Source organism: Pituophis catenifer, unplaced genomic scaffold (assembly GCF_029215685.1).
Source record: "Pituophis catenifer annectens isolate HBS135680 unplaced genomic scaffold, rPitCat1.0.hap2 SCAF_3, whole genome shotgun sequence".
Taxonomy (NCBI): domain Eukaryota; kingdom Metazoa; phylum Chordata; class Lepidosauria; order Squamata; family Colubridae; genus Pituophis; species Pituophis catenifer.
In genome coordinates, this window is record NW_027256883.1 from 181,580,029 (window position 1) to 181,637,597 (window position 57,569).

Genomic DNA, 57,569 nt, shown 5'->3' on the forward strand with positions numbered 1-57,569 from the left:
GGTTAATTTGCAGCCCAGGATTTCCTCCAGTAGTAGACTATAACGTCTCAGGGCGAAGTCAATCCGAACCTGGTTACCGAAGATTCTTTTAAGCAACTAAAAGATACCAAAGAACTAAATCTGCACTCCGAATGCGTGATTTCATATTACACCGCGATATCCTTTTTTTCCGGTTTCTTTCTTTTCAGGCTTAAATAGCGTGTAATTTTGTGGAAGAAAACTGTTTCTCCTCCGTCCCATTGCGTATTACTTTGTACACTAGACTTAACAACAGCGCGATGCTGTTGTGGATGCTCGTGATAAAGACCGCTAGACAGCCGAGCGTTTCACTTTCTGAATATCTGCAACACGACTCGAGATCCAGCGACAGCAACCGCGCGGGATCGGCGATCTCATTCGTCCACCGGAAAGGTTCCGAATGGGAGAGATTGTGAGTAAGCGGTGCCTCTCCGGACTCCAAAAGCCACGCCCCCGCCCGCTCCTCCCACCGAAGACCCTCCCTCCTTCCCCCCCCCACTCCTCCTCACGGCGATCGGACTAGCGGCATTGCAGCCGTGGCGGCCATTTTGTGGCACTGCTGCGTCGTCGTCGGCGGCGGCGGTTGTTTGGTTTCGGTAACAGGAGCTCGCGGGAAGAATCAGCTTCCACGCTCACGCCTTTTTTTTTTTCCGTGCGAAGAACCCGGTAAGATACACGACGCTTCTTAAGGAACTCCCGGCGGAAAGCAGCCGGAGGGAAACCCGGCAGGGAAACACCAAGGGCTCCCGCCACGGCCTCACAAAGGCGGAGAGGGGCGGGGACCGGCCGGGAGTCTGTGGGAGACTCCCGGGATTTGGGTGCCTGATTTTTGCTCAGCGTGGAGCCCAGCGACGCACCGTGTAGGCGAATGGCTCCTGAGCTGCCGGGTTCTCTGAAGCCTTTTTTAAGGGGGCTGGCCCTGGGGCCTGGCGTACCGGCCCCTCCGACTCGTAGCGCCCGCGTGGGCTTGGCGAGCGGAGGCCTCGCGAGTTCTTGCTGGGGGGCGGGAGGTGTTGCCGGCCTCGCCATGCTTTCCGCTTTGCCTCTCCCGAGTCGGAGGCCGGGGATGATGCCCAGCCCCTGTCCGAGGCAGAACGCCAAGGCGTAAACGCGCTTTCTTCCTGCCTAAAGAAGTGCTGGCTTTTTTCTTCTTCTTTTTTTCTGGGATGCCACGCTACTTTTGTGACCTTGATCGCCGGGAAGGTGCTGCATTCGCCTTTTAAATCGGAACGTCTGGCTTCAAATCGGGCCGCAAAGCCGCGTCGATGCCTAAACGGCATGAAAAGTTGTACTTCTCTGTATGACAAGCCTTGGCGCGCGTGGTTGCTTTTTTCATCCCGTCTCCTGTTTTCAGGGACCGCCTCCGGATTAACGTTTTTCAAAAATAGCCTTTTTAGTTAGTGGTCGCAGCAATTGACATCGCTGTGCTGTGATTATCTTTCAAAACTGCATTCCCCAAATCAACTGTTAGGATAATGAATAAGTGCTGACGAATCGCTGGGACTTGGGAGCGCGTATTATTAACTTGACAGGCGTGTGATGGGTGTTGCAGTTATATAACATTACTTTCTGCTAATTGCTTGGCCTCGGGGTTCTTATTGTTTGAAGAGGTCAGTCCTCGGAAGGGTTGTACCGACCATAGACATTGCAAGGTTGTTTTTTTTAATTTACCGAATTGTCTGCATGCTACTCTGTATTGGTTTTTTTTTTTAAATTACCTTTATGGGCGAACAACCTGGAATAAATTATTTTTCCTGCTTTTACCTAGAAATCTTGATAGCTTGATTTATTTTTCACAGAATTGGCCTTAATTGGTCTGACCAAGAAATCAACTAAACATATTCATTCTTAGTGGGGTCAAAATAATTCATTTTTCAAGTTTCTGAAGTTGCCTAGAGATGTTGGTAGAACAAAATAGTTGAACTGTGTTTAGTTTTCTGTCTTTATTAAGGGTGATTCTTTATAACTAGATCTTTCATATTTCAAACATGGAGTAATGGTATGGCAACAGTGGAGTCTGAAATACTTTAAATTAAAGGAATTTATTTTGCGGGCTAATGAAAATACAGTATTTTTTCAGAAAGTTTTTTTTTTGAAAATTTTATTTCAATAATAAATTCTTATAATGATGTTTCTTCATCACTTTGTCTAATTTAGCAGTAATGAAACTTTTGAAAATGTACTGCTAGTTCATTCCAAAATATAACATTTTTACTGCAGCATATGCCACTTAGAAAAACAGTTCTCCTCAAAAGTGGCTTTATTGAACCTGCTTGCCCAAGATGATAATTGTGGCAGTTTGCCCATACAACCTTGTGCTGCCTTCCTGATGTGCTGTGTATCTTACATGTGTCATAATTGTTTGCAGACTGACCTCTGTTGGTCCAAGACGGAACTGCACAGGCGACATATGGTTTTGAAAACTAGTCCTGCCCACTTCCCAGTTCTTAATATAAGAGGAAGGCAAAATTATGAAACACCATTGACTTTTGTTGTTCTTTTGCTTACTCTATTTTTATCTTGACTGTGGTTTATGTTGGTGTGTTGTTTTTATTGTTGCATGATTTATGGTATTTTTAACTGTTAACTTTTCAGTTATATGAGATGGGAAGCCATATGAATTAAAAATTAAAAATGTTATTTAAGTGTAGTTTTTTAGCTTTTTTCTTAGCCCCATCAACTTTTGGATTTAGTTTGGCATAAACTTAACTGAACGAAAATCCTTAAGTATAGAATGTAAGAGAAACTATTAATTTTTTAAAATACATATTTCTGGTTTGATTATGTTGAATCTTAGAAATCAACCAGAAACCCCACATTCAAAATAATGCCTTTCTAGGTATATATTTTTTATCTTTTTAAAAATTAAACAAAAGCAAGGCAAACATTATTTAAAATATTGAATTAAAAAACTAAGATAAAAGAAAAAATCCAAATAAACATATGTATGTTTAACATATGTTTAAAATCTTCGCATTTCATCCTGTCCTACTTTCTCAATATTTTTATCAAGTATATTTTTACAACCTGAAAAAAATCTTTAGAACAACATTGTTACTACAGATAAAGAATAATAATCAAATTTAAATAAACCAATCTGTAATTGAAGGGTTTTTCAAAGCCTTCCTTTAATGTTTCAACTAAAAGTGATTGCCGAAATTTTTGAATACACTGCACCAAAAAAAGAGTACTTCAGTATTCAAGTTAAGATAAGAATTTGAATATATTTCTTATGTTGTAACAATTTAAGTGCCTTAAGAAACATTGTCAATGGCAGGAGTCCTATTAACATTTGTTGGGTGATTTCACCAATATCTTCAAAACATTTGACCAAAAAGAATGGATAATGAGCATTTCTATCAGAACCGATTCTAAATACGTTATAATCCCATCAACCCAATCTTTAGTTTAGTTTATTTGATTTATATTTATCTTATGAGTTAAAATTTATGTAATGTAATTTTAGTGGTAGGAAATGCAGCTTTGGATGATTTTCCAGATCAATATTTGATGATTTTATACATAAATTTCTTCTAAAATTCATTACATTTTGATCTCAAACAATCCTCCCAGAATTGATTATTTTATGCACAATGGGATTCTTTAAAGAGTTGTGGCTCACTTATTTTGGTCATGTAATGCGAGGAAATTCAGTGGAGAAAGCAATTTATGCTAGGAAGAGTTAGCAATAAAAGGAAACCAGGCCTTCAAAGAACAAGATAGCTGAACAGCATCAAAGCTAACACCAGCCAGAGCATAGTAAATTCAAAGAAACAGTGTAAGATCAAAAGATGTAGAGCAGTGGTGTTAAATTGGTGGCCCGCAGCCCAGATGCATGACACACACAGGCCATGCCCACCCCAGCTCTGCGAAGACAAAAAAGTCACAGTCACGTGACATCAACATGACGCAGCAAGTTTGACACCCGTGATGTAGAGAGACCTGGCCTTATGAAATCACCAAGACTCTGACACAACTGAACAGATTACATCATCCTCATCATGAAAGAGTTTTATATAATATTGAATAATTATTGATTTTTAGTAAGAAAAAAATTATACCATTCCTTAAGTATCTGTCAAGCCAATTTAAAGATTTAGGAACAGTTCCAACAAAGGATAGTTATGAGCTAAATAAATGTATTGATTATGATCTTCTGCACATGAATAAACCAATTACTGTTGCCACTACAAGTCTAAAACTTCTGTTACTAGTTCCATTGCCTGTTACTTGGTTTCATAATACAGTAATCCTCATTTAACATGGTATTGGGACCCAAATTTCTTCTGTTAAGCAACATTGTCAAAATGGTGATGTCATGGGACTGTGCCATTTAGCCATGGCAGTTCCAACACTTTTGGTTGCCATTGTTAACTGAATCCACTTGCCCTGAAGATGGCAGTGTAGGTCGCAAATTATGATTACATGACCACAAAACACTACAACATCATAGTAGCGAGCCAATTGCTGTGTGTCTGGATTGTGATACTGTGACTGCAGGAACAACCAGTTGTAAATATCACTCATTCAACTCTGTCGTAAATTCGGTCACTGAACAAATGATTATTAAGTAAAACTAACTATATGAAAATAATTTTCCTTTAAATTTTCACATGACAATAAAGAGGACTTAGCAAACTGCACACTGCAAGCAAAAATATGATGGAGATTTATATGTACCGTATTTTTCGGAGTATAAGACAACTTTTTCCACTTATGCAGCAAATGTTGCTGAAGCAAGGCCCACCCACCGGTCGGCCATTTTTGGCCTGCATGGGTCGCATTTTTGGCATCCGCATACTCCTGTTTTAGACCCATTCCAGACTAGAGATCACCACAGCATATTGCTGCCGATCACCACCTCCGCGCATCGTGTTTTCGGCTGGTTCCAGGCAGCGGGGATTGGCGGTGGCAATCCCTGCCGCCTGGAACGGGCCAAAAACGCAATGTGCAGAGGCCAAAAACGGGGCGTGCGGAGGCCAAAAACGCGATCCGCATGGACGGCGATGTGCTGTGGCGATCCTGGCAGCCTGGAACAGGTCTAAAATGGAGCGCACAGAGGCCAAAAACGGAGGCGGTGGTAGGCTGTGGCGATTCCCGCAGCCTGGAACAGCTGATTGGCAGTATTCCACAACCACCAATCAGCTGCTCGTGCTGAATCAGGGTGCGATAACGTGCTGAAGCTGACCAGGCTGTTTGCTGCAAGGATGCTAGCCAGATGAATACCGATGGATGCTGGTAGGCAGAGGCAAAAAAATTTTTTCTTGTTTTCCTCCCCAAAAACTAATGTGTGTCTTATACTCCGGAGCGTCTTATACTCCGAAAAAAATGGTACTTTATTTGAAACATTGATAATTTACAATTAAGGGAATGAATTCATTTTTAAAATTCAAATAAATTTGGGCATATTAATTCATATAGCATTGGATTCCCTATCTAACCTGTATCATTAATATCTGCTATCTCTAATCCATGTTTCAAAATTTTGGAAGCTTGAAAAAATGGAAAGAACTTTCAGAAAAGTTTTGCCAGGATAAACGAGAAGTTGGGGGAAAAGAATGAAAATAGATTTTTAACCTAAGGAATAGTACCTCTTTTGGCTGTACATGATATTAACAAAGATATTTTGAAGAGAGAAAATTATAAGCTAAAGCCGAATTTAAAATAACACATGAGTTGTTAGCTAACTTAATATTTAACTGATGCAATGTGTTGCCAGAAGTAAACCATATTTATTCCTGTAGTGGAATCAGTCATTCACTCATCAACACAAAAGCATATGAAACCTAGTATTATATAAACATTTGGCCAGTGGAAAACATGCAGAATAGTACATTATTTTAGCCTGAAAATAATCTCTTGAAAAAATTTAGTTTATAGTCTTGCTTCCATATTAATGAAATTAATTTTGAAATAACAATTGAGTAAGTTTTTTTCTGAGGGTTAGCAATGTAGCAATGAAAAAATGCAATATATATTTAAAATAATATATAAAGATACTGTATTTAAATTTAACTGCAGTATATGTGTTTCAGAACCATAAACAAAGCTTTCTTTACATTTTAATTGTGCCTATAATTGATTGATTATGTGCCATCAAATTATTTTCAATTTTTAGTGAAAAATATAGATAGATTTTCTCCAGGAGGATATGTCCCCAACTTCAGATGGACTCATTGGTGCTATAACTGAGTCCAACCACCTTGTTGTTGGACATTTTCTCTTCTTTCTACCCTTCTCAACATTACAGACTTTTTGACAATTCACAAATTGTTCACTTTATGATAATTTGAGCTTGTCACTTGTACAAGTGAGATCCGTGAATTGTTTTGTTATATGATCTATTTGTACATTTTCTTACCTGTTCATGCTATTATCAGGAATCGTAATATTTCAAAAGCGTTAGTATTCTTGTCCTCTTTGAAAGTCAACTCACTTCCATAGAAAATCACAAGAAAATCCATTGCCTGCACTATTTGATGTTTTAAGGTCTAGACCATTGATGGCTAACTTTTTTGGTGCCTAGTGCCCAAAGGGCGCGCAAATGCACGCACGTGTGTCAGAACCTCCAAAATGCAATGCGGGCCCCCACACATGCACGCATGTCCCCTGCATATGCACCCCCCGCGCTCCATTTTGGCTTCCAGGTTGGTGCAGGAGGCTTTACAGGCCCAAAACAGGGCACGGGGAGCCTGGAAAGCCTCCTGTATCAACCTGGAAGCCAAACAGGTTGTGGGGGTGCCGCACACGCCCCCCCTGCATACCATTTTGGGCCTGGAAAGCCACCACCCCTGTGCATGCATCCTGCCCCCCTGCACATGCTTGTGTGCTTCCCCCGCATGTGCCCCCCCATGCACAGCAGAGACCTGAAGACCAGCTAGCTGGTGGGAGGCGTGCACATATATGCAGTGGAGCTGGGCTGGGGCAATGGCTGGCATGCCCACAGAGAGGGCTCTGCGTGTCACCTATGGCATGTATGCCATAGGTTCGCAATCACAGGTCTAGACAAATCACAGCATATGAACATGTTTTCTAAAGTCTTCATAGTTACTGTATACAAGGGGGGTGTCAAACTCAATTTCATTGAGGGCCCCATCAGGAACAGGTTTGACCTTGGTGGGCTGGGGGGCGTGGCCATGGTGGGCGTGGCACAGGACCACACCTCCGCAGACATGGTTTTATAAACTTGTAAAAATAGGGAGGTGTACACTTCTCTGATTTTGTTTTTTTAATACTTGATCACCTTATGAGAGAGAGATCAAATCAAGAAACTGACTCCATAGGAAGACTAGAACTATAAATTATTGACATTGGCAATAGTAGCAGGATCCTGAAGCCTGAAAATTAAAATATTTTACTTTTCCTCTCTTTTATAACCTTCTGACTCAAGGACAGCCTCCTGGAGCAGCCTTTCCTCCGGGAAGCCCCGTTTTAGGCCTGGAAGGCCCCCTGCACCACTCCGGAGGCCCCATTTTGGGCCTGGAAGGCCTCCTGGACCAATCCGGAGGCTCTGTTTTGGGCTTGGAAGGCCGCCTGGACTACTCCGGAGGCCAAAAGCGGTTGCAGGGGGGGCACCCTGCTCGCTCCCCATTTTTGCTTGCAGAGGCCAGTCCTTTGCTATTTCCAGACCGGCTCCATGGGCCAGAGCTAAACAACCCGCAGGCCGCATACAGCCCACTGGTCTTAAATTTGACACCCCTGCTCTATACACTGCTAGCATGCATCCAAAAAATTGTGGAATTCTAAACATAGGGTTCTTACCATAAATCAATTATCTCCACATTCATTTAATATTCTTATTCAAGCTATTTTAGAATAATAAGTACTTATTAAAAGACTGTATATATCCTTTTATAGTTAATTATTGCTATATTTAGCAGTAAGTATAGTAAAGTGATAAATGTTGCTCACAAAGAATATACTAAGACATTACATTACAAATGTACTAAAAGGTTGGAAAAAAGTTGGAAAAGGTTGGAAAAAAGTTAAATTTTCATATTTTGTATTATTACAGCATAATTGAGCATTTCTTAAGCTTGTCTGATTTGAACCTTTTCTAGAATTAAACAATTTTTAGAATTCCAAGACTCACCAAATTGAGACAAGTATAAGAAGAATTAAAAGGCAGAATTTCTTTGATCATATTTAGTATATAAAAATATTTTTCCTAAATCAGAACTGCAAGTAAATTTGTATGTACATTCTACTCACCCAAATATTTCGTTTCAATGATGTTTCTAATTAATTTCTACATTCAGATTGAACAATTATAGGTTGGAATTGATCTACATTAAACAAATCTATTTCACAAACATTTCTTTAGTACAGTATAAAAGTCATCCAGTTGCAAAGATCAAGTATCAGACACTCACTGCTGCAATTTTGGATTAACCAATCAAATCAAATGACCACTGCCATTCAGAATTGCAGGGGATGAACTGGATGAGTTTATAATTGTTCTTGATGGTATGGCATGTTTTTTTTTTTTTTTGTTTAAATTTGATTTATATGCCGCCCTTCTCCAAAGACTCAGGGCAGCTTACAATGTGCTCAGCAATAGCCTTCATCCTTTTGTATATTTATACAAAGTCAGCTTATTGCCCCCACAACTGGGTCCTCATTTCACCTACCTTAGAAAGGATGGAAGGCTGAGTCAACCTTGAGCCTTGGCGAGATTCGAACCCTGCAGTAATTGCAGGCAGCTGGTCTTAATAAGCTTAATAACAGGGTGCCTTAAACCCCTGTACTACCAAGGCTCTTGTAGTAGTACTATTCCTACTATGCTAGTAGTAGGTATTGAAGAGCTACTGTTATATGTGTGTGTGTTAACCTTTTTCCTGAAGATAGAAAGCTGATTTGGAAACATTCATTGCCTGGTGGGATGAAATTCAAGAGAATATTAGAGCATGTGCTGACCAATAAGTGCTGCTCTAAATTTTAAAAATTCCCATAATGACTACAAGTAGTCCTTAACTTACATTTTCATTAATAATGGCCTCAGAAAGGGTTGTTTATGGCTTGTAAATGCTTTATAGCATTTCTAACCATCACAAAATGTCTCCTACCCCAGCTTGTGATCACAATCTGGGTGCTTGGTAACCTGTTTATACTTACAGCTGGTTGCCAGGCACCCCACGATCATGTGTTAACCATTTGCTGTCTTCTCTGTCAGCTTCCCCAGAAAGTCTAAAGGGAAGGTTACAAGATATGGGGGCTGGTTGAAAGAGCATCCTATTGAAGGATTTCAGCTCCATGCTTGAAATCCTTTGGCAGGAGCTTTTTCAACCAGCCCCTAGAGATAAGAAGGAACCAAAACCCAAGCAGGATTTTGCAGAGAGACAGCACACTAAGGTATGGAGCACGGGGTGCCTCAGAGGGGAGGGGAGGCCCTGGAAAGCCCAGCACAGATTTTGTGAGAATGTCTCCCCACTCGGGCTGAAAATATTGCTTGGGTTTTGAGCCAAGCCTCCCAGGATCTTCCCCCAAAACCCTGAGGCACCCTGCACTCTTTACCTGGGACTTCACTTAATGACTCATGTAATCGCTTAACATCTGCAACCAAGAGTGCCAACATTCTGGTCATTGAACAAAGCAGTCACATGTCTCAATAACTTCACTTAATGACCAAGATTCTGGTCTCAATTGTGGTAATAGGTTGAGGACTACCAATACTTGGCTTCAGTGATTGAAATTCACACTTCTTCCCTTTGATACAATAAATAAAATAAGATGTTCTTAACTACTATAATATTTTCAATATTATGAAAAATGTATTGGTAGAGATTTTTAGAGCAAAAATTGAATACTCACAGCAGCTTTTCAGCTATATAACTGCAGCATATATTCAGTGGTGGTTAATAGTTTTTAGCAATAATAATAGCACTTAGACTTATATACCGCTTCATAGTACTTTACAGCCCTCTCTAAGCGGTTTACAGAGTCAGCATATTGCCCCCAACAATCTGGGTCCTCATTTTACCGACCTCAGAAGATGGAAGGCTGAGTCAACCTTGAACCTAGTGAGATTCGATCTGTCAAACTGCTGGCAGCTGGTGATCAGCAGAAGTAGCCTGCAGTACTGCACTCTAACCACTGTGCCACTGCGGCTTTTGAGATGTTTGGTAGAGAAGAGTTTGTGCTAAATGATGATCTAATATGTAGCAGTAAATTGTTCATAGCATGCATATTATTAGAACTGTATGACCTGAATATTTATGTAGTTTTCTCTTTTTAATGTACTTGTTAACTTATTTTCTCACTCATTTGAGAAAAATTACTTTTGTGGCAATATCAGGGAGGATAATTTTATTTATCAAATTTGTATAGCTGCCCATCCCCCCAAAAGCAATTCTTTGCAGTACAGACTTAAAAAGTTAAGATTTTTAGCATAGCATATTCTGTACATGCTATCTACAGTAAACACTGTCCCATGTATTTGCTTGTCCTTTATTTATAACAGTTTGTACATATCCTCTTTCATGTTTTTTCATCCATTCAGTTTGAATGCTTATATGGGCCTATGGTCTGTTACACTCCTCTGGTGAGGTGACACTGTCTCCCTGGCAGCTATTTCTGCAGTGGCACTCAGAGCCATGGCTGAGGTAAGTGAGCTTACTGCAAGCCATGGTACCAGTTTATGATTAAGATAAGAGCAATTTAACACTAATTTCAGCCTGGATTGGGTTGAACAGCATGTTAAACTTAAGCTTGGTGTAGCTTTGCATTCAATGGAAACTAAACCATTTGGAAAAAGAAAAGGTTATAAAAGCCAACTTCTATTTGTACAATTGTTTCGAAATAGAAGGTAATTTTCTTAAGGAGATAGTAAAGATTACTTCAAGATGAATTTTAGCTTTTAATCCCCTAGGTAAATCTGTTTTCTAGATCTATAAAGAAGAGTAAGAAGAGTAATATGTACAGTGTACTCAGAAAAGGAGATAATTACATTGCTCTGCTTTCATTAGACTGTTTGTACTAGAAGGGATAGTTTTGGTCTATATGGTAAAAGGCTTACCTAATAAACATAATAACACGACCTCCGGCTTTTTCATGGAATCTCAGAAGGGCATAAAACATTGTTTTAGAGAAAATCTCTGTCCTACAACTTCAAGTTGCAGAATACAGAATAGAATGTAGAATAACTGAGTTGGGAGGGACCTTGGAGATCTTCTAGTCCAACCCCCTGTTTATACAGGAGACCCTGTAGGCTTTCACTTTAGCTGCTGATCTGTTGTGCTCTTTACAAAACTGCAAGTTTTAATCAAGTCATACAATTTATTTGTAGTTATTAAAACCAGTAGTACTGTACAATATACCCAAAATTATGCCAGTTAAAGCTATTGTATAATATTCTCATGAAAGAATTTGTACTGATGTGGTTTCAGTTTGTAGTTTTATTAGTTCAAATTAGAAATGATCAAATTCTGATCAGGAGCTTAGTTTATGGTATTTAAAACAGCATTTTAAAGCTATTTTATAATTTGAGTTGTACATAAAACTAAACTGTAAAGCTGAAAGCTGATGAAACTGTAGGGATAATTGTATATTCCTTGACAGAAACTTGCAAACTTTTAAACAAGTGAGTTCCATTATATTAAATATAACACAGTGGGGTTACAGTGTTTGCAGTCTTACATTTAGTAAACCATTTCATGCCCCAAATTAACAATATGAATATCCTAAATATTTAGAAGAAGTGTGACCAAAATTGAAAGTTGAAATCTGTTGCTCAGATAGTTTGTTGACCGTTAAATGATTTAAATACAGTAGAATTATGAAACTAGTGGCAAAAGCACATTGATTATTGACTTGTGCCATCAAGTCAGTGTTGATCATAAAGATATTCTTAAGGACAATCTGTTCTCTATATCAGGTATACATTATTGCAAATTATAGCAATATTATATGCAGCTACTGAATGGAAGCCACTTGAAACAGTTATTACCTATAATAGCTATTCCATGTGGCACATATTCTTTGTCTGTGCTATTTAATTATGCTTAGTCTGTGCAGCTATACAGAGGTAAAACATTCAGAAAGATAATAGATCACGGATGTCAAACTTGCGTCGTCATGGTGGCATCACATGATGTATCACAACTTTTTTTCCCTTTGCTAAGCCGGGCATGGCTGTGACCAGTGTGTGATGCATCTGGCCTGCAGGTCCCAAGTTTGACAGCCCTTAGACGGAGCAAGTAAAGATATATAGAACAAATCATTTTGTACCAACACTATACTAAATTGTCTTCCCAGGCATAAAATGCTTATAATAAGTAATGGCCTAAAAATTACTTGCACAAGATACTTTAATTCCAAGCAGTCTGTATTTTAATTTAATTCATACACATAGAAGACACAATTCTTGAGATGGAACTTCTTGTATAATAAGTTTGACATGGCAGTCACAATTAAAACAATTCAGTTTTAATAAGGTTTGAGATAAAGACTATACAAATACGGTCTTCACCTTGAGAAGACAATAACGTGTTTTCAACATAATGCTACAGATTTTTTTACTTGAAATATGGATTGTGAATTATTTTAATTAGACAGTTTATCAAAAAGAGCATAACTCTAGTTCTGGTGATTGATGTTTAATTGCATTTTTCAGGGAAATAAAAGCAACGTCTTATAACAAAATGAAAAAACATCCACCAAACAGAAGAGGTATCAACTTTGAAGTGGGAGCCCAGTTGGAAGCCCGAGACAGATTAAAAAACTGGTATTTCTTATTTCATGATCAAACTTGGATACATCTTTTGTAATGCTGTCTTATTGTGTTGCAAATCTTCCAATGCAGATCCATTTGCTATTTATTTATTTACTTATTTATTTAGCTTGTTTGGCTTTATTCCAATAACATTTAAGGAAGTAATTTACCTGAACTTGCTGGCTGTATTCATGTGGAAATACCTTTAAATTATTAAGCTGATTTAATAACTAATAAAATACCATAGTGACATTTGTCTAAGCTTTAATATAATGTACTGAACAAAAATAGCTAAATTTATATTGGTATTTGCAACAAATTATATAAAGAAAGTTTTTTTTTAATTGTTTGCCTTAAATGTAACTATGTCTTGGAGTGAAAATGAGCAGTGGACTTCAATATTTACTACTTCTCTTCCATGGCAAACCTGGTTTAAGAGGATTTTGGGATTTAATAAAACGTTGATTTCAGGATATCTAAGGAGAAGTTAATTTAAGCACCACATATATCAGAACTACTAATTAGAATCCTGGATTTGGACATTACACTAATCATGAATGGTTGGCTCTCAGAATCCCCCCAAGATGCTCCTATAGGATTAAATTTATGAAATCATTTTTTGGTTTTCATTGGAAGATAAGAAATAGGTATAGTAAACTATAATATTTAATAGATTACTCTTCAATTATACTATCATCTTTCCAACTTTGGTTTGCAACCAGATAAGTATAAGCATAGTTTCCAACTGCTGAAAGCTTGCACATCTTTGCTCTAAACTATTTTAGTGCAAGGTAGTGCAATTTTTTTCTCAGATGACATTTGCCTTTTGAATAACATGTTGGAAACCATACTCTAAAATGGACCGAACCAAAGTTAAAAAATAAGCATATTTTGAATTAAATATAAATTAATTAAATGCAATTAATATTATTTCTTTCCATATATTTAATAATTACCTTTTTGTTATATTAAAATTATATTAATATTTGAAACCATTTAATATGGTTTAGTCAAGGATTGAAGGGCTGCATGTCACAGGTTGTGCAAATATAAAGAGTTGTGAGTATTAACTTTCCCTTAGACCAGTGGTCCCCAACCTTTCTGGCTTAGCGACCCAGCAGGGGGGAGGGGATGGTTATGTGAGAGCAGCCAGTGTGTGCTGCTGCTGCTCGCGTGAGTGGAGCTTCGCAGATGAATGGAAGCACACACCACTTGCATAAGGAGAGCTGCACACACGCGCTCACCTGGCATTTTCTGTGGCCCGGTCCCAAACTGGCTGCAGCTTGATAGTGGGCCGCGCAGCCCGGGGGGTTGGGGACCCCTGCTTTAGACTCATCTGCTTTTTCCTTTTTTCATAGGGCTTCCAGGATTGGTTAACCTCTATTTTTATAAATCAGTTAGTGGCATTTTCTATTGCTATAATTAATCTGAGTTCTATTCATTTATTCATTCATTCAATTTCTATAGCTGCTCATCTCCATCAATGACACTCTGTTTATATACAGTAGCTTGTCCTGTCAGTGTTGGTGGGAGTGTTGTTTTTTCCTTGGTAGTTTTTGATTAGATCATTGTTTACTGCTTGAGGAATTATCAGGGAGAAAGCAACACACCCATCAACATTGACAGGGCAAGCTATTGTATATAAACAGAGCAAATCCTACTCCCTTCTAATACTCAAGGAGTTATCTAGTCAGGTAATGAAATGTTTGCAAATAACCAACTAAACTAAGGTCAGAGAGCACCAAGGAGCCTATAGTTCAACCTTGAAATGCATCTATTCTCTTCTAATGGTTTATAAATATGTTGAACCATTTTATATATATAGAACAGAAGCTATTAAATAAACAATTCAAGTAACATGTACAAGTAAATATTAATTATTAGAAGGAAAATGTCAATGACAATGTTTGTTAGGCAAACCATAATTGACATAACCCGATCATTTCCAGCATTGTACCTTTCTAGACACAATTCTATTCAGCAATTATTTGATTGGGTTTCTTTTAAAAGAATAGGCTTTTACAAGTATCAGCTCACACAGATTCTGGACTTTTTCTGTTTCAGATATAAATTGAATACTTTACAAGTAAAGCAAAATAGTTTGCAAGAAAAGAAGTAGAGATAGTCCTTGACTATTGACACATTTGAGCCTGGAATCTTATGTGATTGAGCAAAGCAGTTGTTAAGCGAGATGATCGCTTACTCAATTACTGCAATTATTATTATTATTATTATTATTTATTATTATTATTTATTATATTTCTATACCGCCTTTCTCCCGTAGGACTCAAGGCGGTGTACAGTCAAGAAAAATATAGACACACAAACATCATAAAATTGCTAATTAAAATTGTTACTTAGTTTGGTCAATTAAATAAAACCCAGAATTAGATAACATTTAAAAAATCATTTGCATGTTTGTATGTTTAGCCCTGCCTGTTGGAACATCAGGGTCTTGAGGGCACGGCGGAAAGCACGGAGATCAGGGATATTCCGTATCTCCGGGGGCAGTTCATTCCAAAGGGTTGGAGCCCCCACAGAGAAGGCCCTCCCCCTGGGAGTCGCCAGTCGACATAATTTGACTGACGGTACCCTGAGTAGTCCCTCCCTGTGAGAACGAACTGGTCGGTGGGAGGCTATTGGTGGCAAAAGACGGTCTCGTAGGTAGATTGTGGCTGATCCAGTCGCAGGCATTAAATGATTGTGTGGAGGATGGGTAGCTCAGTGGGTATGGCAGGCCCATAGACTACAGTGCCCATTGGCATATTGAAAGATGTTACAGGCAAGAGACCCTATTGGTTACCACTGCATGCAGTAAGCTGCCAGGAGACCTGGGCTGGGTACCACATGGCCCAATGGCATCTGCCAGGCTGGCTACAGGGCCCAACAGCACGTGTAAATTGCTTCATTTTTCTTTGCATTTTCTGCAATTGTTTGCAGTTGCTCCCAGACAATGTGAGGCACAAATTTCCACAGAGGCTGCCTCGTACCATTCTGCAACCGGGTGCCACTCTTGCAATTGTTCAGAGGGCTCCTTTTCCAAATTGTGCAGTTTGGAGAAGGAGCTTCCCAAATGATTGCAAAGTGGTACCAGTTTTCCACGGTGGTGTATCAGGCCTAGGCCTCCCAGACCATGGCTTATTTCCACAGCCGATGGGCATTGTAGTAGTCAATATGGGTCTTCTGCCTGCAGCAGACTTCCTTGCATTGATGGACCATCTAGTGGCCAGTCTGGGCTTCCCAAGAGTGGTGGGATGCAGACTAGATCTAGGTCTCCAAGATTTGTACAGTCCAGGTAGGCAGCTGAGATGGGAAGGAGAGCAATGGGTGGGGACAGTTGCAGTCCCCCTGTGTGATTGGTCATAAGAGTGGGCGGACTGCCAATTGGCTGAATTATTTCTTGGCCATCCAAAGATTGTCCAGACAGTTTTTGGAGTTTATATGCTTCTTAACTGCTGCAAACCTGGCTGAGATCATTACCACGATATTTATGAAAAGGTTAATTGTAAAATATTCAACACCTGTTGAGCAAAAGTATGAATAACAATCACTGTTGCCTCAGTATTTGTATTTGTATTTGTACTTTATATGTTTTGCCACTGCTGCTAGGATTTGAACTGGAAATTGAAAAAGAGTTATTTATTTCTTCAGAATAATGTGAAGAAATTGTCATGAATAAGATAAAAAAAATTGTTCACAGATTGATAAACCTCTTAGAGTTAATAAGATATTGCAGGTCCCATTGGCTAGGGAGCTTCACTTAGTGGGGCCTAACCAACAGGCCTTTTTTTGTTGAAGCGACCACATGTGTGTGTGAGATGAGCTGCCATATAAAAATGATTAAATAAATAAATGTGTAAGAATATACTGTTGAATGTATATTTTCAGTTTTACTCAAATATATTCGGCAAAAAATACTTTACATTAACTTTGTTTATATAGGTATCCAGCTCACATTGAAGAAATTGATTATGAAGAAGGAAAGGTGCTTATCCATTTTAAACGTTGGAATCACCGCTATGATGAATGGTTTTGCTGGGACAGTCCTTATTTACGTCCTTTAGAAAAAATACAATTAAGGAAAGAAGGATTGCATGAGGATGAAGGATCTTCAGTAAGTAAAAACATTGGTCTAGTAACAGAATTACATATCCACCTAAATTAAATAATTTAGAAATTAGAGGAACTTAACACAATTGCCAGTTTTGCTTTTTTTTATTGAACAAATAAGATAAAAATGTACAGATAGTCCTCGGCTTATGGTCACAATGGAATCAGAATTTTTGTTACTAAGCAATATGGTCTAAAATGTGGCTGCATCATTTACTACTGGTAATGCCGCAGTTCTAGTTACTGTCGTTAACTGAATTTGTTGCAGTTGTTGGGTGAGGCAGCTTCCTACCAGCTTCCCACGATCCAAACAAATGGAGAAGCCAGCAGGAAGTTGCAAGTCTCAGACCAGCAGGCAGGTAAGTGGCTGCTGCTGTGAGAGATGGGATTTAAAGGATGTGGGAGTATGGGAAAGATGTGAGCAGATGTACAAGAGGTGTCATGCGAGGATGCACGAGGTTGCAGCATGGGTCAGGAAGGGGACCATTTGGGTTAAAGAGGATGCACAGGAGTGAGGTGTAGGTTGGGAAGGGCTTGTGGGGGTGCATGAGGAGAGCCATATGCATTGGGAAAGAGGTGAGGGGGTGCTATGTGGGTCAGGGAGGGTGCATGAGAAGTGCTACATGAGTTGGGGAGGGGAAATAGTATGTGTGAAAGGTGCTGGTTAGGGAGGGTGCACCCATGTGTGTGAGAAGTGCCATAGGAGGAGGGGTTGTACAAGTGACTGGCATGAGCTCAGAGAGACTTCCTCAGTGTGGAAGACTTAACACATCCACTTGCAACCTTCCCTGCCTGCTTTCCCATTGACATTTTGGGGAAGTCAGCAGGGAAAATTTCAAATGACAATAGCGTGATTGCTGGAGGCTTAGTAAACAGTCTTAAGTACAAATGGGTTGCCAGGTTCCCAGATTGCAATCATGTGACTGCGGGGATGTTGCAGCTGCATAACTTTGGAGATCTGTCATAAGTCCCTTTGTTCAGCACAGTTCTAACTGAACAGTCACTGAACAAATGGTTATAAGTCGAGGACTACCTGCAAAGGAAAATAAATTAGGAAAAAATGAAAAGTTGTTAAACATAAACAGATTTATTTTGCTTAATTATAACTATAAATAGTGTAATAAAATAATGATAACTTGCTTTCTATTAATAAGGCTAGTTTCTAATGAAAAGCTGATGAATAACATGTATTGACTTTCATTTAGGGTTTCCATCATCACAGAACATTTTTCTGCTGAAAGTCAATTTTTCTTAAAACCATATAGATAGTTACTCTGATTAATTTCATTTAAGTTAGCCTCTGGTTAACTCAAAAGAGAATAGCAATATTCAGTTTTCAAATATTTGTGCCATTTCATAGCAGTTTGTTCATTTTGATTATTTTAATTATATCAAGCACAATCTTTATTATGAGATGCTATTATGATAATGATTTTCTTAATAACCTGCATAACATGTTTATCATTCAATAGAAAGTAATTAATATATCTGCTGTTGAAAATATTAGTTTGTAACAATAGACTATTTTAAAATTACAATGCAGTAGCATATTTATTTTATACAATTTAGAATGATAAATGCTTCCTGTTTTTCTAGGAATTTCACATAAATGATCAGGTGTTAGCTTGCTGGTCTGATTGTCGTTTTTATCCAGCAAAGGTTACCTCTGTTAACAAGGATGGTAAGGCATCATATGTAACTTTTTAATATCTGGAACTCTGTAGAGGTTCTCAGTCATCCAGGTCATGGTTGTACCAAAGGTGCTTTTTCAGGAGGCAACTGGACTTACTTGTTTTTTCTTTGAAGACTGTTCACTTCTCATTCAAGAAGCTTCTTCAGCTCTAACAGGATAATAGGAAATGGAAGGATTTATATTCCTTGCAGACAGCTGGTAATTTGCATCCTTTTAGAGGGCTGTTGAAGCAATATCTGGAAGTCTTCTCCATTACAGCATTCAGAAGTATCACAGAAAACCCTATCATTCTTTTCATGCTGTTCCTGATTTTTATGAACATAAAATGTTTGTTGTATTATTGTTTCTTTGAGATATATATCATTTATCTCAATGAGTATTTTAGGAAGATTAACTTCTTAAATTACTGGCATAGGGTCTAAGAAGACCTCTGATCCAGATATGGGTCATTTTTGGAGATCACCTTCAGCTCTTTAGAAGTTGTCTTTTCTAAATCAGAGCAGAGAAACATAGGCGGGAGTGGCAAAAAGAAGGGCAGATGGAGAAGTATATGTGATAATTGTGCAAATCCAATAGTTTACATGGTTGTGTTAGAGATTTGGCACAAAGATGTAATATAGGTAGTCCTTGACTTACAACCATTCATTTAGTGACCATTCAAAGTTACAATGGGACTGAAAAAAGTGACTTATGACTGTTTTCACACAACTGTTGCAGCTTCTGCAGGCTCACATGATCAAAATTTAGGCATTTGACAACTGACATTTATAACAGTTGCTCTGTCCCAAGATCATGTGATCCCCATTTGTACTTTCCCAGATAGCTTCCAACAAGTAAAGTCAACGACGGAAGCTGGATTCACATAATGACCATATGATTTATTTAACAACTGCAGTGATTTATAGCTGTGACAAAGGGTAAAGAAAGGACTCCCTGTGGATTTTACTTTGCTAGTTGTTGCCAACTGTAGGGCAGTGCTCATCTCCATTTCAATGGCCATTGAGCCAGCCCTGTCTGAAGATGTTTCCATGATCATGTGGCCAGCATGATGTCATGGAGCGCTGTTATCTTCCCATTGAAATGGTACCTATTTATCTACTTGCATTTGCATGCTTTCAAACTGCTAGGTTCATAGGAGCTAGGGTGAACAGGAGCTCGCTCTGTTGCTCAATGCTTGGATCTTGAACTTGGACCACCGGCTTTCCAACTGCCAAGCCCAGTATCTTAACCACTGAGCCATTGCAACTGTGGCAAAAAAGATAGTAAAATGAGACAAAACTGACTTAATAACTGCCTTGCTTAACAATGAGAATTTTGGGCTCAATTATAGTCCTAAAACAAGGTCTACCTGTAATGACATTTCCTTGATTACATTGTAACATATGGCTTCATTGTTATCATTATGTTTCATTACAAGCATTACTTGTGAAAACTTTAAAGTGCATGGAAGGATTTTAAAATATAATACAGATTTTTTTCTCCATTAGAACAATTGTACTTTTGAAAGAAGCTAAGTGCAAAATTGCAGAATTTTTCATATTTATTTATTTATTTATTTTATTTTATTTTATTTTATTTTATTTTATTTTATTTTATTTTATTTTATTTTATTTTATTTTATTTTTATTTGATTTGTATGTCGTCCTATCTCCATAGGACTCAGGGCGGCTCACAACAATTAAAATCAATCAGATAAAAACATATTAAAATACAATTAAACATATATTAAAATTCATTAAAATAATCAAACCCCATCAGTCCAGGCTAGGCGATTTAAACAGCCACGTCTTTAGTTCGCAGCGGAAAGTGCGAAGGTCAGGGGCCAACTGGAGCTCCAGGGGGAGTTGGTTCCAAAGGGTGGCCGTGGCCACAGAGAAAGCTCTACCTCTGGGGGCCGCCAGCCAACATTGTCTAGCCGATGGCATCCTGAGTAGGCCCTCCCTGTGAGAACGCACCGGTTGATGGGAAGCTGTTGCTGGTTGCAGATGGTCCGACAAATATCCTGGGCCTAAGCCATGTAAGGCTTTATAGGTCATCACCAGCACCTTGAATCTCACCCGGAGGGCAACCGGCAACCAACGCAAGTCACGCAGGAGAAGTGTAACATGGGAGTATCAAGACCTTCCCATCACAAACCGCGCAGCCGCATTCTGTACCAGCTGAAGCCTCTGAATGGTCTTCAAGGGCAGCCCCAAGTAGAGAGCATTGCAGTAGTCAAGACTGGAGGTGACTAGCGCATGAGTAACTGTGCGTAGGGCATCTTGGTCCAAATAGGGGCGCAACTGGCGCACCAGGCGAACCTGGGCAAATGCCTCCCTGGTCACGGCTGTTATATGATCTTCTAAACTCAACCGTGAGTCCAGGAGGACACCTAAGTTGCGTGCCCTGTCTACAGGGGGCAAAACTTCAACCCCTATAGCCAAAGATGGAACCTCTCTATAGGACCGAGATGCCGGTACCCACAGACACTCGGTCTTGGCAGGGTTGAGCCGAAATCTGTTCCTCCCCATCCAGACCCGTACCGCTTCCAGGCACCGGGACATCACGTCGAGGGCATCACTGGGCTGATTCGAGGTGGATATAAAAAGCTGGGTATCATCAGCATACTGATGATACCTCACCCCGAAACCACGGATGATCTCTCCCAGCGGCTTCATATAAATGTTGAACAGAAGGGGCGAGAGGACCGACCCCTGGGGCACCCCACAAGTGAGGGGCTCATGGTCGACCTCTGCCCCCCCACCAACACCACTTGCGTATGACCCGAGAGGTAAGAGGAGAACCACCGCAAAACGATGCCTCCCACTCCCAACCCCTCGAGGCGTTGCAGCAAGATACCATGGTCGATGGTATCAAAAGCTGCCGAAAGATCTAATAGGACCAGAACAGAGGAATAACCTCTGTCCCGAGCCCTCCAGAGATCATCCACCAGCGCGACCAATGCCGTCTCCGTGCTGTATCCGGGCCTGAAACCCGATTGGAACAGATCCAGATACTCCGCTTCCTCCAGGGCCACCGGGAGCTGACGTGGTTTACTAAAGAACCACAACAAAAAAGTGTTTATTCAGTATTTGCTTTTAATTTGCTAGCCACATTCCTTATCAGAACAGGCATATTTACAGCTGGAGGTGCCAAGCTCTCCTCTTTCTGTTTCAAGGGGCACAGCCATCTAAACTGCAGAATGACTGAATTTTTTTTCTTTCTTTCCTGAACATTATTATGTAACCTGTTTTTTCCTGATAAAACTATTGATTTTCCACTTATCTTTCACCACCATCAGTGACATTTGCATTTGCTAGATAGGTCCTGAGCTGCTTCCTCCTCTTCTGTTTTGGCAGTTAGTACCCTAGGGATGCACTCTTCTGCTTTGTGGACTTGAGGCCACACTTAACAGGCCTTCAGCTCAATCCAAGTCATTTTGCCGCTTTACCTTATTCTTTATTAAAACCATAGATCTTCATCAGCCAGAACTGCTTAAGTCCATTTTAGTTCCCAGCCATTACCTCTATTCTCACGGTTCTTCCTAGAGTTTCTCTCATAGTTTTAGATTATCCCTAAGGACAGCCCAGCATCTATGGCCTCTCCCCTTTGGGAAGATGCACTAAGAAAAAGTTATACTCCCAGGTCCTTAATATGCACATCAGTTCAAATTGTTCGTTTGTTTGGGTTTTTGTATGTACATGAGAGCAACCAGTGGGAAGCCATGACTAAATGCAGGCTGTCACACTAATTTTTTTTCTTTTAAATTTCAGGAACTTATACTGTGAAATTTTATGATGGTGTGATTCAGACAGTCAAAAATATACATGTCAAACCTTTTTCCAAAGATCAGGTAGGATACATATTTTGAAATTTTATGCATATCAAATTGATCTTATTGGTCAATTTGATCAAATCAAAGTTGTTTTGCAGTTTAAGGTATGAGCCACATTTGCATGTCATGCAAAATCATTGTGAATATGAAATGCATTTCTAGCAAATCTAGATTATGCATTAATTCTCTACTTACATAATAGGAAAGAGATTTTTTTTGCTTCTGTTTAATCAGGGTTCAGCATATTGTCCATATATGAGAAAAAAATGCCTTTTTAAAATAAAAAAACCACCTTGAAATAAATCTTTTTAATAACATATGAAGCTGTGATTGTTTGAATCAGTTTGTTACAATGTGCTAGTCACACATCACTAACCATACACTATTATTTATAAGGCGTAGTAATTTCATTTATTATTACTGTGCTATGTTAAAATAAAGCCATGTGATTAAAGATCATGTCTAAATATATATATATATATAATATATATATATAGCTGATGAGAACTAAATAGCTTGAAATATATATATCTCTCTCAAGCTATTTAGCTCTCATCAGCTAGCCATACCCTTACTCGGATTCGAACTTGAGCTGCCTGAATATTAGGCAGTTGTATTAACCTCTGAGCCACAGGTTCTCCTCCCTTTATCAGCTTGAGCCAGGGGTGAGATTAAGTGTTTAGAGTATGGCTAGCTGATGGGAGCTAAATAGCTTGAAATAGATCTATATACTAGTCTCCCTTTATTTCTTTATCAGCAAATATTTCTTTATCAACAAACCATTTTATTTGATATAAAATGGTTTGTTGTGAATGCGACTGCTTGAGGGCTCCTGGATTGGAGCTGAAAGGTGAAAGGGAAGCAGTATGCTCCCTCCCATATTGTGCTTTGACAGAAAAACACTGTGTGTATGTGTGTGTGTGTGTGTTTGTCAATATGAGAAACTTGATGTCGAGCCAGTGCAGTTGGGTGGACTGGCCGAGACTTGATAAAAGAAAACAAAAGCTTCCAAAAGTATCTAGGACATGATGGATTTTAATTATTTCCATATGTCTATTGCATTCAAAACATAGTTTTAGCATGACGTGCAAACGTAGTCACAGAATCCAAGTTTTCTATCAATCTTAATTTTGATTTATTTATTTCTAGTATGTAACATTTTAAAAAGAAAGTATTTGCTTTTTTAAAAAACTTGATTATCATCTGTTTCTTCTGTCAGGTATATTTCTTTTGCAGAAGTTTTCAGTATTGATCATTAATGCTCTATTAAATGATTTTGTTTTACTAGCTTTTTTCCTTAGTTTAATTGTATATCTGATCACCCTCTCCCATCCTGTAAATAAATTAATAAATTAATTTGTAATAAAAATAAATCACACCCACTTCTTTCTTTTTAGTCTATTGTGAATAATTCAAAACCTAAGGAGAGATGTAATGAAATTCCTTCATCTCCTGAAAGATGGGAAAAATTTAAAGAGCAAAGGAAAACAGCTGAAAATAATAAGAAAGACAAGGATGAAAAGCCATTAAAGATTGAACGAAGATCTAAAACTGATAAAGAAGGAAAACTAATTGGTTCTTCAGAGAAAAATAAAGTTTCTGAAAAAGCCCTAGCTAAAGATGGGAAAGAAGACAAGGAGAATATATCTGAAAATGATAGAGAATTCTCAATAGATACACAGATTGAAAAAAAACCAGAAAATGATAATGTGAAGGTCCCATCAGAAAACATCAAAGAAACTAAGCGACGGCGTGGTAGACCACCTGTGGTGCCTCCAGCAGGTCAGTCAAAACTAAGTGTTAGGACAAAGATATACAACCTGAGGTCCCAAGATCATATGCAATTTCTCTAAACTGTTAGATTTGGCTCCAAGTAAAGTGTCAAGGAACTATATTTTTTAATATGCTAGAAAGAGAAAATGGTTAAATATATGGGAAATAATCATATTCCCTGTGTTCACTGCATGAATTAGCTTTTATTGAAATGAAATAACATTTTCATTTGATTCTGGGCTTCTAATTTTGTTATCCTTGAACCAACCTACTTCTGGGAATGCAGCTCATAGTACATCAGTTAGTCTAAAACTAATACTCAGTGCTCCATATTTGCACATAAACATTATAGAAACTGTCTTTATGTGTTAAAAATATTTAAAGTGTTATAGACTGAGTTCTATCTATGATTATGCAGTTTGTTTTAAATCACACACGTGTTTGGGTAGGACTTCTTTGTTGGAATTGGCAGCATAATAGCAATCTTGTTTTTTAAAAAGTATTGATAGTTTTTAAGAAACTGAAGACAGTGATGACATGGAGGTTTCCTTTTGACTTATTTTAACTATAGAATATAATGAATAATTTAAACTACAGTTGCAAGAAAAAGTATGTGAACCCCTTGGGATTACGTGGAGTTTTGCATGAATTGGTCATAAAATGTGCTCTGAACTTCATCTAAGTCACAACAATAGAAAAACACAGTCTGCTTAAAATAATACTACCCAAACATTAGATGTTACCACGGTTTAATGGAACGTAACATGTAAACATTCACAGTGCAAGGAGGAAAAAGTATATGAACCTTTGGACTTAATAACTGGTTGACCCTCCTTTGGCAGCAATAACCTCAACCAAACGTTTCCTGTAGTTGCAGATCAGACCTGCACAACGATCTGGAGTAATTTTGGACCACTCCTCTTCACCAAACTGTTTCAGTGTAGCAATATTCTTGGGATGTCTGGTGTGAATCGCTCTCTTAAGGTCATGCCACAGCATTTCAATCGGGTTGAGGTCAGGACTCTGACTGGGCCATTCCAGAAGGCGTATTCTGTGCTGTTGAAGCCATTTTTTTTGTTGAATTACTTGTATGCTTTGGGTCATTGTCCTGTTGCATCACCCATCCTCTGCGGAGCTTCAGTTGGCGGACAGATGGTCGTACGTTTTCCTGCAAAATGTCTTGATAAACTCTGGAATTATTTTCCCATCAATGACAACAATCCGTCCAGGCCCTGAGGCAGCAAAGCAGCCCCAAACCATGATGCTCCCTCCGCCATGTTTTACTGTGGGGATGAGGTTTTGATGTTGGTGTGCTGTGCCTTTTTTTCTCCACACATAGTGTTGTGTGTTCTTCCCAATCAACTCAATTTTGGTTTCATCTGTCCACAGTATATTTTGCCAGTAGTGCTCTGGAACATCCAGGTGCTCTTTTGCAAACTTCAAACGTGCTGCAATATTTTTTTTGGACAGCAATGGCTTCCTCCGTAGTGTCCTCCCATGTACTCCATTCTTGTTTAATGTTTTCCTTATTGCAGATGTGTCAACAAAAATGTTAGCGTGTGCCAGAGATTTCTGTAGGTCTTTAGCTGACACTCTAGGATTCTTCTTTACCTCATGAAGCATTCTGCGCTGTGCTCTTGCAATCATTTTTACAGGACGACCACACCTAGGGAGAGTAGCAACAGTGCTAAACTTTCTCCATTTGTAGACAGTCTGTCTTACCGTGGATACATGAACATCAAGGCTTTTGGAGATACTTTTGTAACCCTTTCCACCTTCATACAAGTCAACAATTCTTGATCATAGTTCTTCTGAGAGCTCTTTTCTGCGAGGCATGGTTCACATCAGACAGTGCTTCTTGAAACCAGTAAACCCAAAACAGGTGTGTGTTTTTAAAGGGCAGGACAGCTGTCAGCAACACATCCAATATCATCACACTGATTGGAGTCAAGGTTGGCTCACTCCTGGCTCCAATTAGCTCTTGGAGAAGTCATTAGGCTAGGGGCTCACATACTTTTTCCTCCCTGCCCTGTGAATGTTTACATGGTTCAATTAAACCATGGCAACATCTAATGTTTGTGTAGTATTATTTTAAGCAGACTGTGTTTTTCTATTGTTGTGACTTAGATGAAGTTCAGAGCACATTTTATGACCAATTCATGCAAAACTCCACGTAATCCATACTTTTCACATACTTTTTCTTGCAACTGTAAAAAAAACTACAGGATTCAGATTCTAAATCTTGCAAATGCCTCATACAAAATTACCTTCTCCTAAAGAATGAACTCTTTCATATATAGAGAAATATTTATATATTTATATAAATATATAAATTCTATTTATATATTTAGAACAAGGTTCTCAAACACTGCAGCCAATAACTTTAGAACTGAGAAGACGAAAAATTCCTAAAGGAGGAGAGGTCCCTTCAAAACGTCCCCGGCTCCAGAAGAATATGTGTGAGTCAAGCTCTGTTTATTTAAATAGAATAGAAAATGTTTGAAAAAGCAAGTACAGTATAACCTGATTTCAAATTTAGGAATTTAGTGGGGCAGTATTTTTAAATAAAGGTGTATACATAAATGTCACAGTAGGTGCCAATATTATCCAACCTTGGTTCACTACCCTAAACAGGGTGGATGTGAAACTGCCAAGAAATAACTAAGACCGAAGAGTACATCACATACACAAAAAACCACAGAACAATGGGAAATCATAGCTACTCCCATGTAGCTATGAGAAATTTATACAAAGATGTCTATATAGACACCAGATGTTACGATTGACTCAGGAGAGAAAGTACCTTTATAAGATAACTGTTCTTTATTTGTTTTGTGTATGCATAGCAATGTATTTATGATACTAGTGTACCAATTGCTGTTTGTTTAACAAAATTATTTTTAGCACAAGAGAAGTTGAAAAGTGCTCCAGACAGTGAAAAAGATTCCATAAAGAGACAATCAAGGCATTCTACTACCAGTAGCCATGACACTTTAGACAATAGCATTACCACGCCACTTCTGGATGAAATTGGGCCTTTAGAAGAAACTACTCCAAAAGAAGTTAGTGAAGGTAAAAAGCTCATTTTATATGTGTTGTCAGTAACTTTTGGAATCAAAGCCCAGTTCTAGAGTTGAGGGATCATGTGGCAGTTTGCCCAAAACCATTTTTTATCTTTTTTAAAGTTCTTAAGAGGTGTTTTGCTCCTCCTTATAGATCCTAACTATCATCTAGGAATTGTGCCCAATAACCTAAAAGTAATTTTACATTATTTTTCAGGAAATGGGAATGGAAGGGAAGGATTCAAGACAGGGTTACTTTTATTGGAACAGCTATACTAACAGAAGTTTAAATATGCTTCCTCTTCCTCACTTTGCCTTCATGTGGCTAGGGAGGGGCCTGTTTACTCACATTACTTTCTTGTAGTGGGATAGAACTGTACTTATCTGATTATTGCTACGATTATATTTACTCAAGATTACATTACACAGATGTTTAATAAAAATGTAAATTACTGATAGAATTATTTGTAAAACTGTTTAAAACTGTTTAAATGTTTAAAGTATTTTGAACAACTTTTAAATTGTATTTTGTGGGACAAGCAGAAGCTCAGAAATTAAACACATATGTTACATGTATCAGCATTAATAGTTTTTTAATGCAGATTGTAGCACTGAAAAGAGTCAATAGGCAAGGGAGGTAGAATTTAAAAGTTTGAGGAAAACTTTTTGAAACTAAAGTACTTGGAGGATAAAAATTCTCTTCATGCTAGCTTGGATTTTATTGTTTCATAGTTTGAACTAATTCTACCTCTGAAATTCTAATTTTAAAATTGCACATTCAGTGTAAGCATGCAATTAAGTTACTTTTTTATAGTTGCTCAAAAATTCCTTCTATAATATTGTGTAATCCTCTGTAGATTAAGTTTATTCTTCTGTTGTATCTTTTAGATCTCTTAGAGGCTTGTGCTAAATCTGACCAAAAGATTACTGAAGAGTCTTCTCCACCTTCAGCAGTATCTCAGGCTTCAGTAAATGATAGCAGATTAAAGGAAGAGAACATAGCTGAGTCTTCCTCCTCACCCCGTTTGAAAGAGACTTCTGTCACATCTGTTACAGGTTAATTTGAGGGGGGTGGTCTTTGAGGAGAAAGCGCACCCTAAATTTTGATGGGGCTAGGGTGGTGAAATGCCAGTCTCTTACCCTTCATGCTTTTAATATCTGTTGCATCTTATAATTAAATGTAGGATTTTAAAACTGTTAATACTTGCTGTTTTTGTAGTAAGCAGTTCCTCTAAGAGAATTGATGGTTTTACTGCTTCCAAAACTGCAATCGAACACGAACCTAAATTTCGATGCAAGTTCTTAGACTGTTCCAAATCCTTTCGAAAAGCTAAACTGCTGCATTATCATATGAAGTATTTCCATGGGATTGAGAAATCGCCAGAACCACAACAAAATCCTGCAACCAGAAATATTCAAACAAGAGGTTCCTTGGCTTCTGAAAAGGCTAGTCAGGAAGGTTGTAACAGAAGGCGGACGACATCTGGTTGCTTATGTAAGTGGTATTTTTTCTTTAAAAAATACATTTAATTACTTTGAATCAGATCACTTGGGTTGCTTTAAAGGCTAGTATTTTTAAAGTTTTTCCTGCTTTTCTTCAATTTAGTACTTAAACAACACAAACTTATCAATTTCACATGATTAACATGTTAATTATGCAGAAATATTAACATATATGAAATGAGAATGATAACTTTTTGTTTTTGTTTTTTTGAAATTATTAGATGTTTACTGGCTTTATAGATACAGTTGTAAATTCTGAAAATGAGTGTAAATTTAGAGAGCTGAATAGAGGAAGTCAGTTTGGGAGAAACAGGAAGACATAAAAAGAGAGATGGCAAATAATGCTGAAATGGTGAATAAACATTACATTTAGAAGAGCCTACTGACCACCATTCACTTTCATCATATCTATAGTATACCTGAGTAAAAACCTAATGTTTCTCAACCAGTGGTCCCCAACCTTTGCAGCTTGGCAGCCTGCCTGGGGAAGCGGGGGAGGAGAACCAGGCCGTGTGAGCGGCAGGCTGGCACGTGCATGTACAGTTCCATTCAAGAGAGAAGAGAAGCCTTTGGAGCACAGTCTTGGCTCCTTCAGGCTTCTCCACTTTTGCAAAGGGACAGAAAGCCTGAAGCAGTGCAAGATCGCTCCCCTGAACCCTTTCATCCATTTGCAAAAGCTTTTGGCATGGAAAACAGAAGCCTTTGGGGGCGTGGTCTTGTGCTCCTTCAGACTGCGCAGGCAGTCTCAGTGAGTTAACGAAAATGAGCAGGGTGTGCTTGTCCCACTCAGCCTCTGCTCTCACTGCTCCGCTTTTGGAGCATGGGGAGTAGGCGGCTTGGCAGCTTGGCTGGGGGGGAGAAGGGACACTGGGCCACACAAGTGGCAGGCTGGCGCATGCACAGCTCCACTCATACAAGAGAGAATCTTTGGGGCCCAGTTGTAAATAGGCCATGGCCCACAGGTTGGGGACCCTGTTTAAACTATAAAGGATAAAACATCATGATGTATCTTATTTTTTTTAAAGCTGCTAAAGAAAAGGATAAAAACAAAGAAAAGAAACCCAGAGACTTTGGAAGATCAAAATCAAAGAAAAAGAAAAAGAAAAAAAAGAAAATAAAAACAGGTAATATTTTAATGGAAAATTGCTACTGAGGGGGATGCCTTTTAATTTTCTTAAGCAGTTTGTACCATTTGAGAGAGAATATATCTAAAACCTATGTTGAAGCCAATAAAATAGATATGCCTACATTAAACCTTGTGAGCCACAGAAACAATTAATTATGGAAAAGAATCTGAAGATCTCTGCTGGTTTACCTGGTGGTCAAATTTTTCTTCTGTGAGAGGAGCTTGCCTCGTAATGCAGAAGTGGGCAATTAACATCCTTCATATATTGTTGATTTTGAAAGCATAATTCCCACTCTATCTCCCAAATGGATTCAAGTGCGATACCTCTGGGAAGTTTAGAAGGCATAGTTATGATCCATCTCCATACCTGTGGTAACTGAAGGAGATTATTATTAATAATATTGAAAGTTGAACAAAAATGTGGACAGGTATAAAGCTTTTAAATACAGTTACGTACAGTAGTTGTCATTGCGTACTCATTAGAGATATAACCATGAAACACTAGATATAGCCTACCTATTTTATGGCTATTTTAAACACAGGTATACCCTGCATATTTTACAGCTGTTTCTGGTAGTATGTGGGATCTGGTTACTTTTGGTTGTAGGATGATTGTTACTTTTACTTTAGGCAAAATGGACAGCATATAAATTTAATAATGAATAAAAATGTTTAAATCAATAAATCATATTATTAGAGTTTGTGTGCATTCATTTTCTGTAATATTCAGTTCTGGATAATAACGCTTAATTAAACTTTCCAGAACATTCAGGAAGTGAAGAAAATGTTGACTTTTCCCAAGATCTTTCTCCTCCAAGGTCTGCTGTTACAACAAGATATAATTCAACAAATCGATCTTGTATACATTTGAGTACACAAATACATAGCTCTGATTCTGGGCATCGTAAACAGAAATTAAAAATCACTGGTAAGACTGCTTTTGCATTTTCTCTGATGGTTTTAACTAAAAAAATTAAAAATAATTCTGAATATTAATGATAATTGGAAATTATTTTCATAGGCTTGCTGTTTATGATTGAGTGTTGATAGCTTTTAAATTATGATATTTGAATTGCAGATTAGTATATCTCAGTTATCTAACACAGATATACCTTTTTTGTAGTTATTTCTATTCTTTTGTGTAATTTTGAATTATTTAAATCAGGGATATGCAAATTTCTTAAACTTGAAGTCTGCACTTAAGGAAAAAGGTATATAAAAAATGACATAGCATTTCCAGGACCAAATTTTGGGGGTGATATTTTCAGGATTCGAAAGCGAATTTGGGCAGTACAGTTGGTCCTTAAGTTTCACAAAGTTTATGCTTCTTGGCCCTCCACCTCATTTTAGAAGGAATTTTAAATCTTTCTGACAAAACATCTCTGCAAATTTAGATTCTATTATTCAGCAAGAGGCGTTGTTTGCAAAACTTACGAACGTAAGAATAGCCCTGCTGTCTCAGGCCAAGGCCCATCTTAGCCCAGCGGTTTGTTTCTCACAATGGCTAATTGATACTTTTTTGCTGTTCACAAACAGGAGATGGAGACCATGCCCTTGCCACCATTGTTCTCTTGCAGTTCATGTTTGGAGGATTGTTGTCTTTAACCCAATGTAAACTGGGTTTTCATGACATAAGCATTAAGCTCTGTTTGCCTAGCTTGCACAGGGAGCATTGTGTTGATAGTCGTAGACTTTAGTTTGCTACCTTGTAGCCTAAATTTGATACCCAGGACTTCCTAGCTATATTTCTCAACATTACCGGAGCCAGTGTGGATCATGACTGCTGTTTTTCCCACAGCAATTAATTTAGATGGTCCATGGCATCTGTAGCCTTCACACCTGGTAGATGTATCACCACTTTGTACCACCAATACAAACTCACTTCGTATAATTCCAATGAGTCAATAACCTGCAGTCAAAAACCTTGTATGCTCCCTAAGAGAAATACTAGTACAAAAGAATGGAAATTTATCATCTGAGAGTTGTCGTCCTACAAAAGTATATCCTTCATCTTTGAAATAATATGATCCTCCAAATCTCACATATTCCCCGAGAGCAAGAGATGTATCATTGAAATGGGATGAAAACTTAGACTTAGAATAATTTTATTGTCACTTTGAATGTACACTAATCAGCATACATTAAAATGAAATTTCATTGCATACAGCTCTAAAAGGGTCACCATGAATATGACAAAATAAATAAATACAAAATTATGTATATACCCACATATATTATACGACACAGAGAAACAACACAGTCTAGTCCGGATGTATACATGTCCATGGCGAGAAAAGCGAATCTTGTGAGTTTACCAGACGGATAGCATAGGGATCTAAGCTGTTACAGAATCTGGTAGTCCTGCTAGAAATACTTTGAAACCTCCTCACAGAGGGGAGCAACAGAAACCCAACTGAGTGTGTTGGGTCTCCAACAATGCTTTGAGCTCTACGCACATAGCGCTTATAAGCAGTATCCTGAGTAACAGGAAGCAAGCTTCCTATAATTTTCTCGGCTATCCTTACCACTCTCTGTATGGACTTTCTGTCTGAGGCATTGCTGCTACCAAACAAAAGAGTGATGTAGTTCGTTAAAACGCTCTCAATTGTGCCTCTGTAAAAAGTAACCAGGACAGAAGGAGAAAGATGTGCTCTCCTCATCCGACACAGGAAATGCAGACTCTGGTTTGCACACTTCACAAAGGATGACATGTGGATTCAGATTTTTGGTTATCTGCACCCCCAGATACTTAATACTATTGACCACCTCTACAGCTGCATCCTTGATACTGAGTAGAGTATGACTATGCCGGCTCTTTCTAAAATGTACAACTTTCATATCCTGGAAGATGTCATCTATATACCTTACTGGCTCATCCTGACTCAGCTACTTCGTTTTCAAAGGAACTGGTAAACTTTGAGAGCTAGGAGTTCATTGTACTGAAAACAAACCCATATTATACCCCCAAAGCAGCTGGTACTTTGTTTTAGCCAAACTCATTTATATCAAAAAGCACTGTGGAATAAAATGAACATTTTTCTCTCCCATGCTATCTTTGTATTCCAATCTAGTTATGAATTCTAATTTCTATTAATAAAATACACGAGCTAGAGTCTGCGTAAAATCCCTAAATCTACTGAAGTGCATGGGGATTAATGGGACTCCAATTAAAATGTATAATGATAATGTCAGCAGATAAACTTCAGGTTTTACCTAATGTAATACCTTTTGTAAAATGGTAAAATATCTAATGTAACAAAACTATATTATGAAGTAGTTTACACTCTTCTGTAAAACTACTCAATAAAAGTAGGGTTTCTCCTCCTCCTTCTATTACTATTATTCCTCTCTTCCAAACATGACTATGCCCTAATGACCTCTAGATTGGATTAATGCAATGTGCTGTACCTTGGGGCTGCCCTTTAAGATAATTTGGAAGCTGCAGCTGGTGCAGAATTGCAGGCAGCTAGCTGGGTCTATTTTTAGGGACCTGTGACACCACTGCATAGCACTGCAATGGCTGCCAGTGTGCTTCTTGGTTCAAGCAGTCATGGCAGTGCAGTGGTTAGAACACAATTTTGCAGGCTAACTCTGTCCACCGTCAGGAGTTTGATCCTGACCACCAGCTCAAGGTTGATTCATTCTTCCACCTTTCTGAAATTGGTAAAATGAGGATCCAGATTGCTGGGGACAATATGCTGACATTTGTAAACTGCTCAGAGAGTGCTGGAAAGCCTTATGGAGTGGTATATAAGTGTAAATGTTATTGCTATTGTTAATTCAGGCTGAAGTCCTTTATGGCTTAAGACCAAGTTCTTTAGGAACTGTCTCCTCAGTTGTTGACTGGCAGGCCCAGGAGATCCTTTTGTATCATGGGGCCCATCCTCTGGCATATAATGCTCCCTGCAGTTAGATTGGCAGTGTCCACGTTGGGCTTACTAAGGTGCCAAACGTGATTGTGTGCCTGAGCTTGGGCCTCTGGGTGAGGGTAGAGCTCTTTTCTCATCTTTTGGCTAAGATCAAATATTTCATTTCATTTATTAAATTTTTATACCACCCCTCTCCCGAAGGACTCGGGGCGGTGAACAGCCAGGATTAAAAAACATACAATATAAACATTAAAATAATTTAAAACATAATTAAATCTATATTGGCTATATTGGCATAAATATAGTATCTATGCTGTGGATTTTATATTTTTGTGTATGTTTTAATTATTTTTAATACTGTTAGCCATTCAGAGTCATATATGTGAGAGGAATAGCAAAATAAATCCACTAAATAAATACATGTCTATATTGGATTCTTTTGAATGGTTCTTTATCTGTGATTGTGTTGCAACAATGTCTTTCTGTTGTTAATTATCAATTCATCAGCTCTCCACATGTATGCAAATCAAAATGTATTAAAATATTGCTAATACCTATTGAGTAGCAGGCAATAATTTATAAACCATCCACAATCTGTTGGATTCATTCAAATTCAATGTTTGCACACAGAGGATGATACGCTGAGTGAATCATCTGCAGAAAGTTTGTTTTGGAGTGATGATGACTGCAGTAGAGATATTGATGTAACAACCAATCCTGATGAAGATCTTGAAGATGATGATAATGACTTTGAAATCGTTCGCTGCATTTGTGAAGTAGAGGAAGAAAATGACTTTATGATTCAGGTACATTGTAGAAGATGAGAGTATAACAAAAGAAATTGCCAGTCCCCAAAGAAATGCAAATAGGAATCATAAGATTATTGGAACTCTGTTTTGGATAACTAATTGGGAAGACTTCTTGATAAGTACAATTTTGTAATGGCTAGACAGAATGACCTTGAGAGACAAGAGAAAAAAACTGTCCTTATGACCACAATTTAGCCCAAAAGTTTTCTTGCTAAACAAGACAGTTTGTTAAATGAATTTTACAACCTTTTTTGCCCAGTTGTTAAGTGAATCACAGCAGTAGTTAAGTTATTAACATTATTGTTATGTGGATCTGACTTGCCTATTGTCTTAGTGTGGCAAAAGGTGGCAAAAGGTGATTGCATGACCCCAGGACACTGCAACTGTCACAATTATAAGTCAGTTGCCAAGTGGCTGAATTTTGATCATGGGACCATGGGGATGCTGCAACAGTCGTGTGAAAAATGGTCATAAGTCATTTTTTCCAGTGCCATTGTAACTTTGAATGGTCAAATGAACTGTTGTAAATCGAGGACTATCTGTACTAAAGCAATGGTGGGATAATGAGTCGGAACTATAACTTGAGAAACTGTTCCATGCAGGATCTTCCCAAATTCTCAGGAAGATAAAGGGAAACAAGGGGGAAATGCATTCAGACTTGGAAGACTCGGTTAATGTAACTTATAATAAAAATAGTATTGGCCTTCATACTTTTTCCTAGTCTTGTCTACCATGAAGAGATGGCAGTTTTTTTCTCAATTTATTGTTTTCTTACTTGTTCTAGATATTTACTGTAGTAGCTCATGGACAAATGCTAAAAAAGTTCAGTTCAACTTATTTGTATTATTTCTGTTCTCCTATGTTTCTACTTATGGATAATAATTGTACTACTTTCCTACAAAAAAAGAAGGGAATTTGTTACCCAGCAAACTGAAGAAATAATCAAAATTATCATAATTTTAAAACAGTAATGATTTATAAGCCTCAAATTTGTTTTCCAACTCAGATTTTCCTTAACGTATCTGATAGATGTTGCTTTAGAGATGGTAACAACAGGATGGAGCATGGTCTAGAAACACCTTAAATGACCATACCTTGACTTGCCCCAATGTTATAGAGAGAGTTTGAAATAGTCTAAATCTGTTGTTTAGCTTATGAAATAACAAGTCCTTACCTGTTTGATCTAATTCTGCCTAATATTTAACAGTGTGAAGAATGTCTCTGTTGGCAGCATGGAGTTTGTATGGGTTTATTAGAAGAAAATGTACCTGAGAAATATACGTGTTATGTTTGTCAAGATCCTCCAGGTACAAAGATTTCTAAGGTTGCAGAGTCTTCTAATAGTATGTAATAATTATATTATTTTGGTTATTATTGTACTGCTTTTTGATAATACCTTAATTTTTCAAGTATTTGATAGCAAATTGTTTAACTTACCGTAATAGCCAATATAGTGAATATGCTACACTGGTAATATATATAATAATTTGTGAAATTTACTGATTTTGAATCTACATATCATTAATATTGTTCTTTCAGTTGAAAGGGTGGAATATATCTTGTTTAATTAGTAAAAATTGAATTTAGCCAGCTGCTTGAGTCTTCCACTATAGTCCTGGCAAGGGGGAAGCTGCTACCACCAACATAGGCTCATCGTTGAATGTTTAATATTTCTGCATAAAAGTTATCTAAAATATCACTGTTCTCAATACATTTTCTTCAATAAATAAATAAGTGTAATTTTTTACTTATTGATATAATTAGATTCGCTTTCTAGTTTTGGACTTGTATGCAAAAATATTGAAAATTCAAAAGTCTTCACACATTTTTATGCAACATTATACAGCAGAATAAATGAAAACCCCACTCTATTTTAAAGGATTTGTACAATATTCCTAATGTTTTCCTGTTTGTGCCTGAAACTTGATTAAAAGTACTTTCAGTTCTCTAGGAGAAGACAGAATTAGGAATCATGGTTTGGGTGAGGGAATAATACCATTGATATTATTGTGCTTTCTTTAATTAAAATAGTTTTAAACTCACACTTTTACTATTTTTTTTACTAATTTATTCAAAAGATTATAATTAAAATGTAGTTTGTTGTAGCTTTTATTATTATTGAAAGTTTTTTCAGATTTGGAGGTTAAATTTCTATGCCAAATATGCAAATGTTTGCTGTTTATTTTAAAAGTGAAAATAGTGGCAGATTAGAATATGGCTAATAATGAGCATATACTTGCTTTTATTTTTAATTTACTTCCCTATTGTTGCTTTAGGCAAGCGATCCAGTTTGAAGTATTGGTATGAAAAGGAATGGTTATGCAATGGCCACATGCATGGTTTAGCATTTTTGGGAGAAAACTATTCCCATCAAAATGCTAAGAAAATAGTAGCTACACACCAGCTTCTTGGCGATGTGCAAAAAGTGATAGAAGTGCTACATGGACTTCAGTTGAAGATGAGCATTTTGCAGTAAGCTATATTTGGAAGTATTTGCTTAAATTATAATGATACAATTCAAAGAATTAAATAAAATTTAATTTCATAAAGCTATTGTATAACCTAACATTTAGATACTGGTGTGCTTATCAGATTGGTCCAGGATAATATTAAACCAGGGGTGTCAACTGTCAAACCCCTTGACCTTGGATACCTTTCACCTTTCATTTTTCTATCGGTAGAAAAATACACCATCTATACCCAAACCCAAACTAGTTGGAAGAAGCTAGCTTCAGGCCATAAGTGGAATCATAGTAATCATTCTTATTAATCAAACTTTAATTGGTTAATGATTTGTTTTTATAAGATATCAAATAATACTGATAAGAAATAACAAGTTAGTAGGGTTCCCTGCATTTTAATAGGTCTACTCCTCCCATCTGCTCCTCTTTACCACTGCCAAATGAAACTTCATTTGCAACATTTGTACATGGCTATATTTATGTGAAATAACTCAGGTAGGAGTCACTAATCGTTATAGGAATGTTTGAAATAATAATTCATGGGGTAGCTTTTCTTTTTACCTTTTATAGGAGCCTTTGAGGAATATTCCGTGGCACATAATTTGGAAATAACTAGAACACATGCTTGAACTTGTACATCACACGTTCTTTGAAATCATTATGAAGATTTGTCTTCCATTTTACAGTGTTCTAAATACTTATTATATGATTTTTAAGAATCTACTTTTATTGAACATATCGATGGAATCACTGAAGAACTATGTTTTTAAGTATTAACATTAAATTCAGATAGGTTCATTTATGACAGATGATGCTTTTACTTGTTTTATTTATTCTGTTTAAGTTAATGGTGCTTATAAATAGTAAGATATCTTACTATTAATATACACATGGCAAGCAGTAAAACTATCCTGATTTCTCTGAAATCTGATAGAAGGTTCACAATGGTTAGTTTCCAGCTATTTCAGATGAATTTAGAAGATAAAAGGTGTAAGCTGAATTCTAGTAAAAGTTTTCAATGTAATTTCCATGTATTTATCATTTTAACAGAAGCAAGGAACATCCTGACTTGAAACTTTGGTGTCAGCCTTGGAAGCATCTCAAAATAGAAGAAAAATCTCATACCACTAGACTCATTCACATTGAAGAAAACAGTTGCAAAGAGGAAACCACAAGTTATAGAACTTTTAATGGAACAGTTGAGAAGCCTCCAACCATTCCCTTTGTAGAGGAATCTTATATCACTAGTGAGCATTGTTACCAAAAACCTCGAGCTTACTATCCTGCTATAGAACAGAGACTTGTTGTAGAAACCAGAAATTCGGACATTGATGATGGTGTTAATAGGATAAGAGAAAATGGAGATGATGCCGTAGTGGAGAGATTAGGATGGGAACTGGATAGAGAAATATGCAAGTTGGAAAATGAATCAAAACATAACTATTCTAAGGTATGTTTTACTGAACCCTTTCTAGTTTTTAATTAGAGTTTCCATTACAGATGGAAAATTGGAAATCCTATGCTATTGTGATGATGATTACATTAGTTGGGTTCATGTAGCTAAGGAGAGAGAAAGAGAGAAAGACTGACAGACAGACAGACACAGTCAAAGAGGAAGGAAGGAAGGAGAGAGAGAGAGTGTATAACTTATGATGTATTGGACTTGTTAATTTGTACTTCATTCACAGACAGCCATTATCATTTAATCTTTTCTACCAAAAATATTAGGAATTAAACATATAGCAATACCACTTAAACTTGTATTGCTTTACAGTCGTCTCTGAGCAGTTTACAATGTCAGCATATAAATAAATAAATAAATAAATAATTTTATTTCTATACCGCCCTTCTCCCGAAGGACTCAGGGCGGTGTACAGCCAATTTAAAAACACAACACACAACAATAATTAAAAATTAAAATAATTACATAGATTTGGCCGATTTAAAACCCCAAACATTTAAAATACCCCAATTAAAATTATTAAGTTGATAGCCCTGCCTGGCGGAATAACAGGGTCTTCAGTGCGCAACGAAACACTCGGAGGTCGGAGATCTTGCGTATTTCCGGGGGCAGTTCATTCCACAGGGCTGGGGCTCCCACAGAAAAGGCCCTCCCCCTGGGCGTCGCCAGCCGACATAACTTGGCTGATGGCACCCTGAGGAGACCCTCTCTGTGGGAGCGGACTGGTCGGTGGGAGGCTATTGGTGGCAGAAGACGGTCTCGAAGGTACCCGGGTCCTATGCCATGGAGCGCTTTAAAGGTGGTAACCAACACCTTGAATCGCACCCGGAAGACCACTGGGAGCCAGTGCAGCTCGCGCAGGAGGGGTGTCACGCGGGCACAACGAGTTGCGCCCATAACCACCCGCGCGGCCGCATTCTGGACCAGTTGGAGCCTCCGAGTGCTCTTCAAGGGGAGCCCCATGTAGAGAGCATTACAATAGTCCAGCCGGGAGGTGACAAGGGCATGAGTGACCGTGCGCAAGGCGTCCCGGTTCAGAAAGGGCCGCAACTGGCGGATCAGGCGAACCTGATAAAAGGCCCCCCTGGCCACGGCCGTCATATGCTCTTCTAAAGACAGCCGTGCATCCAGGAGGACACCCAGATTGCGAGCCCTCTCTGTGGGGGGCAAAGATTCACCCCCAATAGTCAGCGATGGCACCTGCTGACTATATCGGGACGCCGGCAGCCACAGCCACTCGGTCTTGGACGGGTTGAGTCTGAGCCTGTTCCTCCCCCATATGGCCCCCAACAATCTGGGTCCTCATTTTACCAACCTCGGAAGGATGGAAGAATGAGTCAATCTTGAGTCAGTCAGGATCAAATTCCTGGGTGTGGACAGAGTTAGCCTACAATACTGCATTCTAACCACTGTGCAACGACAGCTCCCTATATATAATCTCTTGAACTGTTTTTCTTTAAAATTGTTCACTGTTTATAGGGAATGTTAACTTTCGTATTTTTCTAGGTAAGAGAAAAAATCACATCAGAAGAAGATACTGAAGTGAAATTGCTTGAGAAAGACAAAGATGGTATTATGAATTCCCAGCTGCAGTGGCAGCTTAACCTTTTAACCCACGTTGAGTCCCTGCAAGATGAAGTTACCCACAGGATGGATTTAATTGAAAAGGAACTAGATGGTAATGGCTTTTTTCTGCTACAAATTTTAACAGTTCAATTAAGATCTGTTCAATTGCTCTGTCTTGTGTTTTATTTCTTACATTAAATCTGTTGAATCTAGGTTCATAATCATATTGGGTTGGCAAACTGAGTTTAGAATCTTCCCGGAAAGGCCAGTGTTTTTCCCTTGTGTCTTTCTATCTATCCAGAGTTGTTCATCTAGGTTTTTTTGTGTCTTCAAAACTGAAATTTTAAAAAGTTCTTCATTAAGTCATCACAGGATATTTTTCAAATACTACAGTAGCTTGGATGAAACTATCAGTATGCAGGCTGATGCAAGCCCTCTAAAGTGGATCAGGTTAAATCTTGTTAAAACATAGCTGATTCCAGGTAGACTTCTACCATGTATAATATTCCCTTAAATTTAACGGCAGTTTTCCATACTGAAATAGTTCTCTAGCTTTTGTAACTAAAAGAGGCATGGTCATTTACTTATTCATCATATTTATATAGCCATCCATCTAACAATCAAGTGAATTAATGTTGTTCATATAAAAAACAACCCAGAATAAAAAGAGATAAAACAAAAAGGAGTTAATTACCCAGGAGCCATACCCACTATTTTGCCAGTCCTGAGGCTTGCTAACAAACAGGACCTCCCGAAAGCTAAAACACAGAAGGCCAGCCTCTGTATGGGGGGAGGAGAGGGTGTTCCCTAAAGTGGGGGCTACAGCAGAAAAGGCACATTGTCTATGAGCTGCCAAATACAGTAAAATTGCTGATAGGTACTGAAGAAAGTTGTTTATATTTAATAACAACTAAACTTCTCTGAAATACAGCTGTCTCATTTATTATGGTGGTATAAATTGAATTTGTAGTGCTTCAAAGAAAATGTAAGCCTTAAGTTTAATAGGAAATCATTACAGGTAGTCCTCAACTTACAACCTTTCACTTACTGAGTGTTCAAAATTACAACAGCGCTGAAAAAAGTGACATGACCATTTTTCACAAGTACCACCATTGCAGCATCCCCATGGTCATGTGATCAAAATTCAGACGTTTGACAACTGACTCATATTTATAACGGTTGCAGGGTCCTGGGGTAACATGATCACCCTTTGCGATCTTCTGACAAGGAAAGTCAGCGGGGAAGTCAGATTCACTTAACAATTGCATGGATCCACTTAACTGTGGCATGAAAGGCCCTAAAATGGGGCAAAATTCACTTGACAACTGCCTCATTTAGCAACAGAAATGTTGAGTTCAATTGCGGTGGACTATCTGTAACTGATGCTTATGTGCTTTATTATCAGTCATAACATCAATTGGGTGCATGTGTGCCTGTGTGCACATGCATGCCTTTGAGTCAAGAATGCATGTACAGGTCCATGCTGTTTTCTTAATAAAATTTTCAGAAGTGGTTTGCCATTGCCTTTTCCTAAGTCTGAAATAAAGTAATTGGCCCAAAGCCACCCAGATAGCTTTGTTCTTAAGTCAGACAGTCTCAGTTCCTTGATTTCAAGATTTCTTAAAACACTACAGTGTCTCACATACATCCCAAAGATCTGTGCAGTGACGTGACTTGGATTTTATAGTAGTTTTTGATGAATATTTATATATATGTGTGTGTATATATATTCTCCAACCATTTTAATATGGTATCATTTGAAAATTACATGGAGTAAAGTAACAATCGTTTGATTTCATATGCTTTTCCTGTGATTTCTTAGTTGGTTTCTTTGATTGATTGATTGATTGATTGACTGACTGACTGACTGACTGACTGACAATGGTACTTTTACTAAACAGAGGCTCGATGTATCTGAAAACATTCTAAATAAAGTTACAGTAAATTGATGTAGTTTCCAAGTATAGTTTGAAAACTATATGCCACTAAATACTTGAAATGAAAAATAACAAAGTTAATAAATAATGTTGAATCACATCTACTTTCAACTATATGCCTTCATTTACCTAGCTATAACTAGAAAATCAAGAAACAAAACTTTAAGGGAGGAACTTCTTGCTTTCCAGCATGAAGTATTTAGGGATATTATAATATTTTTAATCAGGTGGGTTTTGAAATTGTCAATCTTGTTGATTCTGTATTTTTTAAAACCCAAATGGCTATTAGTTTTGTTTGGGTATTGCCCAGAATCTGTTGCTATCTCTTTTCATTTCATTCTTTTTTTTCTGTATTTTGTGCATTAGCATTGGTTCTGAAAAACCAGTAGCGGAAATTTTGAGTAGTTCAGAGAACCGGCAAATACCACCTCTGACTGGCCCCAGATTGGGGTGGGAATGGAGATTTTGCAATATCCTTCCCCCAGGAGTGGGGAGGGAATGGAGATTTTGCAATATCCTTCCCCTGGAGTGGGGTGGGAATGGAGATTTTGCAGTATCCTTCCCCTGCCACACCACCAAGCCACACCCACAGTGGAAAAAAATTGAATTCCACATATATATATATGTGTGTGTATACATATGTATATGTGTGTGTGTGTGTGTGTGTGTGTGTGTGTGTGTGTGTGTGTGTGTATGTATGTAGGTCTTTGGTTATTCGGGTCTTCTCCCACGTAAAAGGAGGAGACAGCTGCGATCTCACATTGCTCCTGGAAGCACGAAGCCGAGAACACCAGCCTGAAGATGACGAATGAGACTTCGTCGAAACGTCGCCAAGACACTTCCAATTTTACGTGGGAGAAGACCCGAATAACCAAAGACCTACATACAAACACCCGCGAAAACCTGAGAAAACATATATATATATATAAAATGTTTTCATTCTTTTTCCTCTGAATTTAAAAAATAAAACTAAAAAATGTCCTTAATGTCATTTGGATCATCCATTGTTTTTTATGAGCTGGGTTTGTATATTTTCACTGAGCTATTTCATCATAACTCCGATGTGTGTTTTCTGGATATCAGTTCAAATACCATCAATTGACTTGAGTTCCATTTGCACCTCCTCAGTCTCTTTCAGTTTCACCATTATGAATATATTGGTATCATTTGCAAATTCCCCTAGTGGATGGCTCATCCCTAACTTTCAGGTTTTTGGTAAAAAGAATAAAGAGCACTTGTCATAACCCATATTAAAAGGTAAAGGTTTCCCCTGCCAGTCACCTCTGACTTTAGGGGCGGTGCTCATCTCCGATTCACAGCCAAAGAACCACTGTTGTCCAAAGATGCTTCCGTGGTCATGTGGCCAGCATGACTATATGCTGAAGGCACACTGAACAATGTTACCTTCCCACCAAAGTGGTACCTCTTTATCTACTTGCATTCATATGCTTTTAAACTGCTAGCAGGAGCTGGGGTAAGTAATGTAAACTTATTCTGTCACCCAGTACTTGGGTCTCGAATGCCAACCTTCCAGTCAACAAGCCCAACATCTTAACCGTTCAATCACCACACATATTAGGAGCATGCATAAAATGGGAAAAACATTTTAAACCTGGAGCAAACCGTGTTTTCAATGTTCTGCCAAACTTCTTTCTAATTCCAGGTTTTAAGCAAAATTCAGATGGGGCAAATAGGGCAAGACTGGCTCTTACCTGTCATTGGTTCATAACATGGCATAACAAAACAGTTTGCTTACCCCACTAGTTTTCCCAGTGACTTTCCTTGTTCTGTCAACACCCTCCATTCAGCCACATATATCTTTGCTCCCTCCTCTATCCCAGTAGTATGCGTAGACCAATCCCTTCTCATTTGATCTGTGCTCAGATTAAAACATTCCAAACATATGTTTTGATCTAGGCACAGATTATAACAGTTCACTACTGAATGTCTATATTTGGGGTGCTATTTTAAATTTCTTGATAGTTAATATATTTTATTAAAAAGTATCTGAAAAATTGATTCCTTTAAATGAAAGATTATACTATCCTACTGAAACTCTTTATAGCTAATACAAATCTACTTAAATTTAGCAATCACTAACTTAGACCTTTGTGATTGTTGTGTACCTTCTCTTACAGTTTTAGAAAGTTGGTTGGATTATACTGGAGAGCTGGAGCCACCAGAACCGTTAGCAAGACTTCCTCAACTGAAGCATTGTATAAAACAACTTCTCACGGACTTGGGCAAAGTACAACAAATAGCACTTTGCTGTTCAACATGATATGAAATTTCTGCTGGATGGCTGGAGCCTGTCGTATGATGAGCACTCTCTATTTTAATGGAATAGCATGCTTGTTGCATGTGATGCAGAACTGACTTCAGGGAATTATTTAGGAGCAAGGGTTACTCTTCATAAAAGTAAAGAGATTGCCCTTATTTTGTTCAGTTGGCCTTTGCTAGGCATTTTTTAACATTATGGAAACGGATTTATTCTTGTCTTCAAAATGTACGAGCAGGTTGGCAAAGGATTTTTTTCATTCCTTGTATCAAGTTGAAATAATCATTAATGTTCTTTGCATATATACACTGACAAAATTGTGCCACTGGAGAACAAAGTTTTAAGAGCCAAAAAATAATTAGTGATCCAAGGCTGTAGATAACATTCTGCCTAGTTTATTTAAGTGACTTAATGTGTCAGAAAGACTCATACTTTATCCTAATAGTTTATGCATAACTACGGTATTTAATCAATAGAAGATATTATTTTCAAGCCTAGCAAGTATGAATGTCTAATTTTATAGTAAACTGTTACAAGAGGTTTGCATATATGATCTGAAACTAATCTACTATTTTAAATAGATGTAGTAGAAGGTCCCAATTTGGTTGCACTTCTTTTCCTAGTAAATTATCATTTTCCATATTTATCATGACATTGTAGCATGATTCTCATGGTACTGGGACACTCATTTACGTTGAGCTTCTGTGCATTCTTGAATTTCTAAATCTGGCCATGCTGTGCCTCCCATGTACTGATGACATATCCTAAACGCAGGGTATAAAAGTGTCTACACAAAGAAGGATGTATTACAGATTCAAATCTAGCCATGGCCAGTGACGGCCATGGTGTTGTTTTCTTCCCTACTGTTTATAATTGCCATTCCGGTTATAGTTTGAAACATAATCTTTTTCAATATTATAAATGTTTTCATTGTAGATACTTGTAAAGTGTGGTTTTGGGAATCAGTTAATTTTATATTTGTGTATAACAAAGAGTCTCAAGGTCTATGCATGAGGTACTGTTCCCAAAGGCAATGGGACATTATGTTAAACAATGTTTTTGAAACCCCTTTTTGTACTTTTATTTTTAGTTTCCTTACTAGCATTATTTGTGAGATCAAAGTGAAGAAATGCTGCTTACATTGAAGCTACATTATATAGTAGCTTTTCGAACATTGGTGTATCGTAACTATTTTATATGTTTAAGAATATCATTTGCCTGCAGATCATATTTCCATCACTACTTCCTTTTTGTTAGATAACATCTGGGACAAGAAATTACTTTGAGGTGGACAGAATAGGGTATTTTTGCATTGGGTGTTCTGAATGTTGGATTTTTCCTACCTTGATATTGGAGTTGTTTTTGACACCACCAAAGTTTAAATTAAAGCACATTTGTGAGTTGAAGACCTGTTTAGTGTACAAATTGGTAATTATGAATAAAAATCCTTAATGTTTATATGCTGCAGAATTATGTAGGTTTCAGTTATCTAGTGTTTGTCATAGAAGTAACATTTTTCTGACCATCTTATCTCATTCAAAAACAGTCTACTTTTTTTTCATTCTGACAGAGACTTTATGCCAAGACTAATTTCAGGGAATAATTTGTCTCCAATTATTTGGCTTATAGGTTATAAGTATAGCAGCTGTACAGCAGATAAAATTATTTTGCTGTAATAAATTGGAATAAAGTTTGTGATTATTAAAGACATCCAGTTGTCTCACAATAACATTATGGGGAGTTTTCTAGATGACAAGATATCCCTGAAAAAATATTTCTCTATCTTTTCACTATAAACAAGTAAGTGCATTTTGTTAAGGCTTGATTAACTTATATTTCTAGCTATATCCCTTTAATGTTGAAGATAATCTTAAAACTATAGAGCAGGACCTAGACTTATGTAATTTTCAAAGTGTTACAAATTGTAACTGATAGAACTTCTAATTAGCATGACCAGTACTTAGGGACATTGAATTATCATTTAACAACATTTGGAAGTCTGCTGTGTAGGAAACTGAAAGGCAGACAAGTTCAATACTAAGAGTAACTACTTTATTTTTGTGGGCTTTGGACTGGTTTCCTGATTGTTCAGGCTATAATATAGTTACAATATAAGAGAATATATGTAACTCAGAATTGAACTATGGATTTCTTGGTGCTCTCTGAACTTGGTTGTTTGCTTGTAGACATTTCATTACCCAATTAAATAAGGTTGTGAAACATTTGCAAGCAAACAACCAAGTTCAGACATCATCAATGACTCCACTATAATTTATTTTTAAATTTTTATTTGTATTCCGCTTTTATTATTTTTACAAATAACTCAACATGGTGAACATGTGAGGTTTGTTTAGTTTTAACATAAAACCAATGTATTGTGCTTCATTAAGCAAACCATGCAGCTTATGAGTGCTGCCAAAAACTGCCATAGGTTTTTGTGTGCCTTTTATGTGCCATGTGTGGATACTGTATAGAGAACACTTGTATTTCCATTCTACCTTTGATAGCTCCATTCCTACCATTCTTCCTCTCAGATCAGAGAAAGCATCTTTCCTTGCTTTCCTTTGTTGTTTCTTGAACTGTTGACATGAATGTTCCAATGCTCCATTACAGCCTGGTGAAACAATTATTTGGTTTATTGTGAATACCTCACTTTTTGCATTACTAATCAATTATGAATTAACAAGTGCAAAACCTGTAGGGAAAATACATAAATGTACTTCACACACAAACACACAATATTTCAATGAGCCAAGCGTCTTGAAAAAGATGAAAAGTATAACTATGATAACACTGATTTAAGGATAACCACTTTGAATCAACTTGATAAAAATACCATAAATTCAACAGATCTTGTGTTTAAGCTTCATGTTCCAGAAATACTTCCAATATTTGCTTTATACATCTTCGGTTTGCCTTCCTTTTATGTTTGGTGTGCCCTGTAATGACAGGTCTTCGGTCATAAACAGGTAAGTAGTAACTGCTTCTCGCATGCCAAGACTGATGGGTGAGTCTTCTGCTAGCGGTTCTTCTGACAACAAGTCTGAGCTAGACAGAAGAAAACATTTCTGAGCAACATTGTTAAAAGAAGAATAATGACTTTGCTTTTATTTTGTTTCAAGTAATGCATGATGCTCATAAGAACAGGCAAACAACTATCAGCATATTCTGCTTCAGTACCCTGGAAAGTTTGCTTTAGCTAATGGCATGGATTTTTCCCTTGTAGCAACAGATGCAGTACTTCCTTGCTGCAGTGGTTTATGTTTGTTACAACTGAGGATTCTGGAGTTGCAAAGAAACAATTAGTGTCATGGATTGTTTTTAAAATGATATAGAACCAGTGTAGAGCAATGGCCCCCAACCCTTTGGGCACCATGGACCGGTTCCGTAAAGAGGTTTTTCCACGGACCAGACGGGGCATGGTTTCATGTGTTGCATGCATCCTGCAGATGGGGCTTCACTTGTTCGCACAGACCAGTTGCTAGCATGTTGCAGACCAGTGCTGGTCCACGGACTGGGGGTTGGTGTTGGTTAAATTGTTGAATTAGAATCCAGGAGACCTCAAGTCACCTTCAGCTGCAGAAACTCCTTGAGAGATTGAGTCAATCATAGTTTCTCAATTTGCCAGTGCCACAAATCCTGGGAATAATGGAGTGCTAGAACATTAAATAATGCCCTTGCATCTGCTGAATTAAATCAAGGTCTAAATGAAAGATTCAGTATATTATTAGCAAGATGGCAATAGCACTTAGATTTATATACTGCTTCATAGTGCTTTACAGCCCTCTCTAAGTGGTTTACAGAGTCAGCATATTGTCCCCAATAATCGGTCGTTTTACCGACCTCAGAAGGATGGAAGGCTGACTCAACCTTGAGCCGCTCAGAATCAAAATCCTGGATTGAGCAGTGAGTTAGCCTGCAGTATTGCATTCTAGCTGCACCACACGGCTCTTAAAAGCTAAAAAGATAGTTGCAATCTATATATTTTTATCAGTAACAATTATTTCGTATCATTAAATTGTTGTTTTATCAGAATCAAGGCGCTTGAAATAGTTTGGAGATGGTTGGGGATATTTTATCCTTACTTGCTTTTGTTGGCAGTGTGAAATGTTAAAACTTCTTTCACTGAGACAATCATACATTTTTTAAAAACACTGCTTCAGATATAAATTTTTCAACTGAGAAAGATGAGAATTCAGCTATGGTGAAGTAACTTGATCCCATCTTAAAAACGTCACATCCTGCTAAATGCAATTTCTTCAGAATAGTATTATACGGTACTTAGGGCTATTGTGTGCTGTATGTTTACTGCTGCAGGACCATGAAACTACAGCTCCAGCTCACTGTAGAGGGGAAAACATTAAAGTAGATAGCACTACTTTAACCCTGTAGTGGTCATCTTTGGCAGGGAAATTCCAGTGTGAATGTCAAGTTCCAGGGTGAATCCAAATTTCACAATTGGTCTGACCTCATCAACATTTCTATAAACTTAATGGGGGTGGGGGGGTTATCAAAAAGTCTGGCCCTCTCAGGTGTTTTTTTTTTAATTGAAGAAATGTGGCTTGGGGGGGGCAAGGGTTGAGCAAGGGAAAGCTTTTGGAAAGCTTGTCCTGAAGCTGCCTTTTATGCAAGGATCGACTTCCCAAAACCTAGGGAGGCAGAAGAACGTTGCAGCTTCTAGAGCTCTGAAAACAGCTACCATTTCAGCAAGGATTTGGGGCCCTGAAAAAGGCAGCTGCTTCCAGGAAGCATGGAAAGCAGTCCTGAGCACTCCAGGTCCTGCTAGGGGTGGGATGGGGGAGAAGAGGGGGGGCACCACAGTATTACCCTGGTCTAAAGGGTGAATGACTTCAGTGGCACTGCAACTGAATGGTCTAACTGCTAAGTGGTCTGTTGCTTCCCAACACTACCTGCAGTCACTCATGCCTTGGTACTTGTTTTGATTATTGCAATGCACACATCATGAAATTGAAGACTATTGGAAGCTGTAACTGGTCCAGAACTAGCAATTTTGAGTTTCAGCTTACCTGCCTATATAACACCTGTCAATTTTTCATAAAACTATTAAGATCTGTTTACTTCCATGGGCTGGCGAAACTGAGGAATTGTTTTGTTTCTTATATAAAATGATATATATATATGTGTGTGTGTGTGTGTGTATATATATATATATACACACACACACACACACACATACATACATACATACATACATACATACATACATACATACATACTAGGGTTGCTATTCAATGCTCAAGAAATACATTGCTCATATTTTCACATTGTATTTAGTTTTTAATATTACTATTTTGAAGGTCCATAAACTATTTGGAATCAGACATAATTGGAGCAGCATATTAGTCAAATAAATATCCCTAAATTGTGCAAACATGATTTTGCAAAATATTGTTGGTTTGTTACCAAAATTTGAACAATCCAGCAAGCCATATTACTTGAGTTCTTGATAAAGGTTGAGTATAGGTTGAATATAAAAAATAAAATAACCTCTTGATCTGTTGCCAGTTGAGAGCAGATTTTTTTGCTTCCACAGGTTTGGGAAGATTATGAAAAAAGCTGGAACTAGCTCCTTGGATGAAGCATGGTTTCTTCAAACAGCAACATAAGCCATCTCTACTTTCTATTAAAGAGAATAAACAAACATGATAGATTTTCATATACAGGGTTTTCTGACAGCCTACTGTCTTGCAGTGAAATACAGTTCACTACTGTATTGCAGTGAAAAAAATCCAGCTACAACAGTCATGTTGCTTTCCCAGCTTTTGGATAAAAATGCACTTTATTTTCTTGGTGAAAATACCCATACCCAACTTTAAAAATAATTCTTACAGCATGATCACATAACAGACCTAGACTTTTCACCACATTCTTACAAATCTTGGTTTTTTTTAATTAAATTTCTATAGTTAGCCATCTCAGCCAACTGACTCTGGGCGGCTTAACATTCTAAGACCATAAAACACTTAATCAAAAACATCCAAAACATAAATACAGCAGCCAAGAAAGTTAACCAACTAACAATATGGCCAAGAAATGGCTCCTAACACATTCTGAGCTTCAGGCTGGGCATACAACAGACAACAAATAGTAGAATTTAATAATTTATTTATTGACAAGCAAAGATCAAATTACGAGATCACATGAAGAGCTGGAAAACAACAACCTCCATGAACTTCAAAATTCTCTCTTGACAGTAGGCTTCTGAAAAGTTGATATAAATATACCAATTTTTCCAAATGTTAGTCAACATTTTTTACCCAGACTCCATTTTTTAAATTACAATAAAATAAATGGGAATTAGAATTATAGAAAATGGTACTCTCAGAATCAAGAGTATGGTGGCACAAAAGTTATTTTTCACTGAGAAGAAGCCAGGAATGTGGAATTTGTAACAGATCTTTGGCCATTTCCACCTTATCTCCAAAGGGCTGAAGTTTTTGCCTATTGGCCTAACATTCTGTAAAGCAATTGTCTTTTTTTTTTTTCTAACACAGAGAGAGAGAGATTGCCACAACCAAAAACTGAAAAGAATGTATAATTCCCTTTAATTTATAATTAATTAAAAAAATAATTACCAGAATAATAGTCCACCAGTTCATGCAAGCTTGGGAAGGTAAGGCTGGGGGAAATATAAAGCCAGTTGTTCTCCAAGCAGTTAATGCGGTAGTGTTTTACACAATTCCAGGATTCATGATTTGTGCATCTGACTGATAAAGAATAGCAACCTGTTTGTCAGAATAAAACAATAACATATTTAGTATGTTAATAGTAACATATTTAGACAGAAAACAAGTCCACCCAATCCTACTGCTAACAGAGATTAATGAAATGTATATGTTTCATTAAATTCTCTTTAAAGCAATGAGATCTTTTTTCTGATGTTTAGAGTCATGCTAGTATCCTTAAAACTTGCATTATGTCTTAGTTGAAGAAGAAAGCTTAACTATTAATTTCAAAGCTTAATTAGATGTTATCACATTTAATCCATGGTAGGCCATGCAAAGCACGCACATTTGATGTACCTTATATTTCCTCACACTTATAGAACTAGGAAATTCCTTTGGACATTAGAATCCATACCTTTTTTTGCTTGTCTCTTTCTTATGATGAAAGAACCTTTCTGGTTTGTGGGCAACAGTAACAACTCCTCAGCTTTTGCTCGATCAATGCCATCGTAGAGCCACCTGAAGACAAAAACGGGTCAGTATGAAAAATATGTGTAAGTTAAGGGGGAAACTACTTTCCTTGTAGGGTTGAGGATCTCTTGGAACACAGAGGAAACCCCCCCCCCAAATATTCTGTGATGTTACTTCAGATAGAGAAAAACCACAATGCTTACCTGTGTGAAATTTTAGCTATGTTGTTGCTAGGTACACAGCATTCTTTGCCAGTTGCTACTGACTTGACTTGACACCATTCACCCTCTCTGCAGGAGAAGAAATGTAACTTAAAGCCATGACCTCAAGTAAAATTCTGCTGTACCTTGAAGAAGTTCCCATTTTTCCTAAAATTCTGGTCAAGGAGCAGGCTTTGTCATCAGAAAAATACTCTGCAATTATCCCTTTCTTGGGACTACATTAACACCCAAAGAATCCAGACTTTAAATATGAAGGATGGAGGTTAATTTAACCACCTAGATGTGTTAGGTTTACAATCCCCAGACTGACCAGCCACATGGCAACTGGAAATTTTGGGAATTATCTTATTAATGCAAATGAAGATCAGGTTGAGAAAGGCTGAATTAGCCCTTCTAACTACTCAGAGGAGACCTCAAATAATTGAGGCCAGCTCCATAAGGTCTCCTAGTTTATTTATTTAGTAGTTATTTACATATTTCGTGTATGCTATTTTTAATTTTAAATATCAGTAACATTAAATATAAATACAATATTTAAAATGTAAAGAAGAAAAATGGAGAATCAGCAATTAATAAACTAATTTGAACCGCTAATACAAAGTAGATATGGAAAACAAAATAAGGTCTGACCATGGATGTTTTCAAAATTGGATTTTCCTGAAGTGGGGATCTCCCTAACCTCTCCAGGATATATTCCTCTTGACCACCATAATATTAACTGCACTGCTTGATGTTTTGTCCCTTGTCTGTTAATACTCACTCAGATAGCAAATTCAGCTGTTCCCCCATCCTTAGTACTGGCTCTGTGTCTCTAGAAGGAAAATCACTGACTGCAACAATCATGGGGGAATTAGCAACTGCAGATTAAAAGAAAAAACTGCAGATTAAAAGAAAAAAAACACCAACCAGTTATTGTGTAATTTTAACCTCTCAATGTTTGAAGTATTCTTGCAAAGTGTTACTGTATGTCTCATTTTAAGATTATCTCACCGCTTCCTCTAGACTAGAATGTAGAAACTGATGTGTTGATAGAAGCTAATTCCCAATAATATTGGGCAACACCAAATTGTTTCCCATTCATTTGTGGTCAAACAGAACATTTCATTATAGCATTACATAATTTGAATCCAGGATTCTACAAAGCCATATCTTTTATACAAATGTACTCAGATTAAGAAAGATTTTTCGCTTACTGCCCTCTCCCCAGGCTGAAGCACTCAGGTGAGAATGCCAGACAGCACTCTCTATAGCCGGGCGCTATCAGTGGAATTCCCTTGTTAGGGTACTTCATCTTGTCTACTTCAACTTTTCAGTTTCAGGCTGTTTACCTGTTAAAACATTTAAAAACTAATCACCTGTTTTTTGCATCTATTTTACAACTGATGATGAATATTCATCCTAATGGCTATAACGACAGTAATATTTTTGCTATTTATTTTATCATTTAATTCTCTAAGAATGATACTAGAACTGGCTCTTTTGTTTTTAAAAGTCACTACCAATGCTACTGAATAAAACTTCAATCTTAAAATTGTATTATTATGGTTCTTCAAGTCTGGTTACTACATGGACAGATCCATGAAGTTTTCATGGCTAGCGTAACTACATTCTTCCAGGATGTTTTTTGACTTTCCAAGCTAGGGTCACATAAAATGACCCATAGTCATCCAGCTAGCTTCTCTACCTAAGGGAGACCTAGTCCAGAATTTTTTTCCCTACTAAACCAAACTGAGTCTCTCTTGTAAAGTACAAAGGTTAAATAGAAACTTCCTGTGATCTTGACACTATACCTCTTGTGATGAAGCCAAAACCTGCAGTCTCTTTTAGTGGCTCATGTTTAGTCTGTGATCTATCAGATTCTTCTCACAGTTACTACCTCTAAGGCAGGTATCATCTGTCTCATACTCGTGCATCTAGTTTTTCCTAGCTAAGTGCATAATCTTTCATTTCTCACTATTGAACATCATTTTGTTGCGCTCCATTTGACTCTTGAGCTTGTTTTTTGGATTGTTAGCAATCTCCTCCCCTGCCAGTTTTATGTCATCTACAAATTTAAGAGCATCCCTCGTATTTCCTCTTTTATAAATATGTTGAAGAGTCTTTGGGCCAGGACAGAACCCTGAAATACCTTCCTCCATGTGGATAGACCGATCAAGGAATTCAAATTGGCCAACTGCAAATATAGTGGGATAATCTGTCCCACATTGTTCCTCACTGCCACATTGTGGAGCAGACTAAATAGTTATAGTTGCTATGTTAATGAGTTTCATGTTCAATCAAGGATTTAGAATTTCTCAACCAAAATTAATAAAAGCTGCTAGATAACTAGCATGGAAGTGCTAAAGACTTCCATTTCCACTGGCACACAGAACCCGATCATAGTACATGACATAAAATTTTACAAACAATATGTATGTATGTATATCATGTGATTGTAACCTTTTCAGGTAATAAATCACATGACTTGTTTTGTTATGTATGAAAATAAATCATTGCATACAAAACTTAAGACATCCAGAAGCCTATAAATATTTTCCCCTATTTTTCTGCATGGAGGTCTTTTCTTTCTCTGTCCCCTAAAATCAATATGGTGAAGCACTAAGGAGATAAAGATTAAATCTCTCCTTTGCTGTTGTAGAGAGCCACATTGGTATAGTCACTAGACCTGAAACTGGGAGACTATGAATTTAGTCTGGCATAGGCACAAAACCTGTGTGTGTGTGTGTGTGTGTGTGTGTGTGTGTGTGTGTATTGTTGTTTTAAGACTCAGACTGATGGTAGCACAGCATAACCCCTACCTGGCAGGTTTATGCTATCGCTCTGGATATGCCTTGTGTTCAGTTGTGGGCTTGTCTGGTTAGCAATCTGTTTCCTCTTACTGGGCAAGCTTCCCATCACAATTTGTTGCTAACAGCAGTCTTCTAGTGTATCACTCAGAGGGGCCTATCAACAAAAGGAGAAAAGAAACTCATTCAAATAAAAATTCATTGTTGTCCTTGAACTGTTAGGAAAATACAGAAGAAACCAAATGCTGTTACAATTAATCAGCTGCCATTTTCTAGTTTCTTCTAAGGTAGATGTTTTATTAGTGTTGAAAGATAAAATATTAAATCATACCACAAACAAGAAGCAACAACTTCTGAAGGCAGGGAAAGGGAGAGGTAAAATGGCCAATTCTCCAGCATGGACTGATGAATATTGCTCAGGAATACAGTATCTCTCTTACATCAGTAGTGTAATAAAAAAAGTTGTCCTGAATTTAGGGCATCATAATTAAGATGACTTCCATCTCAAAGCCTTTTTTTCTAAGAATTTGCCTTTTTAAAAAAAAGCCTCTTGCCCTGTAACCTGGAAGGCATGAACTTAATAACAGATACTGAAATGTTCATGTTATGGTAGTAAAAAATGTTTTATCTGCTACTAGCATAATCCTATGAATAAGAAAAAGTTCAGAAACATCTCCAGTGCTGAAAGTACCTTTCCTATTGGAGTTTGTTCAAAGTTGATGGCTCTTTCCTGGAAATAAAAAGTATGGAGTTTCATGCTCTTCCTTCTTTATCCTACCTCTCTGGCTTCCATTGCGCTACTCCTAACAATCATCTTTACATTTTGCTACACAATAAAAAGCTATAATTATACCAGTCCATGAGTTTTTGTATGATCGTGCAGTTGTTTTTAACCTTCCCCATTTTAAAAGTATTCTAGTTAAGAGTATATCATCTCATATTTTTGTATAACTCAAAATGGTTTGTACTCACCTGTCATTATATCATAGCCGGGTCTTCAGATAGGTGATGTAGGGAATTTTTCTTTCATTGTAGCTCTGGAAATTGGTGACAACCCCCAATAACTAGAACACAATTCATATGAGTGCTCCAGAGAAACCCCAGCCTTTTTCTTCAGTGGAAGTTTCTCAGAATACAAATGTCATTGAGTTGCCTGCAAACTATTTTTCTATTGGTTTGGATCTTTTGCTGCAATCTTTCAGGCAACTATTGTCATGTAGTAAACAGGGGCAAATTAATATTAAAACAATAGTTATCTTGATCCTTCTTCATGCCAAGTGCACCCAAGCATGATACACAGCACATTGGTATAGCTTGAGTGCATGTTATTAAGAAATGTTAAATTCTAAGAACTCACAAAAACAGTTCAGTTTCCTTTGACGTAATGGAAAGGTGGTTGATGGCTGTTTCATTTTTCTGCACAGAAAACCACTGTGTGATAAATTATATCCTAAATACATTGCTATAGTAAGTGTTCAGCATTCTCAAAGGAGTGCACAAGGATAGAAAGTGCACTCTATTCTATAGTCAGACTGTTTTTAAATTCTTTTAAGGAATTAAAACGATAAAGTGAGCATTGCAAAGTAAATCTCCAAAACAAACTTTATTTCTAAGAAGACTGTTAGGACCACATAGCCACCCAGTTACAAAAACAACTTTTTGGTCGGTGTTATGTTTTGCAAATCTTCCCCTCAAAACATAAAAGGTGGAAGGGATAATAACAGTTTTACAGGGGTAAAATCTGTGCTAAATGGATGATTTGCAGCTCACCTACCATGGCAACTATTTGGCAAATTCACTGTTTACTTTCAATAATTTCAAAGGTGTCTTCAGATTCCAAAGAGTGTGGATTAGTGCATATTAGTGAATAACAAATTCTTACACAGGAGAAAAATGTAAGTTCCCTTGAAGGCAATACACGCTTATTTTAGACTTAATTTATTTTTAAAATAGATTTGAACTCATTGCACGTGAAGCATACCCAAGTTTAAATATCTGTCACCATCATGCCACCTTCCAACTGGCAGACTAATGTTAAAATGTCACTGGAGGCTTTGGGGTTATTTAGTCCCTGCTGGTCACTTATGACGTCTTATCCAGGGGTGAAATCCAGCAGGTTCTGACAGGTTCTGGAGAACCAGTAGCGGAAATTTTGAGCAGTTCGGAGAATCGGTAGCGGAAAGTTCAGAGAACCGACAAATACCACCTCTGGCTGGCCCCAGAGTGGGGTGGGAATGGAGATTTTGCAGTATCCTTCCTCTGCCATGCCCACCAAGCAACACCACGCCCACAAGCCCCGCCCACAGAACCGGTAGTATAAAAATTTGGATTTCACCACTGGTCTTATCTGTCTCAGTAACCTAAAAGTAGCATAAATTATCATCACCTCTATCTGAACTATAACCCTGTACATTTCTGTGTGCACAAACACAAACCACATTGTCAAGCTTCTGACAAAACCAGAGCAACAATGGTTGGAAAGAAAGGTGGAGCCAGAGATCAATGACGTTAACATATTTCTGTTCTTGCTCAGTCAGTTTTCTTGTATCTTGTACATTTTGCTAACATCTGAAGCCAGTTAATCTTGTAATAGTCTCTTGCCCAATTATTTTCAGATAGGTTGTTTTCTCTTCAATGCCGTTTCAAAAAACAAAACAAAAAACGGCTTCATAATTTTAACCAAATCATACCAAACCAAACTCTTTGAACACAGAGGCTGCAAACACACTTTTTAGAGCATATGGGATTCCAAATGAAGCACTTTGAACCATGAACAGTTACAGTGCCTCAGACTGCCAACACCAGAGCTTTAAACCCCCCACCTCCACTAAACAAAAGTTCCACTAAGACAGTGTTTCTCAACCTTGGCCGCTGGACGATGTGTGGACTTCAACTCCCAGAATTCCCCAGCCAGCTCTGCTCTGCTCTGCTCAGCTCTGCTGGCTGGGGAATTCTGGGAGTTGAAGTCCACATCGTCCAGCGGCCAAGGTTGAGAAACACTGCACTAAGGCCAAGTGGAGCTGTCTGACAGCATAATTAATCATAGGTAGAGTTTATGCAAAGGAGAAGTCACAAGTCATTTTCGGAACAAACTTGGCTTTTTATTTGCATATGACACAATGAAAGGTAATGTGAGGGTAGGCGGGGGAGGAACATCAGGAAAATATGTGCACACTGGATATTAATACAAAATTAGAAGTTGATTCACACCTGG

The 57,569-nt window shown here is 37.7% G+C and overlaps 2 protein-coding genes across 6 annotated transcripts; one reads left to right on the forward strand and one right to left on the reverse strand.

The window, feature by feature from the left end:
- Nucleotides 1-566: 566 nt before the first annotated feature.
- PHF20 (PHD finger protein 20) lies at nt 567-46,836 on the forward strand. 5 transcript variants are annotated; one of them, XM_070941635.1, is made up of 19 exons: nt 567-684; nt 10,517-10,619; nt 12,629-12,739; nt 16,670-16,841; nt 18,434-18,518; nt 22,283-22,362; nt 23,742-24,126; nt 26,469-26,576; nt 27,022-27,189; nt 28,068-28,235; nt 28,399-28,674; nt 29,708-29,806; nt 30,572-30,736; nt 34,308-34,483; nt 35,694-35,829; nt 36,763-36,958; nt 37,999-38,398; nt 39,917-40,088; nt 44,052-46,836. In XM_070941635.1, the coding sequence occupies exons 2-19, from the start codon at nt 10,522-10,524 to the stop codon at nt 44,192-44,194; spliced, it is 3,138 nt and encodes a 1,045-aa protein (XP_070797736.1). In that variant the 5' UTR covers nt 567-684; nt 10,517-10,521; the 3' UTR covers nt 44,195-46,836. The 5 variants fall into 5 exon arrangements, with proteins under 5 accessions (XP_070797736.1, XP_070797737.1, XP_070797739.1 ...); XM_070941636.1 differs by having other exon boundaries at nt 35,694-35,793; XM_070941638.1 differs by lacking the exon at nt 10,517-10,619.
- A 189-nt stretch (nt 46,837-47,025) lies between these two features.
- On the reverse strand, nt 47,026-54,464 carry SLA2 (Src like adaptor 2). The gene is made up of 7 exons (XM_070941641.1): nt 54,368-54,464; nt 52,330-52,426; nt 51,552-51,638; nt 51,293-51,396; nt 50,788-50,937; nt 49,700-49,832; nt 47,026-47,239 (listed from the first exon to the last, which is right to left on the reverse strand). The coding sequence occupies exons 1-7, from the start codon at nt 54,462-54,464 to the stop codon at nt 47,089-47,091; spliced, it is 819 nt and encodes a 272-aa protein (XP_070797742.1). The 3' UTR covers nt 47,026-47,088.
- Nucleotides 54,465-57,569: the final 3,105 nt, after the last annotated feature.

Excerpts from the sequence above, each read along its gene's own strand:
- SLA2 (XM_070941641.1), bottom strand. The coding sequence starts at position 54,464 with ATGGGAAGCTTGCCCAGTAAGAGGAAACAGATTGCTAACCAGACAAGC. Across the intron at positions 51,639-52,329 it reads CAGCTGAATTTGCTATCTGA|AGAGGGTGAATGGTGTCAAG; the intron begins GTGAGTATTAAC and ends CTTCTCCTGCAG. Across the intron at positions 47,240-49,699 it reads AACTGGCAACAGATCAAGAG|CTCAGACTTGTTGTCAGAAG; the intron begins GTTATTTTATTT and ends TCTTCTGTCTAG.
- PHF20 (XM_070941635.1), top strand. The coding sequence starts at position 10,522 with ATGCTTATATGGGCCTATGGTCTGTTACACTCCTCTGGTGAGGTGACA. Across the intron at positions 10,620-12,628 it reads CACTCAGAGCCATGGCTGAG|GGAAATAAAAGCAACGTCTT; the intron begins GTAAGTGAGCTT and ends TGCATTTTTCAG. Across the intron at positions 22,363-23,741 it reads AACCTTTTTCCAAAGATCAG|TCTATTGTGAATAATTCAAA; the intron begins GTAGGATACATA and ends CTTTCTTTTTAG.